We start from the raw sequence: 72,089 nt of genomic DNA, 5'->3' as shown, positions 1-72,089 counted from the left end.
TACCAGCTTAGCACACAGAAAACACTTCATAAATGCTACTGATTATTGTGTTGTTATTACCGTTATCAGGAGGAGATATAATATGACAGAAGATTGGAAATCCTACCCCTAGTATCAGTCTCTAAATCATGAATAGGAATGGGAATTATGCTGGAATATCACATAAACCAAAATCAATAGGAGGCAGAACTTGAGTCCTTTAGAAGTATATAAAAGCCACTTAAGTATAATGACAGAATGTAATTACGCAGAGTTTCACTTCGTATGTGACATCCTGGCAAACAGAAAATAAAGTTGAAATGGAACACATTTCTGTCGATATGAAACATTACTCGTCCCCTTCCTCATTTGTTACCAGGTTCTCTGTTATGTTGTTTTAAAGCCATTTTGTGGTGTGGTGCTCCTTCTTCTTGCTTCAATCCGTTTTCTCAAAAATCTTGCCAGGAGATCTGAGAGCAGATGGTGCCTTATTGTTTAAGAAAGTGGTACTTTTGCTGAGTGTTTGATCACACTTTTCTGTTGGGGACTGGCTTGTCAGCATCTTGTGCCATCAGGATAAGATACATGCCAAGGAAAATGGAAACGGCATATTTGCTAAGCCTGTCAGAGGATATATTGACAATTGCATCAAAACCTGAAAGTATGGCTTCAATTGTTAAAACATATGAAAGGAGTACTTTTATTTTGTCAAGTAAATCCAGGTTTGAAGGCTGTGTATGTACCATAATATGAAGACAAGCCATCTACACAGACAGTAACCCTAACTTCTGAAAACATCTACCTAATACAGGAAAGATAAAGATTGCTTCATTTAGTCAATAAACATTATTGAATACTCTATTCATCGTGAACTGTGCTACGCACTGGAGGTGAATCAGACACAGTTCATAAGTTAACATGATCCCAGTCTTGAGGGTGAGAAAAACATATTAACAGATAAATTAAGCTATGTAATGAAAAATGTGGTTATTCTTTACTTTCCTACCCCATAGATTCATTCTCTGTCTTTATGTTTTCTGCTCCGTGCCCTGGGAGACTGACCCCAAAGAATTGCTCTCTTATCAGCTGCCTTCAAGTTGAGTTCAGCCAATGGCATCATGGGCAAGACCCTCAGAGGCATGACAGTTTCCTCCCTCACTTCCTCCCAGCTTTGACACTTAGCTTCTAACAGTGGCTGTGTGCTTTCGTGTTTATTACTCCTTCCATCCACTGCTCCTCCGCAGCGCCAACTCTCACTGGATTCTGGGCAACACCGCCTCTTCCTTCCCTGAAGGGAGGAAGCCTTCAAACCTGGGTTTATTTGAAAAACTGAAAATACTCCCTTCTTCCCACTTCAGCTCTCTTGGTGATAGTGACTTCCATTGTTGCTACTCTCTGGGTGTCCCAATATTTCTTGTTTGTTCCCTTAACTGTGCATCCCTCAGAAGTGGACCTTTGTTTAAACTCTCTTCACTTAAAACAACTGAGTTGAAGTCTGTTTCTTGCCAGAATTCTGACAGATATAAAGACTATAATAGAGATACTAGTTTATTCAACATTCATTCAATCATAGACTATTTATTGAATGCCTATAGGTGACACTGCACTAGTTATAAGGTATACATCAGTACTTTCTAATAGAACTTGATGGAAATTTTCTTCACTGCCCAATATGCTAGCCACTAGGCATGTGTGATTATTGAACACTTGGAATGTGGCAAATGTGACTGAGCCATTGAAGTTTAAACTTTATTTAATGTTAATTAATTTAAATTTATATAGCCACATGCAGCTATTGGTCAGTGGCTACTGTATTGGGCAGCACCAGTATGGACTCATTTTAACAGGAGCCTGAATAACTCTTCTGGCTACATGCAGAGTTAGAGAAAGAGCCAGATTTGTTCTCAGATATGGCTAGGAAGGTAACATTTGAGCTGCTCTGTAGATGAGTGGGTCTTTACCAGGCAGAGAAATGTGGAGAGTGCATTCTGGGTAAAAGGAACATCTTATATAAATGCTGAGAGGCTTTGTATGCACATATGGAAGGTAAACTCAAGAGTATCACACAGTATTCAAAGCGGTTAGATCACAACGATTAGGAGGGATGTGTGGGAAAAGGCGCTAGGAACATGGGTTGGAGCTGCATGGTGATGAATCTTATTTCATGTCCATATTTTGCTAATCTTTTATACTCCATAATAACAGCCCCAGGTAGGTCATTTTAAAACACGGATATTAAGCATCATAGTAATGGTATATTCATATTCCTTTAAAAATATTCCACTGAGCTTTCAATTTCAAAAAATATTTTAATGATTATTTACAGTATACTGAATTTTGTTTTGGCCTCTGTCTTTGGACTTTTTCTAGATACAGTGATCTAGCTTGATTCGAGGATGCCCAAGGTGTCACGGAGCATAGATGAGGTACATATAGACAAGACTTGAGAGGATCAGAGAAGAATTTCTGGATAACTTGTTAAGTCTAGGTTTGGCCTAAAGAGTGGGTAAGGGTTTTCTAGGTGAATTTGTGTACCTGTGTGGGTTGGGTATTGGCTGGGAGGAGTGATGGGAGTGGAGCAGAATATGTTCCTGTCAGAAAACATTGAATGTGAGGTACTGACAGGACTGAGAGAAAGTTGGAGTGGTCTAAAGTATCAGATCTAAACAGATCTAAGTTATAAAACAATCACTCTGGATGGATATCTGTGTAGAATGGTTTGGAGAGAGTAAGAATGGAATGCCAGTTAGAAGGCTGTAGTTACAATGCAGGGAAAACATAATGGTGATTGAACACAGGTTCTGAGAAATAATATATCTCATTTGTGATCTTTCGCACTTCCAAAACTTATTTATGTTTCTCTGAAAAACAAAACAACTCCAGTTTTGTTCTGGGTCATAACAGTAGCTGTTATTTAACAAGTAATTATTATGTGCCACTCTTCCAAGCCTTTGTATGCTGTGTATTATCTTCACTTAATCCTCAAAACAACCTTATTAGGCAGGTACGATTATGATCCCCTTATTTTACAGATGGACAAATGGAGGCTCAGTGAAGTTAGGTAAAAGTTTTAAGGTCACCCTTGGTAATACACAGAGCAGGATTTAAATTTTGGCCATCTGCTTCTAGAACAGACTATTAAGTTCTACCTTCTTCTGTAAACTTGGTAAAAATTACTCTGTGCTGATACCTGCTCAGCATTTGTTGATGAAGTTGTCTTTCCTTTTGTCTTGAATATTGAGTTACCCTGGAAATAAGATTATTTAATACAGAATAAACTTCAGAAAACTTATATCTGTCCTGTAGACTTTAAACAGGAGCGGATGGTCATTTTAAGAAGGATGGGAAAAAAATAAGTGCCAATGTAGCCAAGATCATCCCCTCTTAAGGCAGCCAAAGAGATTACCTAATTTACTATACTGTGATTTTTCTTCCTAATATTCTTATTGATCAAAATACTTTTCAGTTTAAACATTTCAATGTGAATAATGTTAAATGTTAATATAATTATTTTAAAGAGATTTTAAGGGCACATGGTTGACAGATTTAGAAAATATCTTTTCTTTTCATAGGCCAGGTTATTGCCAATGAATACTGAAATATGTAAGTTACTGGATGCTTGATGAATATCTGTAGCTATCGGGATCTGTGTTTATAGGACTTACCTTAAGATCACCCATTGCAGTGTAGTATCATCAACTCTCATCTATTTTTTTCTAGGGACTTTTCCTGTCCAAAGATAGGTTCCAGCAAATTGAATTTAGAGATGTCCTTGACCAGAGAGTCCTGCAATTGTACTATTTTAATAGAAAGTAGTTTATTGTTATTAGAAAAATTACCAAGAATATTTACTATAGGATCTAAATTTCTTCTCACTTCAAATATGTTGTACAAAGAATATAATGCGGTTAGAGGTGGGAAGTTGTCTGGGTGTCCTCAAAACCCAATCCTAATTTAGCTCCTAGCTTAGCTATCTAACAACTCCCACTACTATGGCATTCACTTATATGTACTGGTGACCCATCAGTCTTGCAGAATTCCATCATCATCGTGATGCCAATCAGTTCAACCTTGTAAACTTCCCATTTTCCCACTGAATCTGACTTCATATTGATTTCCTCTCACAACAACCTGTCTTTCTTATAAACAGAATTATATTAGTTTTCATTTAAAAAAAAAAGCAAAACAACAGCGATACGACAATTGGATGAAATGGAATGAGGGAGAAGAAGAGCTTATGACATTCAGTATCTTTTGACATTCTTCCTAACTGAATGCTTTGGATCTCATTCTTTAGTTGAGGGATGCCTCAAAAGGAACCATAGCACACACTAGTTTTTAGAATAATAACAACAGCAAGTCAATATTTAGAGATAAAACTTCTTAAGGTACAGAAATGTGGGACACTATGATATGTCTGGGAATCCAGGACCATGAGAATTTTGGTTGTGTTGAAACATAGGATATGTGGGGAATATTTGTGAAAGATGAGGCTTTAAAATGGTGTAGGCCAGGTCATGAAAGGTCCGGATCCACTCTAAAGAAGTTGGATTTTATCCATCTGCAATGGGAGTAGAGAAATTATATAAACACCAGAAAGCTCACTTGCATTTGCATGATAAAACCGTAAGCCAGAGCTTTGTTATCATCAGACCTATAGCAGCATGGGATTTGGAAACTCATCACTCCATTCTGGACCCATGTGTTATTTAACTAAAGGACTAGGGGACTCTCACCTCTAAGGCATTGATACCAGGCTTGGCACATGGAGATGGCTGATCTGGTTGAAGCTGAGAATGCTTGGCTGCATTGGAGTCTACCAGTGGAGTTCTGCTCCTTTTTCTGGGGCTCCTAGAGACAAAAGAAATCAGTTGAAATCAGGTCAAGTTATCATCAGTGAACTAAAATCACAAGAGTGGTTAATCAACTGTTGTCAAGAGAAAATCCTAAGTCAAACATATGGGAAAATGAGGCTTATGAATCATAGCACCAGCTTGGCTTCAGCCCTCAGGCAAATGAAACTAAAGCAGTAAAAATATATTCAGTAGAAACATGACTTGTTCTAATTCTGTCTAAGGCACCTCAGTTCTAGAAGCAGAGCACCCTCCACAGACCTAAAGAGAACAACTTTTTTTCTACCCCTGGAGTCAGACTGCAAGTTCAATGTGTTGGCCTGACTCTTTCCAACTGTGTAAATATTGGGCAAGTAACTTAAATGCTCTAGTCCTCATTTTTTGCATCTTAAAAAAATTAAAAGTATAACTGCCCAAATCTGCCTCAGAGGGCTTGTAAGTTCCCTTGTAAGGGACAATGTCTATCACCTGCACAGCTGAGTCCCTACTGAATAGCACAGAATCAGGCACATGGCAGGCATCTAATGGATGTTTGTGGAAGTTATGAATGAGTGAGTGAGGAGATCTAAATGCTATAAGTACATCATGAAAATGCTTTGTAAGCCAGAGAATGCCATATGTATGGTGATATTATGATGCTTCACATTCTAAGCTCACTAAAAATCTACTCATGTTCACATCAAAAGTATATCACATATAAAAGATCTCCAATCACTTTTCCCCTAACACCAAAAAGAAAGAGCTAAACTAATTGTCACTTATTATTTGTTAGACCACAGTGTGCATTTTTTCTGTCATTCTTTATAACAATTCTAAGAAGCAGGAACTATCATTAGCCCAATTTATAGATGAGGAAATCCAGCCTGAGGTAGGCTAAGTAAATTCCCCAAGATAACACTGCAATAAGGGATGGCATCAAGACTCAATCCCAGGTTGGTCTGCTCCAAAGAACATGATCCATTCTACTTCTCAAATGAAAACCTTAGACTTTCTTTTTATTCTAAAAAGTATTGTAGTTTTAAAAAAAATCAAACGCCACGCTTTCAGGTCCTACTGAGTCTACTTGGTGGAATGAGCCTACTTGGTGAAAATGGAATTACTGAATTAAATTGGGCATCATATTTAATTCAATAGACGTCTTTTCAACCCCCAAACACTATAATTCTATTTACACTGTTTCTTTCTCAGGACACAATTTATTTGGCTTCATCTACATAAAATCAATACAGGAGGAAAGGTTGGATTCTTCATTCACAGACCTGGGTTTCAATCATTTTTTGTATGCAATTCCATGTTTTAATCTATTACTTTTCATTTGTAAAGCATAAAATTCTCCTTTAACAATCAACATCCTTCTCTGGAAGATGGTAGTTTGTTATTTATGCAATAACTTAATATATTTTTGATGCATTTAGAAGTTGGAGGCATTATCCTAAGAAGAAAAATACTGCCTAAAGGTCTAAGTAAAGTGTTATCATATTACAGTGAAAAGAAATGAAAAGTAGTTGAAGTTAAGCAAAAGGGAAGGTCATTATAAGTAAACAGGAGAAATTCATGGATGCCTTTTGCCAGAATTACTGCCTGCTTCACCCATTGTCTCTGTCTTTGCTTGTCTTTTCTTGTTTCTTACTCTTCTCCTGTCTTCTCTCCTCTCTGCTCCTATCTCAACTCATCCTTTACGCACAGCCAGCTGTGCCTCAGGGGAGCCTCAGCTCCTGCACCAGTCTCCCCCAAACCAACTTACTCAGTATTGGAGATATTATTTCAAAACCGTGGGAAAGGTGATCTAGTCAAGGACCCACTCTGTTCCAATGGCCTGTGGTCAGGGCTGTTGGATTGCCATATTGCATGTGATATTTACTGACATATATTGGCTCTCTAACAAAGGGTATAGGCCAAAAGAAGACAACTGATACTCTAAAGTAAGAGAATGGCTCTTCTGAAAATACAACACACATGGGAACATTATAAAAGAATGATTAGCAACTCTGTGAAAGGAATGTCTGAGAATGTCATATCCATGTGTGCATCAAAGGAGATGGAATCTAAATTTTCAATTTCAAACACAAAATTAATTTCTGTAAAATATTAAGTTCATGAAGAACCAATACACATTATCCCTTTGATACACTTGTTTTTAGTATAGGCTAAAAGTACATTATCCCCAAACAGTTCTCTGAATAATGAGAATACTATAGTGTTACTAAATTAATTTGGGTAATTTGATTGCTTTACAAAAATACTGGAAGGAAATATTACCTGAAAATAAAAATACTATAAATATTTTAAATTTATAATTGGTATGGACTTTTATAACATACCCTTACTTATAGTTCAGTTGATCACAGTAGTTCAATTTAAACCTTTGATAAGCCATTGAAGTCTGTTTATCTATTAGTATCCAAACACATCATCAAGAGAAATGAAAGCTCATCTAACTATTGTCATTAAATATGTCTGTCTTCTTTCATCCCTTAACATCTCTGTGCTTCATTTCCTTCATCTGTCAAATGGAGATCCATCCATCTGAAAAAAAAAAAAAAGAACTTATTTTGAATACTTATTTTGAATAGGTACAAAGTATGGCACTACTAGTTACTGAGGGGTGTGCCTGGCTTGAACATTTCTCAAGCAACTTCTTGAGGGTCAAAGGAGCTGAAAGATGTAATGAATTGGAAAAGAATAAATCGTAATACACACACAGGATATTGTTATTTTCTGCTTTTGGATCCTGTAGAGTATCCAAGGAAACATAAAAGTCTTTTGGTCTTCCAGGCAACTGAAAATGGAAAGCTGCCACAGGAAGAATCCACTGCACAAATAGTGATTAATATGAAATAGCTAATTAGACTGAGCCCCTGGAGAAAGTACAAAAAGCTGAGAGATGGAGAGGTGCATATTGCTCTGTTTGTTCTAACAAAATGAAAGCCTTCTCCTGTTTACATTTCTTCTTATTAATATGCCACACGGACTACGGCAGATCCCATTTTATTCTGTTTGCAGGGCTATAAGAAGGTGACTCAGGGGCACCTAATGAAGAATGACAAGCACCTAATATCAGTCAAATGTTTCATTATTACTTTTACATTAATCTCCCCTTCGGCAAAGATGAGTCAATGCGCTTAACTGGAAAAACTAGGAGGCGATATGGACAGCATGGAGATCAAATTAATCCTGGCCTTTTGAACACAAGTAAAGAATTTGGATGAATACTGAAAAAGGTAGTAAAACAGGATTCCATTTGAACAAGAGCAATTTAACCACCACACAAAGCAGAATAGTCTGTGCATTTGGGCCTCTATGGCTTTGATTGAACTCAGGAAGAACTGAGTGCTTTGTAGATTGTGTGAGTCTTAGCTCAAGTCTGAACTGGCAAATAAAAAGTCCTGCACTTTCAGGTTGTATTATAAACTCAGAGTCCACCCTCCGCAACCTCCCCCCAAAAGAAGTTTTCTGGATTATTTCTAGAAATATCTCTCAAGCACAGGAAGTAGACTTTCAGCAATTATCCATGCTCACTGGACAGAAATTTCTCTGCTTCTTCTCTGAGTTCTTCTATCAGAGAAGTCCGGGGAGCTCTTCCAAGCTTAGACCATGGAGACAGCTTCCTGAGAACTGGGAAGAGAGGTGGAATAGAGTGAGCTCCATTTATCCACCTGAACCAGAGAAAGAAACTGTTTTCCTGTAAACTTGACCCAGTTCCTTTCGCACACTCACCAGTCATCTTCTGCCTAAATTGGCAAGGAGTGTTAAGTGGAAAGAACGCTGTTATCATAGCCATTTATTGAACTCTTGCTATTGCTAGACACTGAAGTAAAGGGCTTTACATTAATGATTTGATTTAGCCTTCAAATGGCATCAGTATATTTTTATTTTATAGATAGGGAGATTCAGCCTTTGTGCAGAAACCCTGGATGTTGAAGTAAACCGTGATTACTCAGACAGAAGTAAGTCCTTTTGGGACAGACGATAAAGATTCCAGGAGCAAGACATCTCTCCAAATAAAGCTGTCTTAGCCTCCCTGAACCTACCCTGTAAAATGAATCTGGAGAGTTATGGTGCTGTGCTGGGAAACGGATTTTAATTTTGAAGTAAACGAAGTCTTTATAAAGTCAGCCATCTCTCTCCTAATACAACACTATATGTTACATTCAAAGCATGGGCATTACTATGCATCCAACAAAATCTTCTAGTTTCCCCTAGTCAGATGATCCTTTTTAATTGTTGTTAGTCAGGACCAATGGGCCAGTATTACAGGGGGAGAAGTATAACTTCTTCTTTTAATACAACGTTCATATTCATATAGTCTTGACTCTAAAATGGATTCTTTAAACCCTTGCCATGTAACCTGCGGTCCAGGAATTAGTAGCATTGTCATCACCTTGTAATCCGCTAAAAATGAAGAATTTCAAACTCTGCTCTAGGCCTACTGCATCATAATCTGCATTTTAACAAGATACCCACATAATTAGTATGAACATAAGAATTTAGTGGCATTGCTTTATGCCATCATTTCATTGGTGTTCAATCCTGGCTGGGTATCATAATCATTTTGGAGTTTTGTAAACCTACAGTCTTGTCAACCTCACTTTGGGGTGAGATTGGGGATACATAGGTTTGCTAAACTCCACTAGGGATTTTGATATTTAGCCAAAGTTAGTTTTGACCTCAGCCTTTGCGATTATCTAGGTGGGTAACAGAGACCTGGCCAAGGACGGAGAAACATCTCTCAAAGGTTGGGAACACTCTCTGGGTACAGTTTAAGATGGCAACAGCAGAAAGTCTTGTATTCTCTCCTGGGAGAGAAATTAAAGAATTTCTCCACTGAATTTTAAAAATGGCAAACCTTTCCAAAACCATTCTGTTGCTTCCTTTATCGTACTCTCCCTCTTTTACCAAACTCTATCTACTCACCCTCCATTCACCATGAGAAAGAATAAGCAACAAAGAGTATAGAAAAATGAGAGATTCTCTTTCTTTTTTGTCCTCAATTCTGCTTCTGGGGAAGGAATGGAGCCAATAAAGATTGGGAAGACATTCTCCCCTATCTTCCTTTAAGCTTTTTAAGGCTACTTCATGTTCTTTTCTCACTAACCAAGAAATGTCTAAACCTTTTGCCTTTTATGTGTCCTGACTTTATCTTATTATCTTTATTGATAATCTCTTTGGCCCAGAACATATTTTGGGAAAGTGAACATTTCAAAAGTGGGGTGTTCAGCAATTAAACCCTTCTACTGTCTTCAAGGCAGTAGAGCTAAAATGTGTTTGTTGAAATAACCATGGAATATGAATACATTACTTCATAAACCCACATCTAAGCATATAAACAGGCTTCTCCTGGGTTATGTATTTGTATTTGTGTCTTTGGCCATTTGTAATCACTTAATGTTGAATCTTCTTTCCCAGAACTACCTTATAAGTCTCTTACTTGTTCACCTAAAGAACAGAGAGGCAGTACTTAAAAGAAAGAGCAAGTAGTAGAGATGCTTTGCTTTGGCAACCATACTTTCAATAGTTTGTTTTTCTCCCACCCTTACAAATTATCTCTTGGCAATGTTTATATTAATAGCTATCATTTTAATAATGTTTATTTTTTGCACCATGTGTTTCAGGGCCACTAGGCGCCTGAACAAAATTTACCAAACAAAATGACAAAATTAACCAAATAAGACAATAAGTCCAAATAAAGAGTACATAAGCCTAGAGCAGAGATTAAAGTAATACAGGCAAACATAATACTGACTTGCCCCTAACAATGAAGTATTGAAGCAGTAATATTTGGAGATGCAGCTGTTCACTTGAGCATGGCACTTTGCAGGCTGCTGGGCAGGGATGCTATCATCGAGATCTTCATTTGAGGATTATATCTATTCTCTTCTTAGGGCAATTTACTTCTTCAATAGACAGACTTCTTCAATGAACACAAGGCTACCAGTTAGACAAAATGTTTGGTGGATTTGAGATTGTGTCAGTGCTGTTCCAATTCCAACACTGTCACTGTCTATCACCAGAGATTCAATATTTTTCATCACCTATAAAATAGTAACTATATCATTTAGTGTTGCTGTGAGAAGTTAATGACATTATTTATGAAAAGTCATGGTGCAGTAAACACTCTATAGATAATAGCTATTATCAGTATGCCACTAATTTTTCTTTTCCTTCAAATAGGTTTATTTTATAATGAACAATAAGTAACAGAGGAACATTTCCAAAAGTCTTTCATAGAGCTTCCTAATTTAAACTTAAGTCACAGGTACCTTTGCGCAAACTAAAAAAAATTAAACCACCACATTAAAGTAAATTTCAGTAAAGTTCAGAAATTACCATTCTTTTATTCCAGTAGGACTCACAGATAGAAATAATGCAATCAAAAAGTACACCTATGGCAAATAATTGCACCAATAAGATTCATTTATAAAAATCAGTGGGATGGAGATTACTTGAGTATATGCATTTGTAAATATTCAGTGAACTGTTCTCTTCATATGGGTACATTTCATTGAATGTAAATTTTTGTTAACATCTTTATTGGAGTATAATTGCTTTACATTGCTGTGTTAGTTTCTGCTGTATAACAAAGTGAATCAGCTATAAGTATACTTATATCCCCATATCCGCTCCCTCTTGTGTCTCCCTCTCACCCTCCCTAGTCCACCCCTCTAGGTGGTCACAAAGCACCGAGCTGATCTCCCTGTGCTATGTGGCTGCTTCCCACTAGCTATCTGATTTACATTTGGTAATGTATATATGTCCATGCCACTCTCTCACTTCATCCCAGCTTACGCTTCCACCTCCCCATGTCCTTAAGTCCATTCTATACGTCTGCGTCTTTATTCCTGTCCTGCCCCTAGGTTCTTCAGAACCATTTTGTTTTTAGATTCCAAATATATGTGTTAGCATATGGTATTTGTTTTTCTCTTTCTGACATACTTCACTCTCTATGACAGATTCTAGGTCAATCCACCTCACAACAAATAACTCAATTTTGTTTCTTTTTAAGACTGAGTAATATTCCATTCTATATATGTTCCACATCTTCTTTATCCATTCATCTGTAGATGGACACTTAGGTGGCTTCCATGTCCTGGCTATTGTAAATAGTGCGGCAATGAACATTGTGGTACATGACTCTTTCTGAGTTATGGTTTTCTCAGGGTATATGCCCAGTAGTGGGATTGCTGGGTCGTATGGCAGGTTTTAGATTTTGGAGGACCCTCCATACTGTTCTTCATAGTGGCTGTATCAATTAATATTTCCACCAACAATGTAGCAGGGTTCCCTTTTCTCCACACACGCTCCAGCATTTACTGTTTGTAGATTTTTTGATGATGGCCATTCTGACCGGTGTGAGGTGATACCTCATTGTAGTTTTGATTTGCATTTCTCTAATGATTAGTGATGTTGAACATCCTTTCATGTGTTTGTTGGCAATCAGTATATCTTCTACAGAGAAATGCCTATTTAGGTCATCTGCCCATTTTTGGATTGTGTGTTTGTTTTTTAGTTATTGAGCTGCTTGTATATTTTGGAGATTAATCCTTTGTCAGTTGTTTCATTTGCAAATATTTTCTCCCATTCTGAGAGTTGTCTTCTCGTCGTGTTTATGGTTTCCTTTGATGTGCAAAAGCTTTTAACTTTCATTAGGTCCCATTTGTCTATTTTTGTTTTTACTTCCATTTCTCTAGGAGGTGGGTCAAAAAGGATCTTGCTGTGATTTATGTCATAGAGTGTTCTGCCTATGTTTTCCTCTAAGAGTTTTATAGTGTCTGGCCTTATATTTAGGTCTTTAATCCATTTTGAGTTTATTTTTGTGTATGCTGTTAGAGAGTATTCTAATTTCATTCTTTTACATGTAGCTGTCCAGTTTGCCCAGCACCACTTATTGAAGAGGCTTTTTTCCATTGTATATTCTTGCCTCCTTTATCAAAGATAAGGTGACCATATGTGCATGGGTTTATCTCTGGGGTTTCTAACCTGTTCCATTGATCTATATTTCTGTTTTTGTGCCAGTACCATACTGCCTTGATTACTGTAGCTTTGTCGTGTACTCTGAAGCAAGGGAGCCTGATTCCTCCAGCTCTGTTTTTCTTTGTGAAGATTGCTTTGGCTATTCAGGGTCCTTTGTGTTTCCATACAAATTGTGAAATTTGTTGTTCTTGTTCTGTGAAAAATGCCATTGGTAGTTTGACAGGGATTGCATTGAATCTGTAGATTGATTTGGGTAGTATAGTCATTTTCACAATGTTGATTCTTCCAGTCCAGGAACATGGTATATCTCTCCATCTGTTTGTATTGTCTTTACTTTCTTTCATCAGTGTCTTATAGTTTCCTGCATACCGGTCTTTTGTCTCCTCAGGTAGGGTTATTCCTAGGTATTTTATTCTTTTTGTTGCAGTGGTAAATGGGGGTGTTTCCTTAATTTTTCTTTCAGATTTTTCATCATTAGTGTATACGAATGTAAGAGATTTCTGTGCATTAATTTAGTATCCTGTTACTTTACCAGATTGATTTTTTAGCTCTAGGTGTTTTCTGGTAGCATCTTTAGGATCTGCAAACAGTGACAGCTTTACTTCTTTCCTGATTTGGATTCCCTTTTTTTCTTTTTCTTCCCTGATTGCTGTGGCTAAAACTTCTAAAACTATGTTGAATAATAGTGGTGAAAGTGGGCATCCTTGTCTTTTTCCTGATCTTAGTGTAAATGGTTTCAGTTTTTCACCATTGAGAAACGATGTTGTCTGTGGGTTTGTCATATATGGCCTTTATTATGTTGAGGTAGGTTCCCTCTATGCCTACTCTCTGGAGAGTTTTTATCATAAATGGGTGTTGAATTTTGTCAAAAGCTTTTTCTGCATCTATTGAGATGATCATATGTTTTTTCTCCTCCAATTTGTCAATATGGTTCATCACATTGATTGACTTGCATATATTGAAGAATCCTTGCATTCCTGGGATAAATCCCACTTGATCACGGTGTATGATCCTTTTAAAGTGCTGCTGGATTTGTTTGCTACCATTTTGTTGAGGATTTTTGCATCTATGTTCATCAGTGATATTGGCCTGTTTCTTTTTTGTGTGACATCTTTGTCTGGTTTTGGTATCAGTGTGGTGGTGGCCTCGTAGAATGAGTTTGGGAGTGTTCCTCCCTCTGCTATATTTTGGAAGAGTTTGAGAAGGATAGGTGTTAGCTCTTCTCTAAATGTTTAATAGAATTTGCCTGTGAAGCCATCTGGTCCTGGGTTTTTTTCTGTTGGAAGGTTTTTAATTACAGCTTCAATTTCAGTGCTTGTGATTGGTCTGTTTATATTCTCTATTTCTTCCTGGTTCAATCACGAAGTTTGTGTTTTCTGCGAATTTGCCCATTTCTTCCAGGTTGTCCATTTTGTTGGCATATATTTGCTTGTAGTAATCTTTCATGATACTTTGTATTTCTGCAGTTTCAGTTGTTACTTCTTTTTCATTTCAAATTCTGTTGGCTTGAGTCTTCTCCCTTTTTTTCTTGATAAATCTGGCTAATGGTTTATCAATTATGTTTATCTTCTCAAAGAACCAGCTTTTACTTTTATTGACCTTTGCTATCATTTCCTTCATTTCTTTTTCACTTATTTCTCATCTGATCTTTATGATTTCTTTCCTTCTGCTAACTTTGGGTTTTTTTTGTTCTTCTCTAATTGCTTTAGGTGTAAGCTTAGGTTGTTTAATTGAGATGTTTCTTGTTTCTTGAGTTAGGATTGTATTGCTATAAACTTCCCTCTTAGAACCGCTTTTGCTGCACCCAGTAGGATTTGGATTGTCGTGATTTCCTTGTCATTTGTTTCTAGGTATTTTTTTGAGTTCCTCTTTGATTTCTTCAATGATCTCTTGGTTTTTTAGTAGCGTATTGTTTCGCCCTCATGTGTTTGTATTTTTTTACTGTTATTTTCCTGTAATTGATATCTTGTCTTATAGTGGTATGGTCAGGAAAGGTACTTGATATGATTTCAATTTTATTAAATTTACCAAGACTTCATTTGTGACCCAAGATATAATCTATCCTGGAGAATATTCCATGAACATTTCAGAAGAAAGTGTATTCTGTTGTTTTTGGATGGAATGTACTATAAATATCAATTAAATCCATCTTGTTTAATGTCTCATTTAGAGCTTGTGTTTCCTTATTTATTTTCATTTTGGATGATCTGTCCATTGCTGAAAGTAGGGTGTTAAAGTCCCCTACTATTATTGTGTTACTGTTGATTTCCTCTTTTATTGCTGTTAGCATTTGCCTTATGTATTGAGGGGCTCCTATGTTGAGCGCATAAATATTTACAATTGTTATAACTTCTTCTTGGATTGATCCCTTGATCATTATGTAGTGTCCTTCTTTGTCTCTTGTAATAGTCTTTATTTTAAAGTCTATTTTGTCTGATATGTGAATTGCTACTCCAGCTTTCTTTTGATTTCCATTTTCATGGAATATCTTTTTCCATCCCCTCACTTTCAGTCTGTATGGGTCCCTAGGCGTGAAGTTGGTATCTTGTTGACTGCATATATATGGGTGTTGTTTTTGTATCCATTCAGCCAGTCTATGTCTTTTGGTGGGACCATTTAATCCATTTACATGTAAGGTAGTTATTGATATGTATGTTCCTATTAATAAGTTCTTAATTGTTTTGGGTTTGTTATTGTAGGTCTTTTCCTTCTCTTGTGTTTCCTGCCTAGAGAGGTTCCTTTAGCATTTGTTGTAAAGCTGGTTTGGTAGTGCTGAATTCTCTTAGCTTTTGGTGTCTGTAAAACTTTTAATTTCTCCGTTGAATCTGAATGAGATCCTTGCTGGGTAGAGTAATCTTGGTTGTAGTTTCTTCCCTTTCATCACTTTAAATATGTCCTTCCACACCCTTCTGGCTTGCAGAGTTTCTGCTGAAAGATCAGCTGTTAACCTTATGGGGATTCCCTTGTATATTATTTGTTGTTTTTCCCTTGCTGCCTTAATATTTTTTCTTGGTATTTAATTTTTGATAGTTTGATAACATGTGTCTTGGAGTGTTTCTCCTCAGATTTATCCTGTATGGGACTCTCTGCTCTTCCTGGACTTGATTGACTATTTCCTTTCCCATATTAGGGAAGTTTTCATCTATAAAGTCTTCAAATATTTTCTCAGTCCCTTTTTTTTCTCTTCTTCTTCTGGTATCCCTATCATTCGAATGTTGGTGTGTTTAATGTTGTCCTGGAGGTCTCTAAGACTGTCCTCAATTCTTTCCATTCTTTTTTCTTTATTCTGCTCTGTGGTAGTTATTTCCACTATTTTATCTTCCAAGTCACTTATCCATCTTTTGCCTCAGTTATCTGGCTACTGATTCCTTGTAGAGAATTTTTAATTTCCTTTATTGTGTTGTTTGTCATTGTTTGTATGCTCTTTAGTTCTTCCAGGTCCTTGTTAAACATGTTTTTTTATTTTCTCCATTCTATTTCCAAGACCTTGAATCATCTGTACTATCATTACTCTGAAGTCGTTTTAAGGTAGATTGCCTACTTCCTCTTCATTTGTTTGGTCTGATGGGTTTTTACCTTGCTCCTTCATCTGCTGCATACTTCTCTGTCTTGTCATTTTGCTTGACTTACTGTGTTTGGGGTATCCTTTTCACAGGCTGCAGGTTCATAGTTCCCGTTGTTTCTGGTGTCTGCCCCCAGTGGCTAAGGTTGGTTCAGTGGGTTTTGTAGGCTTCCTAGTGGAGGGGACTGGTGCCTGTATTCTGGTGGATGAGGCTGGATCTTTTCTTTGTGGTGGGCAGGACCTCGTCCTGTGGTGTGGTTTCTGTGAACTTATTATGATTTTAGGCAGCCTCTCTGCTAATGAGTGGGTTTGTGTTCCTGTCTTGCTAGTTGTTTGGCATGGGTTGTCCAGCACTGTAGCTTGCTTGTCATTGATTGTAGCTGCGTCTTACCACTAAGACGGAGATATCTGGGAGAGCTCTTGCCGATTGATATTACTTGAGGCCAATAGGTCTCTGGTGGTCCAGTGTCCTGAACTCAGCTCTCCCACCTCAGAGGCTCAGGCCTGTCAGCTGGCCAGAGCAGCAAGACCCTATCAGCCACATGGCTTAGAAGTTGTGTGTCATCTGCAAATTTTCTTCAACTTTCTCAGCCTTCACGAAAGTCACTGATCAACACAGACTCTCTCCTTTAATACAATGCTCTTGGATGAAGAATGTGTAAATCACTGACTTTGGGTCTGTATCTTTATTTTCTGAGCAGCAACTACTGGTTTAAATGGAACATTTAGCTCTGGATGTTCTTTCTTCTCATTATTCGATGTATATCCAGAGGAAACAGCTGAGTCACCACTCTTGCTACTGTTTCTTTTACTATCATCTGAGGTGACAGTAGAATTGGCAGCAAAATTTCAAGGGTCTGATGTCAAGGACCCATTTGGAAGCCACGTCAACCTGATGAGGGTGAGCAAAGGATACTGTGGGTGGAAAAGAAATGAAATGATGTGTCAAGGTTCTAAGGACTGGCTGGATTAGCTGAGATACTTATGGAAGGCTGATAGAGCCACACATACAGCAAGAAACTAATTTATATTTGAGAAAACAGGCAAACTATTCACTATTGAAAATATTTTTAATAATGGAAAGACAGAATTGTAGCATGTCTAATGTTCTTTTTAAATTTATTTTCATGTGCTATGATATACCACCTTCCATTATGTCCCAAATCTAACAAAATTCAACCACTCACCCAATGATGATTAGCCTTGCAAGGTTTATAGTCAAGTGGAAGGAAAGCCTATAGAAGCAAAATCCAGATGAGGAACAGAAACTCCAGCAGAGCTGGTGAGGTAGGAATACTTCTAATAACTCTCAGATATCCCCTTCCAACTCATCCAACACAACTCTTTGAGTCTTAATGGAGTGCTACTATGTCCCACTCACTTACCCCCACAGTCTAGCCTTAGGGTCGTTTGTCTTGCAAAGCTTACCTGGGACCCAGGTTAGTACTAAATTCCCTCAGTAATACTGGGTGCTCTTTTCTGGAAACAGATCCACTGGCTATTTTAGAGGAAATCTTCTACTCTCAGGTGAAGTTAAGTTGCTTTCGCTATGTTTCTAGACTTGTTTCTAGCCCCCTTTTAGGCATCTAACTCTCGATTGTTGGAATCATTTGCTCATCCTTTCCTTCTTACAGTAATGCTTTCTAGGCACCTTCATGGGCCAGACATGGTTCTAGACACTGGGGATGGAGGAGTGAGCCTGACCAACATGCTCCTTGTCTTGGAGGTGAGCTGGATATACAGGATGATAACTGAAACCATGGCAGTAATTATTCCCGTGGTGCCTCCACTTCCTCACAAACGGAATAGTGTTGCCTGGTTAGAGTCATGATTCTTTAACCATAGTAAGGTATCCTAACATTTTAAAAATACAGTTATTTCATCCTGCCTAATAGCTCTCAGTGGGTGTGGCATATAGAACAATATCTGGCACATACCCACGAATTCTCACAGCCTTGACTGTCGACTATAAGATTTCTTTCTTTTTTCTACTCGTATGCTTCATACTTAGGTGTAGTGAGAAGAATATTAAACTAGGAGTCAGAACTCCTAGGCTCTGTTTTGTCACGTACTGGCTGTATTACCTTAGCTGAATCAGCTGTGAGCTTTGGTTTTTACATTAGTTGAGGGGAACAATAATACCTGATGGCACACTTCCAAAGTCCGGTGTAAAGAACAAATGTGTTCAAAATGTAATGAATCTTTGTTCACAAACTCAGATGTGCAAAAATATCAACAACATTTATTTAAATTCGATTCTGTGCCCTCGTTCCACTGGGTGAGTAGAAAATTCAATCTCAGTCATTTTGAGTTTTCCTCCTCCCTATAGTGGTACCAAGGTGTTTCAGCATCACTAAACCATCGGAAGACCCCTTGGGCCATTGAGCCATTCACTCTGATTAATACTGATATGTACCCACTGTCCTACCTCACATGCTCCTTGTTCCCATGCCTCACTAAGGACATGGGGATGCTTGCCAAGGTCTGGGATCCTATGCCAGGTAACAGCCTCCCTTCGTGCATATGTTGACCATCCCATCCATCCACAAGCACCTGCCACTTCCCAGTGAGGGTGATGTTCTCTTTTCTTCCTGCCTTCCCTAGAACACCCAATATCAAATTTTTAATATTCTGAGGACTTTGACCCCCAAATAGGAACATCTACTGACCTCAAGCAGCTTTTTCTTTGCTTTCTACCCTGAAAAACTGGCTTGAGGCAACAGGACCAGAAAATACGTAGTGCCTGGCAACATGTTCAGAAGACAACAAAGGGCAAAATAGGGAGAACTAATACAAATTCATATATAAATAAATTACCCTGTCAAAGGACATTTAAAACACATACACTCTGATATATTCATATGAATATGTGGTAGAATTCACCTCTGAGTCATAGGCACCTTTGCAGAGCAGTAGGTAACTAACCAGAAAAGAGGCACATCTTCTGCTGTTCACAGATGCTGCTCTTTTCCACTGTGGTCATGCCACGGTTTTTACATTGTGGATTTCAGCTTTGAAGAAGCCTCCAGAGCCAGTATAGATCACTGAGTCTTTGATTAAACTCTTCTAAGGTCTAATAGTCTGGAATGTTTCATTATTTTCTTGGCAGGACTTGTGATTTATTTTTTAGCAGCTGCAGAAAGCAAAAAACTTGGGAGAAGATGTGTGTCACTGTTCGGGGACCCACAAACAAGCGGCCAATTATGGTGCCTTTAAAAAGAACATATTCATTAGTAAGTTTAGCTACTTGCTGTGTGGAAGTCTGAGTTCCATTCCCCTACCTCTTCCACTCACCCACCAACATCCACCAAAATGGGCATTTGATAATAAGGACAACTTCCACAAATTCAGGGCCTACTCTGTGTCAGCCATTGTGCCTAGAACTTAAAGAGATTTGAGACACAGAAACCTAGCGGAGAAAAACACATGAAGACCGAGATTAGACTGAAGCGTCTACAATTCAAAGAACACCAAGATTGGTAGATAGCCACCAAAACCCAGGGGAGGGCCATGAAATGGAAACTTCTTCAGAGCCTCTGGAAGGAACCAATCCTGTCAAGACCTTGATTAAGGATTTCTAGCTTCTAGAACTGTGAGAGAATAAATTTCTGTTGTGTTAAGCCACAAAATTTGTGCTAATTTGTTACAGCAGCCCTGGAAAACTAATAAAATCATTTAATCCTGACAATAACCATGTGATTAGTAACATCATCCCCATTTTACTGAAGAGGAGATTAAAGACAAGAGTGGTTAAGTAGCTTGTCAGCACCACACAAATTTCAGGTACACAGCTGGAATTCATACTTGGGGTTAAAGCCTAGCTCTTCTCTATTCTGAAGCCCACACATTTAGCAATTTCACAAAAGCAATTCCCAGTAGAGGCTAGGGAATATTTCTTTACCCAGAAGAGCCACTAAAAATAAAGCAGTCCATTTTTCTTGAGACACATAACAGAAGTGAAAACAACTAAATATAATTCCTAGCATTTAAAAATTATTGAAATATAGTTGATTTACATATTATATTAGTTTCAGGTATACAGCATAGTGATTCAGTATTTTCACAGGTTAGACTCCATTAAAAAATATTACAAGATAATAGCTATAATTCCCTGTGCTATTCAAATTATCTTTTTTTTTCTCTCCATGTCTATGAAAAATGTTTTATTGAAACACAGTTATACTCCTTTATTTACATTTTACTGTGGCTGCTTTTTGGCTACAATGACTGAGCTGAGTAGATACAACAGAGATCATATGGCAAATCTAAACTATTTACTACCTGGCCCTTTATACAAGTTTGCCAATCCCTGCTCCAGAAAAGCAGAATTATTATTATTATTTTTTGAAGCACATATGATGGGAGTTATACTATTTATTTTTTAACATCTTTATTGGAGTATAATTGATTTACAATGGTGTGTTAGTTTCTGCTGTATAATAAAGTGTATCAGCTACACATATACATATATCCCCATATCTCCTCCCTACTGCATCTCCCTCCCACCCTCCCTATCCCACCCATCTAGGTGGTCACAAAGCACCGAGCTGATCTCCCTCTGCTATGCGGCTGCTTCCCACTAGCTATCTGTTTTACATTTGGTAGTGTATATATGTCCATGCTACTCTCTCACTTTGTCCCAGCTTACCCTTCCCCGTCCTCGTGTCCTCAAGTCCATTCTCTACGTCTGCATCTTTATTGCTGTCCTGCCCCTAGGTACTTCAGAACCTTTTTTTTTTAGATTCCATATATATGTGTTAGCATACAGTATTTGTTTTTCTCTTTCTGACTTACTTCACTTTGTATGACAGTCTCTAGGTCCATCCACCTCACTACAAATAACCCAGTTTTGTTTCTTTTTACGGCTGAGTAATATTCCATTGTATATATGTGCCACATCTTCTTTATCCATTCATCTGTCGATGGACACTTAGGTTGCTTCCATGTCCTGGCTATTGTAAATAGTGCTGCAATGAATATTGCGGTACATGACTCTTTCTGAGTTATGGTTTTCTCAGGGTATATGCCCAGTAGTGGGATTGCTGGGTCATATGGTAGTTCTATTTGTAGTTTTTTAAGGAACCTCCATACTGTTCTCCATAGTGGCTGTATCAATTTACATTACGACCAACAGTGCAAGAGGGTTCCCTTTTCTCCACACCTTCTCCAGCATTTATTGTTTGTAGATTTTTTGATGATGGCCATTCTGACCGGTGTGAGGTGATACCTCATTGGAGTTTTAACTTGCATTTCTTTAATGTTCAGTGATGTTGAGCATTCCTTCATGTGTTTGTTGGCAATCTGTATATCTTCTTTGGAGAAATGTCTATTTAGGTCTTCTGCCCATTTTTAGATTGCATTGTTTGTTTTTTTTGTTATTGAGCTACATAAGCTGCTTGTATATTTTGGAGATTAATCCTTTGTCAGTTGCTTCATTTGCAAATATTTTCTCCCATTCTGAGGATTGTCTTTTCATTGTGTTTATGGTTTCCTTTGCTGTACAAAAGCTTTTAAGTTTCATTAGGTCCCATTTGTTCATTTTTGGTTTTATTTCCATTTCTCTAGGAGGTGGGTCAGAAAGGATCCTGCTGTGATTTATGTCATGGAGTGTTCTGCCTATGTTTTCCTCTAAGAGTTTGATGGTGTCTGGCCTTAGATTTAGGTCTTTAATCCATTTTGTGTTTATTTTTGTGTACGGTGTGAGGAAGTGTTCTAAATTCATTCTTTTACATGTAGCTGTCCAGTTTTCCCAGCACCACTTATTGAAAAGGCTGTCTTTACTCCATTGTATATTCCTGCCTCCTTAATAAAAGATAAGGTGACCATATGTGCATGTATTTATATCTGGGCTTTTTAACCTGTTCCATTGATCTATATTTCGGTTTTTGTGCCAGTATCATACTGTCTTGATTACTGTAGCTTTGTAGAATAGTATGAAGTCAGGGAGCCTGATTCCTCTAGCTCCATTTTTCTTTCTCAAAATTGCTTTGGCTATTCAGGGTCTTTTGTATTTCCATACAAATTGTGAAATTTTTTTATTCTTGTTCTTTGAAAAATGCCATTGGTCATTTCATAGGGATTGCATTGAATCTGTAGATTGCTATGGGTAGTATAGTCCTTGTCACAATGCTGATTCTTCCAGTCCAAGAACATGGTATATCTCTCCATCTGTTTGTATCATCTTTAATTTCTTTCATCAGTGTCTTATAGTTTTCTGCATAGAGGTCTTTTCTCTCCTTAAGTAGGTTTATTCCTAGGTAGTTTTTTTCTTTTTGTTGCAATTGTAAATAGGAGTGTTTCCTTAATTTCTCTTTCAGATTTTTCATCATTAGTGTATAGGAATGCAAGAAATTTCTGTGCAGTAATTTTGTATCCTGTTACTTAACCAAATTCATTGATTAGTTCTAGTACTTTTCTGGTAGCATCTTTAAGATTCTCTACGTATAGTATCATGTCATCTGCAAATACTGACAGCTTTACTTCTTTTTTTCCGATTTGGATTCCTTTTATTTCTTTTTCTTCTCTGATTGCTGTAGATAAAACTTCCAAAACTATGTTGACTAATAGTGGTGAGAGTGGGCAACCTTGTCTTGTTCCTGATCTTAGTGTAAATGGTTTCCATTTTTCACCATTGAGAACAATGTTGGCTGTGGGTTTGTCATATATGGTGGCCTTTATTATGTTGAGGAAAGTTCCCTCTATGCCTACTTTCTGCAGGGTTTTTATCATAAATGAGTGTTGAATTTTGTTGAAGGCTTTTTCTGCATCTATTGAGATGATCATATGGTTTTTCTCCTTCTATTTTTTAATATAGTTTATCACATTGATTGACTTGAGCATATTGAAGAATTCTTGCATTCCTGAGATAAATCCCACTTGATCATGGTGTATGATCCTTTTAAAGAGCTGCTGGATTGTGTTTCCTACTATTTTGTTGAGGGTTTTTGCATCTACATTCATCAGTCATATTGGCCTGTAATTTTCTTTATTTGTGACAGCTTTGGTTTTGGTATCAGGGTGATGATGGCCTCATAGAATGAGTTTGGGAGTTTTCCTTCCTCTGCAAATTTTGGAAGAGTTTGAGAAGATGGGCTTTAGCTCTTCTCTAAATGTTTGATAGAATTCACCAGTGAAGCCATCTGGTCCTGGACATTTGTCTGTTGGAAGATTTTTGCATCTATATTCATTAAAGTATTGGCCTGTGATTTTCTTTTTTTGTAGTTTCCTTGTTGTTTTGGTATCATGGTAATTGTGTCTCATAGAATAAATTTGGGAGTGTTCCATCCTCTTCGATTTTTTGGAGTAGTCTGAGAAGAATAGCTATTAGTTCTTCTTTAAATGTTTGGTAGAATTTCCTTGTGAATGCTTCTGGTCCTGGAGTTTTGTTTGCTGGGAGGTTTTTTCTTTTTTATTACAAATTCAATTTCACTATTAGTGATCAGTCTGTTTTAATTGTCTGTTTCTTCTTGATTCATTCTTGGCAGACTGTAAGTTTTAAAAATTTTTTCCATTTCTTCTAGGTTGTCAAAGTTTTGGGCATATAACTGTTCATAGTATTCTCTTATGATTTTTTTTGTATCTCTGTGGTATCAGTTGTTATTTCTCTTCTTCCATTTCTTATTCTGTTTATTTGAATCTCTCATTTCTTCTTGTTGAGCCTGGCTAAGTTTATTGATTTTGTTTATCTTTTCAAAAAACAAACGCCACTCTTGGTTAGAAAAGATAATCAAAATGAGATAAATAAAATCTACTTCTCATCTTAATATCCATTCAGCTAACATTGATTTAGTGTCTGTTTTCTTCCAAGCACTGTGCTGGATTCTGAGAGGACAAAGGAGGAAATATAAAAGGAGATCTTTCCTCTAAAGCATTAACTACTGAATAAATATGAGAAAAAACAATGATTCCAGGATGCTCTGGGAAGCTTGAGAGTTGCTCCTAGCAGCTTCCTGGACAGTGGTGCATGAGTTCACACTTCCAAGACGTAGTGTGTCTTTAAATGTGAATGGGACTTATCACAAAGGGAACAGAAATGGAAAATTGGCAGGGATAAGATGGGGATGAGCAAAGAAGAGCATTCTAGACTGAAGGTATGACATGTGTAAAGCTTAGAGGTGAGAAAGAATTTGGCCCCGTTTGTTGTGTGTGTTTCATTGTGGCCAGAGAATGACCTGGGTGCAGAGGGAGGAGACAGCTGTAGGAAGAGCTCTGGATTCCAAGATGAAATATATTCTCAAGAAAGAGCAAAACTATGGAAAGAAATAAGGACTGCAACATTTCAGTGAGATACCATATTTCAACAAGTAATATCTCAGTCTTTCAGAGGCTTTGAGCTAAAAAAGTAAGGTTCTGATTACATATTAAAATATTCTTTTTAAAACCTGACCTTCATTAATATCTGTGAAAGAAAAACTGCACCGGATGAGCTAAACAAACAGACAAGGAAGATTTTGTTTAAGACTATTGCAACAGGAGAGAGAGACTGAAATCTACTCTGCTGAAACAAAATATAGGAGGGTTTTAAAGCACTAGGTGAGCTAGAGGAAAGGTACTGGCTGGACTTTAGGGGAGAGTTTGGTCATCGTGATTAGACTATGCATGTTTGCTTATTGGTGCTTATCAGAGTTAAGCTCCTACCCTTCCACGAGTTTGAAAGATAGGAGCACTGTCTCCTTAAATAATTACATCTAACAGGGATAACTCTCAGGTCCTTGAGAAAGACATTCCTGGGTTGTAAAACTGCCATGATTTTGGAGGAAGATTTACATCTCCAAGAAGCACAGCAAGAATTTATAAAGAAAAGTTTTCTGAATTAAGTACCTAAGAAAAGGGAGGTCAGGGGCCTATAGTTAGCAAGCAACCTGTCTAAATTTTAGGGAAGCCAAGGGAAATTTTAAGGCTGTCTTGGCCATATAGAACCAATTGGATTTTTTTTTTTTTAACAAATAAAACATCAATGTGTTTAAGTCATGGAGATTAAGGTGGCAGAAAAAGCCTGGTTTTTGTCAACAGGCAAATCTAGACCCTTATATCATGGATTTTGTTTTCTCAACTATAAAACAGACATTTTATAAATATTTTGTACAGATGATTTGAGGATTTAGAAATCATGTAAATATAGTATCTAATAAATAAAAATAGCTTTGTATTTTTTTTATCACATGAATATTTGGCCAAAAGAGGTAAATGTCTGATTGACTGAGATTTTTAATCTTCATCCAATTATATGAGCTATGGGGTATCATTCTTGCCAATGAAAGTGCTGCTTATATTTCCACCCTGTGATATTATGGACACAAAGCCATTCAAAAGTACAATGCAAAGTGAGAAACAAGGGTGCAGAGAAAGCGTTTGCTCATTTGAGATAATGTCTTTTGTTTATCTGAGTCAGTTTAGGGTTTAGCTGGATGGATACACTGATGTGCTAAAATGTAAAGCCATTGAGATGACAAAAGTGAGAGGATTTAAAAACAAAGAGGTGGCTCATTGAATCTCCCCTCCCAACTTGTAGCTATATTGTTTTGACACCCAAAACAGAATCACTGAAATCAGTCATGGCAGTATATCTATTTGAAATAATGTATCCCAACTGCATCACAAGTTTCGATGGAATTTTTCCCCTCCCAAGGAGAATTTGCAAAGCATAAGCAAGAAAAAGAGCAATTAGGGATTCAGAAAAAGTCTACAAGCTGACCTCAATAGCATCTGTGTTGCCAAGGGCCACATTTTCCTTTTCAGTCTTTAAACTTAAGTCCCTTTTACTCCTATGCCTTCAGCTCTTCTCATTTTAATGAATTATTTCACCACATCTTAAATTACACGTCTCTTGAAGATACTACTGTCTGCTCTGCTTTGACTATTTTCATTACATTTTATTACAAACTGGGTTCAAGAGAAGTTTTACACCTAATTTGGAGGACCTGCCCTGTCATTTTCATTTTCCTCCAGGACTTTTATCAAGCTAATTTGGTTCAAGTATGAGTTCTTTTTGTACATCCAAAGCACTCTTTTTTTCCTCTTACTTTTTTAAAAGATGTATTCTTTCTAAAGCTTGCAGGCACTACTCCAGTCTTCCCTCTCTTATTCCTGAAAAATCTCATGTACCTTGAGTTATATAATATCTAATTAATCTATTCAGTATTTGAGCACCTGTAATGTGTCAACAGTGCTGACTAAGAAAACATCTCTGACCTCAAGAAGATCATAATGGTTAAAAATTCTGTGATATTCCAATGAATACAATGCGTTGATGTGAATGCTATAACAGAGGTATGTTCACAGTGCTGTGGAAGCAATATCATGTAGAAGAGAAATCAGACATTTTACAAACTGGATGCTATTAGACTACACTAAGGGAAGGGGCACTTTAAAGGACATGTGTAATGAATCTTTTAATACATGAACTAATCAGTTTAAAAATTATAAATACATATGTAACATATACAGACGTATATAATTTTCATATATTGATATCTAGATTTGCTTAAGCTTGGATATCAATCTTCTCCAAATTGCATTCCTTTAAAGAATAATCCCACCTGTTATTCAAAGAAAAAAGTTTCATAATCGAGTAAGTTTCAAAAGTAGAGCTTACTCTGTTGTTGGCATGTGAATGCAAAGGGCACACTAGTATATTAAAGGTTTCTTTTAAAGTTCTAATGTGTTTAACTTTGGTAACCTAGGCTTTCCTAATTTACTTGTACATGATACTTTTTCTTTTGTAAAAACTACTAACATCCCAAGAACTAGTGTTCTAAGGAATACACTCCGAAAGATGTTCTTTTACATAACTATTCAACTTGAAAGTTGGTGGAAAGTGTCAGACCAGCCTAGGTAACCAAACACAGTGAGTTGCAATGCCTTAATAAGGCATTTTCCAGTATCAATTAACACCATAAAGATTACTTTTAAAAACCATTGTAAAAGTACCATAAAGATTACTTTTTAAAATCATTATAAAAGTAAACATTCTGGGGAGTATAAAAGGGAAAAATAAATCAGCACTGCCTTACAACCCAGAAATAGGTAGTATTAATATTTTGTATTTTTCTTTCTGGTCACTTGGCTGTTTACATTTTGAAACCTAGACAGATATAATGAAATATACACATATTTGTATATATAATTTCATGTCTGTTTTTCTGATTATCAAAATAATGCATGCTCATTGTAGAGCCACAGTGAAGATTAGAAAATAAGGTAAAATCATGTTTAAGTCATAATTAATGCATCTTTTTGACTTTTATTGTGATTATATACTTATATAAATATAATTTTTTATTGAAGCATAGTTGATTTACAATGTTATTAATTTCTGCTATACAGCAAAGTGATTCTGCTATACATACATAAATACTTTTTCATTTTCTTTTCAATTATGCTTTATCACAGGATATTGAATATAGTTTCCTGTGCTATACAGTAGGACCTTATTGCTTATCCATTCTATAGCTAATAGTTTGCATCTGCTGACCCCAAACTCCCACTCCATCCCTCCACTTGGCAACCACAAGTCTGTTCTCTATGTCTGTGAGTCTGTTCTCTATGTCTGTGAGTCTGTTTCTGTTTCATAGATAAATTCATCTGTATCATGTTTTAGATTTCACATATAAGTGATATTATATGGTATTTGTCTTTCTCTTTCTGACTTACTTCACTCAGTATGATAATCTCTATGTCCATTCATGTTGCTGCAAATGGCATTATTTCATTCTTTTTTATGGCTGAGTACTATTCCATTGCACATATGTACCACGTTTTCTTTATTTATCTGTTGATAGACATTTAGGTTGTTTCCATGTCCTGGCTATTGTATATAGTGCTGCTATGAACATAGGGGTGCATGTATCTTTTTGAATTATAGTTTTGTCTGGATATATGCCCAGGAGTGGGATTGCTGGATCATATGGTAGCTCTAATTTTAGTTTTTTAAGGAACCTCCATACTGTTTTCCATAGTGGCTGTACTGACTGACATTCCCACCAACAGTGTAGGAGGGTTCCCTTTTCTCCACATCCTCTCCAGCATTTATTTGTAGACTTTTTAATGATGGACATTCTGACCAGTGTAGGGCAGCACCTCACATCATCTGCAAATATTTTCTCCCATCCTGAGGGTTGTCTTTTCATTCTGTTTATGGTTTCCTTTGCTGTGCAAAAGGTTGTAAGTTTGATTAAGTCCCATTTGTTTATTTGTGCTTTTATTTCTATTGCCTTGGGAGACCTCAGAAAACATTAGTATGATTTATATCAGAGAATGTTTTGATTTATATCAGAGAATGTTTTGCCTATGTTCTCTTCTTGGAGTTTTATAGTGTCATGTCTTATGTTTAAGTCTTTAAGCCATTTGGAGTTTATTTTTGTGTGTGGTGTGAGAGTGTGTTCTAACTTTATTGATTTACACGCATCTGTCCAACTTTCCCAACACTGCTTGCTGAAGAGACCATCTTTTTCCCATTGTATATTCTTGCCTCCTTTGCTGAAAATTAATTCACCATAGGCGTGTGGGTTTATTTCTGGGCTCTCTAGTCCATTCCTTCGATCCATGTGTTTTTGTGTCAATACCATGCCGTTTTGATTACTGTAACTTTGTAGGATTTTCTGAAGTCTGAGAGGGTTATGCCTCCTGCTTTGTTCTTTTTTCCTCAGGATTGCTTTGGCAATTCTGGGTCTTCTGTGGTTCCATATACATTTTAGGATTATTTTTTCTAGTTCTGTGAAAAATGTCATGGGTAATTTGATAGGGATTGCATTAAATTTGCAGATTGCTTTGGGTAGTATGGTTATTTTAACAATATTAATTCTTCCAATCCAAGAGTATGGGGTATCTTTCCACTTCTTTGAATCATCTTCAGTTTCCTTCAATAATGTTTTGTTGTTCTCAGCGTGTAAGTCTTTCAACTCCTTGGTCAGGTTTATTCCTACGTATTTTATTTTTTGGGGTCTGTGATTTTGAAAGGTATTGTTTTTTTTTTTTTTTTAACATTTCCTTTCTGGTATTTCATTGTTAGTTGTAAAGAAATGCAACCAATTCTTGTGTGTTGTTAATCTTGTATCCTGCTACCTTGCTGAATTCATTTATCAGTTCTAGCAGTTTTTGTTTGGAGTCTTTAGGGTTTTCTATATATAGTGTCATGTCATCTGCATATAATGACAATTTTACCTCTTCCCTTCCAATTTGGATACATTTTATTTCTTTTTCTTGTCTGATTGCTGTGGCTAGGACTTCCAATGTTATGTTGAATAGAGGTGGTGAGAGTGGGCATCCTTGTCTTGGTCCAGATTTTAGTGGGAAAGCTTTCAACTTTTCACTGTTGAGTATAATACTGGCTGTGGGTTTGTCATAAATAGCTTTTATTATTGTGAGATATGTTCCCTCTATACCCACTTTGGTAAGAGTTTTATCATGAATCAAAAAGAAATAAATAATTTGAAAAGACCAGTCACTAGAAGTGAAATAGAATCTGTTATTTAAAAAACTCCTTACAAACAAAAGTCCAGGATTGGATAGCTTCACAGGTGAATTCTACCAAGCATACAAAGAAGAACTTATACTTATCCTTCTCAAAGTCTTGCAAAAGATTGAAGATGAGGGAACACTCTCAAAAACATTCTATGAATCCACCATCACCCTGATACCACAATCAGACAGACAAATGTACCACCAAAAAAGAAAATTACAGGCCAATATCTTTGGTGAATATAGATGCAAAAATTCTCAACAAAATATTAGCAAACTGAATCCAACAACACATAAAAAAGATCATAGACCGTGACCATGCTGGATTCATCCCAAGTTCACAAGGATGGTTCAGCATATGCAAATCAATCAATGTGATACACCACATCCACAAAAGAAAAGACAAAATCCACATGATCATCTCAATAGATGTAGAAGAAGCACGTGATAAAATTCAACATCCATTCATCATAAAAACTCTTACTAAAGTAGGTATATTGATATAGTTTTAAAAATATTTATTCTAAATAAAATATAGTAAGGGACAAGGGCATAATCACCCCATAAGCTGCTTTAATATGTACTAAAGTGGGCAGAGCACGGTGAAAATCTTAAGTACCTTATGTTTCTCTCTAGAGTGAGGGACATCAGAGATATCTTGCAGTTAAAAGAGTTCTGACAGGATATAAACTCCCTAAGAGGAAGGGAGATCTAGGAAGCTATAGCTGGACAATTGGACTCTAAAACCTTAGTTTCCCTGTCTACATGGTTCAGAAATATTCCATTTAGCAGCCAGTCTGTTTGGGTTTTGCTTTTCTTTCCTAGGTCTGGTGATCTATACTCATCTGTACACGGCTATCATTTAGCCTGGCAACTTTATTGTGAAATTAGCATCACTGTACCATGAACAATTGTTGAGCAGCACTTCCGTTTGTACTGTGGCTATAGTTCTCTCTCTGGCCACATTTCACATTCCTGCTTGATCTGTTTGGGATTTCCAATTTGCTCAGTGGGTTGGCAGCCATAATTTACAGGGCCACAGGCTAGCTGTGGTTTAAGGCTACTTCAACCCTCAGCTTTCTGTCTTGGCATCTCCCCTAGTCCCTGCACTAGTTCCCAGCATCCTCCTCAATCCCAAAATTTCCTGTTTGTGTGAACAAAGCCAAAGTTAACTGAATTCAACACTAATCCCTATGGGGAGCAGAATGAGAGTGTGTAACAGTTTGGAAAAAACACTGCTCAGAAAGAAATAAAGCCAGAGGGACTTCAACTCAGCAGAATGGTTCTAATGACTAAGCATTCGGCCCATTTTCATCTGGATTTCAAATTTTGGGGAGCATAAGACTGTCACACAGAAAACATGTCAAATGAGAAGGCAGCTAGATAATATGACAGGATTGCTAGTGCAATCAAAATGAGAGAATCATGGTGGAGGCTGGGTGACCTATGGAGACCAGCAATAAGAGAACAATTCTGAATACTGCACATTTAGTTGCCTTGATGAGGGAACACTGCCATACCACTTCTTTCAAGTAAAATATTTGAGCTTCTTCTCTCAGGGAGCTGACATGCACTCAAGATCTTATAAATCCAGGAACTGTGCTAGACATTTTCTACTGGGTTTTTCCACGTTTACAACAATTTTGCAAGGTTGATATTCAATTTCAGAGATGAAAAACAAAAGGGAATCTCAGAGAGAATAATTAATAGATGAAAGTTCACAGCTGTGGTAACTGGCAGACCTGAATTTGGATGGAGTCTTTACGTCTCTGAACTCCCATGTTCTTACCACTGTAAAAATTTTCTTGGTTCATAGACTTTGTGAGAACCTTACGAAAATTTTGAATCTTGAGCATTGAAAAATGCATATGGCCCAACATCTTTGTTTGGGTTCTATGGCCTTTATGGTTAAGAAGCCCTTCATTTTGCATCTATTTTTCTTGCTAAAAACAGTATGACAAAGTGTAGAAGAATATACACTTTGATATTTTGGAATATATGTGCTTCTTTCCTAACAAAATTGACTTCCAATCAGAAATAGGATAGAGAGGAAATGATAGAAGTTGTGATCGGCCTCCCTTTCACACCCCTGATGTATACACTCCAAATATCTCTGAGAATTAATGTTGTAAGAAAGAACGTTTGTTACTGATGTCACTGTGTCTCATTTTTTTAGTGTGCTGGTGCTGAAAAACAAACAAACAAAATGTTGAAAATTACTGTCATTAAAATGACAATAAAATATCTTGCTAAGTCAAAATCATCTATGTGTTAGCATAATTTACTTTAATGAACATCACACATGGATGCAATTTTTTGGTTATCAATCAATCAATCACCCACCTCAAAAGAGTTAGGTGAAAATAAGACTTTATACAATAGTTTCTTTTTTTTTTTTCGGTATGCGGGCCTCTCACTGTTGTGGCCTCTCCCGCCGCGGAGCACAGGCTCCGGACGCGCAGGCTCAGCGGCCATGGCTCACGGGCCCAGCTGCTCCACGGCATGTGAGATCTTCCCAGACCGGGGCATGAACCCGTGTCCCCTGCATCGGCAGGCAGACTCTCAACCACTTCGCCACCAGGGAAGCCCTATACAATAGTTTTTAATCCTTGGGATTTCTACATCTATCATCTTTTTTTCTTTCTACTTAAAACAAACATCATGAAATGTGTGTGTTGCCAGTTTTATCACATCTTGTATGGGAAATGAAAAGACGTTTCCTTTCCCAAATGTCATGATTCATGTTCTAGCCCTGTCCTCTTGGAGTCTTTCTTTAGGGGGTGGACTTGTTATGGTAACTTAGAATCAGCAGGTAATACAAACACTCATTTATCTTCTGAAGTGGGTATTAATCACCCAGATGCACGAGAAAGACGCAAGTGATTTCTGGGAAAGTTGGTTGTGTGACTATAAACTTCACTCCATAGGAAGTTAAGAGAAGCCTTCCCTACCCTGAACATAAGTTATTAATGAGCTTGGGGACGAAAGGCATGTGGTGGGATTCAGAAATATAAAATGCCTAATGTTGTCTCCGTGTCAAGGAGAAACACTTTTATCTACGTGAAAGAACAGAAAGAGAATGCTATTTCCGAAAAGACAACTTTTGTATTTTCCATGATACACATGGTACAAATTGAGTTTTCTTCCTTCTCTCTCTCCCAGCCCTGATCCTCACCTCCAAACATCTCGGAATCTTAACATTGTAGAGTTAGGTTAAAAAAAAAGAATTAAATGAGAAACAAAAATGTTTAACATGTACATAGTGATATCTCACGATATTTATTTACCCATTCTAAAAAAGTGTTTGCTTATCATATTTGGTTTTCTATCACTGGCATCATAATTTTATAAAATTATATTCTAGTAAGTAAAAATAACAAGCACTGATAGTTATGAATGCTTCTTCTGCGCCAGGCACTATGCTCAAAGCACATTATTTAATTTGCCGCTTGCAGGGATCACCTGAGATGGTGGAGTAGAAAGACCCAGAGCTCACCTCCTCTCACAGGCACACCAATATTACAACAATTTACAGAACACCTATTGAAAAAGGCAGGAACCTGCCAGAAGAGATCTTCTACAACCAAAGATATAAAGAAGGAACCACAATGAAACAGGTAGGGAGTTATGTTACAGGGACGAGTTATGTTACAGGGACGAGTTATGTTACAGTCAAGAGCCATACCCCCAGGTGGGCAATCCACAAATGGGAGAATAATTGTAATTGCAGAGTTTCTCCCTACAGAGTGAGAGGTCTGAACCCCACATCAGGCTGCCCAGCCTAGGGGGTTCTGCACTGGGAAGACAAACCTCTAGAATGTTTGGCTTTGAAGGCCAGTGGGAAGGCAATGGAGACTCTACTGTTAAAGGGCACAAACAAAATCTCACATGCTCCAGAACCCAGGACAGAAGCAGTAATTTGAAAGGAGTCTAGGTCACACCTACCTGCTGATTTTGAAGTTTCTGGGAAAGGCAGGAGACAATTGGATCTCACCAGTGGGACATAGAAACTGGCAGCAGCCATTTTTGGGAGCATGTTCTACCATGTGGACACGGGTACTGGCAAGTGCAATTTTAGAATCCTCCCCTCTGGCTTTTTAGCCTCAAGACTCAGCCCTGCCCATACCCAACAGCCCATAGACACCAGTACAGGGATGTCTCAGGCCAAATAATTAGCTGGGTGGGACACAGTCCCACTGACTAGCTGACAAGGCTGTCTTAAGAACCCCTGAGCACATAGTCACCCCTGGACATGACCCTGTCCACCAGAGAGCCCAGGACCAGGCCCCACACATCAGTGCAGGCACTAGATCTGCGATCCCCAAAGCTTTGCAGCCAGAGACTCTGGGATCCAGATCCACCCACTAGCAAGCCTGTTCTAGCATTGAGAACACCCATACCCACCAGCGGGTTGATATCAGCTCCAGGGAAACCATAGCCCCACAGTCTGCAGATCCTGCTCACCCATCAGCAGGCCAGCACCAGCCCTGAGATGGACTGGGCCCTGGCCCCAACCACAGATGGTCTGACCCAAGCTCTGGTATCCCTGGGCCCTGTAGCCAGACCCCAGGACCCAGCTCTGTCCACTAGTAGTCAGGCACCAGCCCTGGGATATCCTGGGTCTCAACTCCACCCACCGCACTAGCACAAGCCCTGGGGATCCCTGGGTTCCACAACCAGCTGCCTTGTGACTCAGCCCTATCAACAGCAGGTCCCAGCAACCAACCAGACTGGGTCACAGCCCCACCTACAAGAACGCCCACAGTATTCAGCCTGCCAAAACAGAAGGACCCATGCAGCCCACATAGGGGGCACCACTAGAGCATATTGCTCTGGTAACCAAAGGAGTGTATACTGCTTGGAAGCACAGGACATCTCCTATAAAAGGCCACTTCTCCAATATCAGGAAACATAACTAACCTACCAAATACAAAGAAATAAAATCAGCAAGTTGGGCAAAATGTGATGACAGAGGAACACGTTCTAAACATAGGAACAAGATATAAAACCCCAGAAGAAGAACTAAGTGAAGAGGAGATAGGCAGTCTGAGAACAAATTCAAGATAATGATCATTAGATGATCAAAGAATTTGGGAGAAGAATGGATCAGGAGAACGAGAAGGTAGAAGTTTTTAAAAAAGAATTAGAAAATATAAAGAACAACCAAACAAACAGAGAGGAAGAATAAAATAACTGAAATGAAGAATATACTAGAGGGCTTCCCTGGTGGCGCAGTGGTTGAGAGTCCACCTGCCGATGCAGGGGACACGGGTTCGTGCCCCGGTCTGGGAAGATCCCACGTGCTACGGAGCAGCTGGGCCCGTAAGCCATGGCCGCTGAGCCTGCGCATCTGGAGCCTGTGCTCCGCAATGGAATAGGCCACAACAGTGAGAGGCCCACGTACCGCAAAAAAAAAAAAAAAAGAATATACTAGAAGGAATCAACAGTAGATTAAATGGTACAGAGGAATGGATCATCAAGCTGGAAGGCAGAATAGTGTGCATTACTGAAGTTGAACCAAAAAAGCAAAAAGAATAAAAAGAAATGAGCACAGCTTAAGAGACATCTGGGACAACATCAAGTATTCTATCATTTGTATTATAGGGGTCCCAGAAGGAGAAGAGACAGAGAAAGAGGCAGAGGACATTTAAAAAGACATAATAGCTGAAAACTTCCACAACCTGGGAAAGGAAACAGACATCTAAGCCCAGATATCACAGAGAGACCTGAATAGGATCAGCCCAAAGAGGACCAGACCAAGACATATTGAATTTAAAATGGCATAAATTAAAGATAAGGGAGAATATAAAAAGCAGCAAGGGAAAAGTAACAACTTACATACAAGAGAACTCCCATAAGGTTATCAGCTGACTTTTCAGTAGAAATTCTATAGGCCAGAAGGGGGTGGCATGAGATATTTAAAGTGATGAAAGGGAAAAAACTACAACCAAGAGTACTCTACCCAGCAATGCCCCCATTCAGATTTGATGGAGAGATCAAAAGTTTAGCAAATGCTAAAAATGTTCAGCACCACCTAACCAGCTTTAGAAGAAATGTTAAAGGGACTTTTCTTAGTGAAAAAAGAGGCCACAACTAGAAAAATGAGAGTTATGAAAGGAAAAATCTCATTGGTAAAGGCAAACATATAGTAGATAGTAAATCAACCATACACAAAGTTAGTAGGAAGATTAAAAGATAAAAGTAGTAAAATAATCCATAATAAGCAGTTAAAGGATACACAAAACAATTAGATGTAAAACATGATGTCAAAATCATTAATTATGAGGGGAGGAGAGTAAAAATGCATGGTTGTTAAAATGTGTTTGAAATTAAGAGATTAGCAACTTGATATATATAAATACACACACACACACACACATTTCATGGTAACCACAAACTAAAAATCTATAACAGATGCACATGCAAAAAACAGAAAGGTATCCAAATATAACACTAAGGATAGTCATCAAATCACAAGGGGAGAGAACAAAAAGAAGAAACAAGATAGAACTACAAAAACAACTAACAAAATGGGAATAAGTACATACATATCAATAATTACTTTAAATGTAAATAGGCTGCATGCTTCAATCAAAAGACATAGACTGGCTGAATGGATACAAAAACAAGACCCATCTACATATTGCCTACAAGAGACTCACTACAGATCTAAAGACACACAAACTGAAGGTGAGGGGATGGAAAAACGTATTCCATGCAAATAGAAATCGAAAGAAATCTGGGGTAGCAATACTCATATCAGATGAAACAGACTTTAAAACAGAGACTTTTACATGAGACAAAGAAATATATTACATAATGATCAAGGGATCAATCCAAGAAGAAGATATAACAACTGTAATTATATATGCACCCAACATAGGTGCACCTAAATACATAAAGCAGTTGTTAACAGACATAAAGGGAGAAATTGACAGTAACACAATAATATTAGGGAACTTTAACACCCGACTTACGTCAAGGACGTATCATCTGGACAGAAAATCAATAAGGAAATACTAGCCTTAAGCAACACATTATACCAAATGAACTTAACAGAGGTATATAGAACATTCCATCACAAAGCAGCAGAATACACATTCTTTATAAGTGCATATGGAACATCCTTCAGGATAGATCATATGCTAGGCAACAAAGGAAGCCTCAGTAAATTTAAGAAAACTGAAATCATGTCAGGCATCTTTTCCAGCCACAATACTCTGAGACTAGAAAGCAACTCCAAGAAAAAAAACTGCAAAAAACAGAAACATTTGGAGGCTGAACAATATGTTAGTAAACAACCAATGGATCACTGAAGAAATCAAAGAAATTTTAAGATAGCTGCAGACAAATGAAAAAGAAAACACAATGATCCAAAATCTATGGGACACAGCAAAAGCAGTTCTAAGAGGGAAGTTTACAGCTATACAAGCTTACTTCAGGAAACAAAATCTCAAATAAACAACCTAATCTGACACTTAAAGGAACTCGAAAAATAGAAAAAAAAACCCAACCAAAGTTAATAGAAGGAAAGAACTCATAAACATCAGAGCAGAAATAAGTGAAATAGAGACAAGAAAAATTAGAAAAGATCAATAAAACTAATAGCTTGTTCTTTGAAAAGATAAATTGATAAACCTTTAGCCAGACTGATCAAAAAAAAAGAGAGGGCCCAAAACAATAAAAGCAGTAATAAAAAGGAGAATTTACAACCAGCACCACAGAAATACAAAGGATCATAGGCGATTACTATGACTAACTATATGACAATAAAATGTACAACCTAGAAAAAATGAAAAAATGCCTAGAAATGTATAATCTCCCAATACTATACCAGGAAGAAATAGAAAATATGAACAGATCAATTACCAGTAGTGAAATGGAACTGGTAGTTTAAAAAAAGAAAAACAAACAAAAAAACTCCCAGCAAACAAAAGTCCAGAACCAGATAGTTTCACAGGTGAATTCTACCTAACAATTTGAGAAGAGTTAACACCTATACTTCTCAAACTATTACAAAAGTTTGCAGAGGAGGGAGTGCTTTTGAACTCATTCTACAAGGCCAGCATCACTCTGATACCAAAACCAGATGAAGATAGCACAAAAAAAGAAAGTTACAGGCCAATATTACTAATGAACAGACATGCAAAAATCCTCAACAAAATATTAGCAACCTAAATCCAACAATACACCAACAGGATCATACACCATGATCAAGTGGGATTTATCCCAAGAACGCAAGGATTTTACAATATCAGCAAATCAATCAGTGTAATATACCACATTAACAAACTGAAGCATAAAAACCATATTATCATCTACATAGATGCAGAAAAAGTTTTTTGACAAAATTCAACAGTCACTTGTGATAAAGCTCTCCAGAAAGTGAGCATAGAGGGAACATACCTCAACATAATAAAAGCCATATATGATAAGCCCACAGCTAATATACACAATGGTGAAAAACTGAAAGAATTTCCGCTAAGATCAGGAACAATACAAGATGCCCACTCTTACCACTTTTATTGAAAACAGTACTGGAATTCCTAGCCACAGAAATCAGAAAACAAAAAGAAATAAAAGGAATCCAAATTGGAGAGGAAGAAATAAAATTGTCACTGTTTGCAGATGACATGATACTATACATAGAAGATCCTAAAGACTACTAAAATCCAAAAAACTAGTAAAGCCCATCAGTGAATTTGGAAGTTGCAGGATGCAAAATTAACATACAGAAATCTGTTGCATTTCTATATACTAACAACAAACTATCATTAAAAAAAATTAAGAAAACAATCCCATTTACCACTGCAACAAAAAGAATAAAATACCTAGGAATAAGCCTACATAAGGAAGTAAAAGACTTGTGCTAGAAAAACTATAAGACACTTAGGAAAGAAATTGAATATGATACAAGCAGACAGAAAGATATATCATGTTCATAGGTTGGAAGAATTAATATTGTTAAAATACCATACTACCCAAGGCAATATACAGATTCAATACAATCTCTATCAAAATACCTATGGCATTTTTCACAGAACTAGAAAAAATAATTTTAAAATTTGTATGGAAACACAAAAGACCTCAAATAGCCAAAAAAATCTTGAAAAAGAAGAATAGAGCTGGCAGTATCTCACTCCCTAACTTCAGACTATACTACAAAGCTACAGTAATCAAAACAGTATGGTACTGCCACAAAAACAGACACATAGATCAATGGAACAGAATAGAGAGCTCAGAAATAAGCCCACACATTTATTGTCAATTAATCTATGACACAGGAGGCAAGAATATACAATCAAGAGAAGACAACTTCTTCAATAGTGGTGCTAGGAAAATTGGACCAGTAAAACAATGAAATTACAATATTTTCTCACATCATATACAAAAATAAACTGAAAACGGATTAAAGACCTAAATGTTAGCCCAGAAACCATAAAAATCCTAGAAGAGATCATGGGCAAAACACTCTTTGACATAAATATTAGTAATATTTTTTGGCCCTGTCTCCTAAGGCAAAGGAAAGAAATGCAAAAATAAACAAATGGGACTTAATTAAACTTAAAAGGTTTTGCACAGCAAAGCAAACCATCAACAAAATGAAAAGACAACTTACTTAATTGGAGAATATTTGCAAATGATGTCACTGACAAGGGATTAATACCCAAAATGTATAAACAGCTCATACAACTCAATATCAAAAAGAACAAACAACCCAATTGCAAAATGGGCAGAGGACCAGAAGAGACATTTTTACAAAGAAGACATACAGATGGCTAACAGGCACATGGAAAGTAGTTCAACACTACTAATCATCAGAGAAATACAAATCAAAACCCCAATGAGATACCACCTCTCACCTTTCAGAATGGCTATCATCAAAAATCTACAAGTAACACATTTTGGCAAGGATTCGGAGAAAAGAGAACACTCATATACTGTTGGTGGAGATGTAAGTTAAAGCAGCCACTATGGAGAATAGTCTGGAGGTTCCTCTAAAAATAGAACTACCACATGATCCAATTATTCTACTCCTGGGTATATATCAGGAAAAACCCAAAAACACTAATTTAAAAAGATACATGCACCCCAGTGTTCATAGCAGCACTGTTTACAATAGCCAAGACATGGAAGCAACCTAAATGTCCATCAGAAGATGAATGGATAAAGGAGAAGTGGTATATATATACACAATGGAATACTACTCAGCCATAAAAAAGAATGAAATGTTGCCATTTGCGGCAACATGGATGGACCTGGAGGGTATTGTGCTAAGTGAAGTAAGTCAGGCAGAGAAAGACAAATAGTATATGATATCACTTATACATGGAATCAAAAAAATAAAACCAGAGAATATAACAAAATAGAAACAGACTCACAGATATAGAGAACCAACTTGTGGTTATCAGTGGGTAGAGGGCATGGGGCAGGGTCAAGACAGGGGTATTGGATTAAGAGGTGCAAACGAATATGTATAAAGTAAATAAGCTACAAGGATATACTATATAGCAGGGAATATAGCCAATATTTTATAACTATAAATGGAGTATCATCTATGAAAATTTTGAATCTGTTGCACACATGAAACTAATATAATATTGTAAATTAGCTCTACCTCAACAAAAAAATTACAATACTAGGAAGTAGGAACTGATCCCCATTCTCCATTTTACAGATGGAGAAACTAAAGTCCAGAGAGATAAGAAGTAGAAAATGTCAAACCAGTTTAGGCAACCAAATACAGCAAGATAAAATGCCATAACTTATTAGGTTATACAAGTTACACTTACTTAAGAGATAGAGTCAGAATTTATTCCTAGACCTGGTGACTTCAGAGCCTGTGCTATAAATGCTTCCTACTCAAAGCTGGTTTAGGAACCAGCAACATTCACATCACCAGGGAGCTTTTTAGAAATGCATAATCTCAGACTTCATCCCCAGTGATGTGCTGGTAAATGTTTTACAATCGGCTTTTCTGGGTCGTGTGTGTGTGTGGAGGGGGCTCCTTTGTATTGTTTATTGATTTCCATGCTATTAATAAACCTGCCATGGCATATTAAAAGCTCCCAAAGTGAAGTCACTGACTACAGAGTCAGGAAGAGAGGTCAAGAGCCTTGATTGGCTCTGTCAAGGAGGTTGAAGCCAGCCCCCCACACCACTGCACCACAGACCTACTGAATCAGAATCTTCATGTCAACAAGTTCTCCAGGCAATTCATATGTCTGGGAAGAACTGGTCCAAGCCACTGCTTTGTATTGCTTTGTTTTATGGATTCCAGTGAGGTGTTTGGCCCTAGTCCAGTGCTTTGCTGCCCCTTTATCTCCCACCATGCTGAAACTTGCAGGACAGGAGTCTGGTTGGCACTGCTGGAACAGAGCGCAGATGCAGTCTGCCTTCTGATCTCGGGCACTCCTGACTGGGGCTCAGTGTGAAGAAAATAGTGTTCAGGGAAATGATCTGCTGTGAATCAGCAGATACTTAGCCAGGCACTCTGAGGGAGGCTCAGGAGAGCTGAAAAACCAGCTCCCTGCACCATTATGCAAGACTTTTCCTGACAGAGAAGAGCATGTGTACTGCAAAACGTCTGGGGATCAGAAAGTTAGGATCTTTCGCTTTCCTCAACTATTGCATAAGCCATCTGGTCATGCCTGAGTGCATTTAGGTAATCGGCTTATATTCTGCAGAACTATATATGCCTTTTATCTGGAACTCAGACTGAAAGCCAGTATATTTTTTCTTGTTTTGCATGAAGAAAACAGAGATTTATTCAAGGAAGTATTTCATAGGATATGAATTAAGAATATAAACTTTCATTTTTGCCCAATCTCCTACATGCCATCTACCTGCAGACTTAATATAATACCTAATGGATGAAAAAATGCCATTGGAGGAGAGGGAATTTGAAAATTACCTAAACAAAAACACTCCTAGGAGAGAGAGGGAAGCTAAGCCTCAGGGGGTTAGAGAAATGAGGTATCTTTCACACTATCGTGGAGCTAGTTAGTGATGGGGCCAATAACTGCTACTTTAGCCGCTACTTCTTAGGCTCCATGGTGGCTTACTGAACTTACTCGTAAATGCCCCCCTTCCCCAAACAGGACTATCTCCTATAATTTCTTCCCGTCTCATCCATTCTGATGACTTCAAAGACTGACTATAAACTAATGAATCCCAAATCAATTCTCTAGCCCAAATCTTATTAGCCTATTAGATGTCTTCATTTGAATGCTTCTCTAATGTCAACTCGTCTTTCAAGTGTTTTTTTTAAGGAAGCTTCTCCTGTGTTTCCACAGCACCCACATCTCCCCATCAGAGTACTTATAATACTATATTTAATTGTCAGTTTGCTTGTCTGTATATGACATAGATTCTCAGCCTGTGATAGCAGTGGCAATGTTTCGTTCACTATTTGATCCCTAGCATCTAGCACAATACTTTGTATACAGTAGAATGATCACAAAGTGCTTAGCATAACAGTGGCAAATTATCCAGAGTTCCCCAGAAGGCAGAGACTGAGGCAAAGAATTATTGCTACTACTTTGCTAGGGAGTGCAATCCATGATACAGGAGTGAGGTGCGGTTATTAAGCAGAGAATGAGAAAGAGGCAATACAAAGATGTGTTATCAAGTTGGCCACCCAAGAAGTTGTTTAAACTAGTCTCAGAGAATGGGAGTACTTTATCCACTGGCTTTTTCTCCCATTGTTTATAGATTTGACCCCAAGGAGCATTAACACCTCTTCACTTCTATGTTATGCATGGGTTGGTGGCAAGAGGTTCTATGGCTTCTCACACCTCAGAGTCAACGAGGAAGCCCTGGGACAGAATGCAAGATGTGTGCAGAACGATATATGAAGTGATGCCCAAATTAGGACCCAGGGTTTATCCTGGATCCTCCATCTCTTTTGGGTAGCTCCCCACCTCCAGTGAGTAACATAACTTTATCAAAATACCTCTAAAATATACCCTGTTATCTCTTCCTCCACTGCTGTTTTTTTTTTAAATTTTTAGAATCTCTCTGTTCCTCACTTATGTTTATGCCATAATCTTACTTGATCTTCCTGTGCCCAGTCTTGCCCACTGCAAATCATTGCTCTGATTCCAATCCTCTCAAAGTAAAATTGGATCTCATCAGCATGACTTACAAGAATTTTCGTGATCTGATCCATTGCATTTAACCAGCTGCATCTGTCCCCATATCCCTCCCGCTGCACATCAGGATTACTAAGCTTTGGTCATATGGAATGGCTTGCAAATTCCCCACGTGGTTATGCTCCCTCACATCCCTGGAGCTGGCAATGTGGCTTCTCTTCCTTGGAACACTGGTCTTTGTCCAACGAGTTTCTTTCTCTCCTTCAAAACTCAACTCAGGCATTGGGCTTTCTAGAAATCCTACCGTGATGCCTTTGCTCTAGACCAGTGATTCTCAAACCTCAGTGCATTAGAATCACCTGGAGGGTTTGGAGAACCAGAGATGGCTGGATCCCACCCCCAGAGTTTCTGATCCAATAGTAGGTCTGGATTGGGGCTTAAGAATGTGCACTTTTAACATGTTCCCAGGTGATGCTGATGTTGCTAGTTCAGGACCATATTTTGAGAACTACAGCTCTGGAGAGACGCCTGTACTTTTCTTTTACGTAACAGTTTACACAGCTTATATCATAGTTTGTTTACTGGTTTCTTTCCCCAAAGAGCATGTACTCATCAGAGGGAAGGGGTAATGTGTTATCAATCTCTATAACCCAGCACTTGGCACGGAGCCTGGCACATAGATGCTATATATTAATGGACAGAAGGAGAAAGGGGGAAAAAGGAAGAAAGACACTTTGAACAAAGACTGGAAGACAGAATTAGATGCAGAGGTCTTCAGAGTATGTCCGCAGACCAATATTATGTACTTTTGGCATACAATACTATTATACTACAAATTCAATATACTCTACTAAATATAGTGGAGCCAGTACAGTGTAGTGGCTACAAGTGTGGGCTCTGATATCATACAGGCTAATTTTAATTCCTGGTGCCACTATGTGATATTAGGCCTGTTACTTAATCCCTCTCTAAAATTTAGTTTTTACACTCATAAAATGGGAATAAAAATTTTACCTAATGGGGTTGTTTGAATATTTAACTGAGGTAATACTCAGTGTTTTTTAACAGTCCTTAGCATATCATAAGCACCCAATACATGTTAACTACCATTTTATTATCTGTTCCTTTTAATAGCTTAGTTACAAAATGATGTGATTTTAATGATTTAATAGACATGAGCACCAAACACCAAATATAAGCTGAGTTGTTTGTGTCTTAGGAATTTTTGTGCTTTTCAGCATTGGGTTTAAGACTCTACATATATTTTTAAATTCGGATGATTGTTATCAAGGTGGAATAATGGATTCAGAAAGAAACTGATTTGAGTTTTATAAAATAAGTTGTACGTTTTCTACTTGAAATTTATTTTTTTTTTAATACTCATATCACAAAGGGAAAATTTCTTCAAAAGGACCCATCTGCTAAAAGAATATTTCCATTAAAACAGCTTATGGTTAAAGAGACAGTTTTATCCAAAGGTCTCAAGAGACTTTACAGTCATTATCTAAGTATCCCTCTGAAATATCATTAACATATGCTATGACAGTTTTATGGTTAGAAAATGCCTGTCAAATGAAAATGTTCAGAAGCAGGATTCTGGTGCTCCCATTAGTCGTCTAGGCCAGAAGGTAAAATTTTACAATTAAGCGAGGATGAACCTGACAAGAAAGAAATATGGGCACCTGTAGGAGGAGTAATCTATAGACCTTAAATGAAGACAATCTTTCTCTCAAAGACCATGAGTGCAAAGGAAGTAATTTGTAAGCACTTGAATGATGTTCCTCCTCCTCTTTCTGTTCATTCATTCAATTATTTAGTAAATAGTTAGAATCTAAGATGTACCAGGCTATGCTACACATTTATCTTGTACTATGTCATTTAATTTTTATACATATTTACAAAGTAGATACTGTGATTAACTCTACTTACTGAATGGAAGCTTGTAGGGATTAAGAAATGTACATGAGTCACAGAATAACTGGAGAACTGAGTGTTTCTAACTCTAGATGTTGGGTTCGAACCACCGTGCTACTCCATGATGTTCTACTACAGGGTCTTCACAGAGCTGGAGATGCATGGCAGCCAAAGGGGGCTTTGAAAATGGCTCTCTGAATATGACTATATAAACAATTATATGTCCAAATTATAAAAGTTTACCTCTGATATATGATTTATGAATGTAGTTACTTATGTATTTTAAATAGTGTATTCTGAAAGTGATATATTAATTTGGAAGATAGCTTTTCTCCAAACTCATTTTTCATGGGAGTATTTGGTTTAAACTCTGGATGTGCATCTTCTTTGCCCTATTATAACCAAAATTTGAGTTTTCTAACAGTTTTCTAGAGAAAATGAGTTTCACTTTTGTTTAGACTGTTTAATATTTGTGACGTAGCACTTTTGGCATCTGCGTCTGCTGTTATCATGGAAATGTTATGCTAAGCCACCAGTATTTAACTGTATGGTTCTGATGGCTGTTTTTTCTTATTCACCTTATATTCACCTTAATGCATCTTATAGTAATTATATATAGTATAATACATAATATATATGTTATAATGTAATATGTGTATATATATTTATACATTATATTAATGTAACTTATTGTGTGGATCCTCAAAATGTGATAAGAAAGTCTTAAGATTTCTTTCCAAACTTTCAATTATAAAATTATACCTCCAAAGAATAATTACTGAATTCATGCTAAGTTTTTCTTTTCTTTTTAACAGATTCTCTCAGGTAACCTTTATGAACACTCCAAGATAGTACTGATGGATTCTTAGGCTAAAATGACTTACTCAAATAGTATTAATTTCTTTTCGAAATTAAATATTTAAGAGAACATCTTGTATTATGAAAGACGTATTAGGGTTCTAATAAAGCCATCATTTCTTTATTGATTGAGAGAGTTTTTTTTTTTTTGAGTGGTAGACTAAAAATCTTACTGCCATATACTTAAGCATTTTCAGTAACCATGGTATTCAAAGGTAGAATATAAAGATTTTGAAAAGTGACTCAAGAGGGTGAGCCGTATTTCCATTCTTTTTATCTTTCTGTCTCTGATGGTGTCTATTTCTTCCTAAGACTGGTTCCTCTTCAGCCACAAAATGGCAGCTGATGGTGCTATGAACATGGAGAAATGGAAAAAAGGAAAGCAGGAGGGAGGGGGAAAGAGAGAGACAAGGATAGAGAGACAGAGAGTGAGCCAGCACTGTTCTTCTAACCATCTAACAAAAGGATTTCATTTAATCTGATGGGGCCAAGTTATATTACATGCTAACACTTGAATCAACCCATGTGACCATGGAAATGTCAAGCATGAGTTGACTTGTGCCAATTAGAGCGCAGCTCTGAAGCTGGACATGGAAAAATCCTCTCCAAAGTGCATGGCTATTCCACAGTGAAGAAGGAATGAACTAAATGCTGGTGTGTCCATTATATGTTTCATTATAGCAATATTGACTTTCATGGGGATAGTACATAATAAATCCCTAAAACACTCTCATGCCCATTCTCTGATCTGATTTCCAGAACAACTCTTGAGTAATGTGGTATAAGTAGGATCATTTCCATTTGATGGGTGAGGATATTGAGTTCAGTGTGGTTAAGTTACCTTGAACTCATAGTTTCTCTCCCTTAACTCCAGATTCAACCCTTTCTGGACACTTGCTCATTTTGTCAAAATAACTAGTTGAAAAGTGAATAATTCACTCAAACTACACATTTGCCATCATGTTGTCTAAAGACACTTGCAATATTGAATTTTAAAACTTTTGCTGTCCTATTATTCCAAAATGGTAGCAAGTAACAGTAGACAATGTTGCTTAGGCATATACGGAAGAGTCAGAAATCACACCTGCCTTGGTTGGCATCTTTGTACTCTAACAGTCTCTCAGTTAAACAGGGTCACAGACTGATAGTCCACTTTCTACATTTGTCTTAGAAAGTTTGCTGTCACCTTTTCTACTATTGTAATTGGGAGTTGTAATTTTTGTGTTCTCCCAAGACATTAATATATGAGAAAGCCTAGGTGTCAATATGCCAGGAGAGCTAGAGTTCATCTAGAAACTTTCCAGTGCTCAAGGCATGGGTTCTATGTGACAATTTGCCAAGAGTCTCAGAAGAATAGAAGATTCTTGAATAAAAACTCAAAGAGAAAAATCTCCATATTGGAAGAAAATCCTTGGCAGGCTTGCTCACCTTGCTTCTCCTGATAATGTCCCTTCACTATTTAATGTGGATATTGGTGATTATAATAGGAAATGGCTGGACTGAGAGGACATTGTGAAAATATCACAATTGGGGGCTATAAGATTTAGTAATAATTAACTCCTAATGCTGGTCTTAATATATTCCATTGTTAGTTTTCACAATGCCATTGAATGCCATGATGTCAGCAATGTTCCCTAAAATTCTTGTGGTCATGTATATTCTTTTTTCTATGTTATCTCAGTACCCTAAAGAGCTTACAACTTTATGTGGCATGGACATTGAGAAGGTGATTCTAGTGGTAGTAACAGACACACCCAAGGAGTAGAATGTTCATACAATATACATACCCACAGATAGATATTCCTATCATAAGGTGGAAAGAAATATTTATACAATAGAGGTTAAGTTCTGTAACTACTGGGCAAAGCCCTTTGCCAAATGCTGGGAATAGAGGAATGAATCAGACCTACTCATTTCTCTTAAATATATCAAGCATAGCAGGGGGTCAGATATACAAAAAAATAATAAAATACATTGGACAATTTTTAATGATTAAGAATTTACAGAAATGCCAAATCTGGTAGGGAAGAGGAATCTATTTGACCAAACAAAAGTAACTAACAAAGAACTGAGTACAGATAAGTGTCAAATATGGGGTGCTGTTAATAAATGTTAGAGAAAATCAGAAGACAGAGGCTCTCAAAATGGTGTTCTCAGAGGAGATAGGATTTTATGTGAGAGATTTATGAAGGAGAAAGCCCCAGACAGGCAATAAGTGGGTTCAGTATTAGTGAATTCATGGTGAGATGCATGATGTTTGTTTCAGGAGAAGTGTGTTCAAGCCTAAAACTAGTGAAAAAAAAATGGTTTGAGGCCAACTTGCAATATGCCTTTGAGAAAAGACTGAGCTCCATTAATCCCTTGCCAGACTTGCTGCCCAGTGCTCACTAGAAATTTTCTTACTTCCTAGATGTCAGGAGTACAAGAACTTGTGCCTACTTATATTATTTCCAAAGTCTTCAGCATTATTCTCCCCAACCACACAAACACATACACTGTTCCCTGGGTTACAGCTCCTGTTCTTTTCTTGGTGAAGATTCATCTTTTCAGCTACATAGCCAACTTGGAATTTCTCAGCTAGTAATTCTGGGCTTCAGATACAGTATTTCCCTTGGCTGGTAACCACCATGAAGTTTTGCTGCAGATTAGGACTTTATTATCATTTTTTCTTCCTACTCTACTCTTTTTCATGTTGCCACACTGTTACCGTAGAATTTATATCAATAATGCATTTAGGTAGATAGTTTCTATGGAAAACACAAATCAAGATAGAGGCAGAGCATATCTAATTTGCTGTGCACTGTTAGTGTTTGATACAGGGCTTGTAACTGAGAAGGATCCAGCTCCTGTTTTATGCTCTCTTATCATGGTGATTATCATGGAGATTAAGAGAAGCAAAACAAAACACAGCCTTCATTTTGGGGGAAAAAAAGACAAATATGAGTAACAATCACTAAAAAAGACATAGCATTTTTGGAATGGTGTTGATATTTTGAAACTGGTTGTGTCTAAATATAAATCAACATTTTGTTCAAAATCTGAACTATTAATAGTAAAATATCTAATCTAAAACTTTACTCGGTTTTGAAAAAGCTTAAAACACAAAGGCAAGGATAGAGAAAGAAAAATTGGATGATAATTTAGTTTAAAAAAAGAAATCTTGGGCCCTTTATTATTCCATGAAGCTGAGAATTCCTTCAAGATGACTTCTGCAAGTTGCAGATGGACTCTTTTCAAATTGCCCATGAGCATGTGACCTTCTTGAGGACAGCATCAGAGTGAGGCTTGGGCCTCTGTTTACAGTCACCTCCAAAGGTCAAAAAAATTCTAAAAGCCCTCATTTCCCACAATAACCCTTTTATGAACAAAATTCAAGATGGCAGCAATTTTCCAAACTCCATAGAAGAGTTGAAGAATAACTTAAATTTTCTTTAATATTCAAAATTTGTTTATAATTGAGGTAATACAGTCATTGAAAATGGAGAAAAATGAAGAAATACTCAAAATGAAAATATAAAATCACTTGAGATCCCACCCTGTTATTAATACTTTGCTAGAGTCTATTCCAGTCTTTTGTTTCTTTATCAATAAATGCATACATAGTATTCATGTATTCATTAATTTACTCAGTAGTATATAATTATTATGGAAGAAAGGTAGGAACAAAGGAAGGAAGGAAGGCCAGCTGAAGGGAGAGAAGGAAAAAAGAAAGGAAGGCAGGAAGGAAGAGAAGGAGTGAGGGAGGGAAGAAGGGAAGGAGGGAGAATATGCTTTGTTTCAGGCATTTATCAAATTTGGTGATAAATAGATCAGACCTAGTCCATACTATTACAAAATTTGACTATCTAGTTTTGATCATTGCTTTTTTTAATAGAATAAAACACTATAAAATACTTGAATCTGTGACTTTTAATAACTGAATACCATTCCATTCTATGAATACCATATTTTATGCATCCATTTCTCTATTTAAAAGACTGATTAGCTTCCAAGTTTTGACTTTTACATGTAGCAATAAAAGAACTATACTTGCTAAGAAACCTCATAACAACTCTATTTCCTTAGGACAGATTTCTAGAACAAGATTACTGGGCTAAACTTTCTAAAGGTTCTTGGTTCCAGTTGTCAACATACTTGGGACAGGAGATTTCAGAACATACATTCCTAGGATGCTGGTAATTCTGACCTCCATCTGTCTGTGTTTTGAAGGAGGAAGGGAAAGGCAGATGTCTTCCCAGTTTGTAAGGATAATAGGTATGAAAGTTCTAGGTTTTTTCTTATGACATTGTTGTTTATTAGTGAAGCCAATTCTCTGCCTGTATAGTCAGTTGGAAAGGTTGCAGAATCAGAGTAGCATTCAGATATTTTTCTGCCTCATGCACATAATGAACAAGGAACTAATTAATTCTGACATTTGAAAGGGTCTTTGATGTCATAATTTTAAAAAAATCCAAAACTATCCATGTGTGTAACTTTGGAGGGGATAATTCTGATATCATTTTACTCAGATTCACAGCTTCTACCGAAACATCATTCATAGTGCATGTAATCTTGCCTTCAAGTTAAGTTAAGAGGCTTCAACTTAAAACACTCACAGCAAGCAACAACGTGATCAAAACACTGGTTGGATTCTGCATATAAGCGATATCATACGATATTTCTTTCTCTGACTTACTTCACACAGTATATCACTTATATGCAGAATCTAAGAAGAAATGATACAAATGAACTTACTTACAAAACAGAAACTGACTCACAGAACTAAAGAACAAACTTATGTTAAGTAATTGAAGAACTGAAGGAACGACTATATCAGTCTTCTATGTAAATTTACATGTGTGGCACTATTGCTAAGGAACACTGATTAACCATTTTCCTCTTAGCACTGGCGTCTCCAAGAGACTTCACCCGGCCGTACAGAATGACCATTCATCCATTCTAGGAAAATGATTTACTCTACTATCTCTAGAATATTCCAGATGTGTTCTTGCCTCCATGACTTGGTGACAAAATTCCACTTCCAGGAATGCCCAAACACTTATGCTCCTGTTTCTAAAACTTCAGCTACACATGTTCAACTGTCCTAATGTTGCCATATCTGAATTGCAGCTATGTTCTTATTATATATATATGTGTGTGTGTGTGTGTATTTGACTCACCTAAAAGAAACATAAGTACCTACCAGAGCCATATACTAAGCATTAAAATCTACATGATCATATTATATTCAATATCAAACCTATATTTTAAATAGTTATGTATATATTTAAGTATATATATATATAACTATTATACTTTTATAAAGGGCATCTGTGTTTTAACTTAAAATTCTATCCTCTACTACCAAAGGTTATCTATGTCACACAGTATTCTAGTCCAGTTCACATTGCCTCTAGGCTTTTCTTCCATTTCCAACTCAACTCCCACCTTGTACGGGAAGCCTTCCTTCAGCACTCTAGCTCCTAGTGATATGATGACTTTCAGAGTGCTATAGTCTGTGTTCTTTTCATTTGTATTAGGCTGGGCCAGGGAGAAGAATGGAAAGGGATTGGACAGAGTGGCCTGCAGGAGCCATTACTTTTCAAGAACCAGTAATAGCTCAGCAGTTTGTATCTTCATTGTATTGGCCCCAGCACTCAAACAGACTTGATGAGGTCTTTGAAACTGATGTCTTCTGGGAGTGATTCTTTACCATATTGGGGTTGCAATCCTCTTTTAAGAAGTTCTTGAAAACTGAACTTTCTCCTCCAGAAAGAATACACATGTAGCATAAATGTAGGTACATATTTTCAGGGTATTTAAGGGACCCCCCCCAAAACCCATCAGTGGAACTCTATTTCCAGGTGTTATGGGCCCCATGTTAAAACAAAACAAAAGAAGCAAAAACAAAAAAACAACCCTGCCAAATAATTGGCATTCAAAAAGAGCTTACTATGTTCCAGACCTGGTACTCAATAATTCACATGCATTAGGCTTTGTATCTTTTAAGTCTTCTCACAATCCCCTATGGTGCATGCTACTGGTATCCCTATTTTACAGAGAGGAGAAAACAAGAGATAGAGAGGAAGTTCAGTAATTTGCTGAAGGCCAAACTTCTAGGAAGTTATAGAGGCTGGTTTTGGACTTGGGCAGTTTGAATCACTCCCTTAGCCATACTCTTATTGCCTTTCTTCACTGTGTTACTTGTGCTTAATCATGATGAGGGGTGAATAGCACATACATTTGGTGAGGGAGTATGCTACCAGAAACCTGGGTGATTGACAACAGCACCAGATGTTACTGTTACAAATTCTTCCTCCAAGAATGGAAATCATCCATTCTGAGATACACAGAAAATAAGGATAGATTTGAAAGAGCCCAGGTGGTAATTAACACCCTCCCTACTACTTTTTACCCAGAGACTTACTCAGTTTCTATTTTCTAAGATGAAGTTTTAAAAAAATATAGTAGAATAAAATTTGTCTTCATTCTAGTTGTAACATATTCTAATTTTAAGAGATCACAGGTTAATTAAATTCATTTAAAAACAACTTTTGGGTACTACCTTAATTAACCTTCCAGATTTCCTTGTTATTCTGCTCCTATTCAGTGCTATCAGTCTGCCAGAGTGAGGGTTAGAAACCCACACCTTGTCAGGTAGGAGGGGAGGGTGGGAAATAGCATTTGTTCCTCGGTTTGATTAATGGAGCTCATTAACTGTCAAATATAAGTCACGAGCAGTCCATCAGAAGAGAACAGCAACACCAGTGACATTTATTACATGGCTAGTGTTCAGAGGGTCCTTAGAAACCAATTCCCATTCTTATAGCTTCTGTCCCTAAAATGGGACTTCTCTAGGATTCATAAGCAAGCCTGATCAAAATGCCAAAGAAAGAAATGAGAAAGAAGAGAAAAAAGGCCTTAAGATAACCAAAGCACAAAACCAACCCCAAACACTCAAGGCAGAGATACAGCAGCAAAATTGTCAGCTGCTTCCCTTTATACCGGCTGAGCCTGGGTGTTATTTACACAGTTTCAGAAGAATTGCTGTTTTGGGGTTTTCCTGTGACTTCACAAAGACACTGGGCATCAAAGATGTTTGGTTGATGGTCCCAAAACAGTGGAAACTGACACTGTTTTTCTGAATTGATCACTATATTCATACGTGTCTGTTTTCCCTACTTTCCTAAAATGCTTCCAGACCACGAACTTGAATGAGGACTTGGCCTGACTACACAATGGGCTGATGTTTCAAGTGCAAAACCTCAGTGCAGTGAACCAGGCAATCCTCTGAAAGCATTTATGCTCTCTAGCAGTGTGGCAAGACTTTTTCTTCTTTTAAACTCATAAATAAGTATCAGGAAAGGGTGCTTCTCCTAAGTGATCCGTGGTTTACCCAGAGAAATGGATATGGAATGAAATCAAATTTTTGATTTCTATAGCGATGGAATCCTTTAAAACCTGGCCTCTAGTTCTCATTTGCCACCAAACCAGCTGCGAGTCTTATTTTCCTTACCTACAGTGTGAATGTATTGGATGTATTTACAGCCTCTTCTGGCTCGAAAATTATATGGCTTTCTGATTATCGGTAGTTTTTTATCAGTCTTTGTTCTATTATTTTACAACACCGTGAAGTGGGTATTGTTATTTCCCCCATTTATAGAGGAGTAAACTGAGGTACAGAAATGTGAAGTAACTCTCGTAAGGGCACCAAGTTAGTAAATGCACAAGGCAGGAGATGAACAGATCCTGTTGGCTTAACCAGTAGGTTGTTTCTAAGATCTTTTCTAGCTCTAATGGTCTATGATTCAAAGCTACGTGAACTGCAACTTTTCTTTAAGTTACTATCATTGGCTAGCCTGGGGAGATTTTAATAAAATGTAACAGTCACAACTTATTCCTCAGTCTCCTCCAACCTCTTCTGTTCACAACGGAAAGTGATAATGGGACAAAGCCAGAGGACCCTATGAATTCCCAGTGCCCCCTTGGTTTCTCCTGCCTCTGAAGAGCAGAGAAATGAACCAGGAAATGGGAGAATTGCTGCGTTACTCTAAAACAACTTCAAGGAAGTATCTTTAACTTGAAGGAAAGATGGGTCAAGAAGTACAATTTTCTGAAAAAATATCAATACCTTAGAACAGAGGTCTTCAAATTTTGAAAGGCATTAGAATTACCTATGGAGTTACTAGAAATGCATGTTCATGGGCACCACCATGGAGATTCTGATCTGATATGTGGGACTCAAGTGTCTGAATTTTTATCAAACTCTCTAGGTCATTCTGATGCAACTAAATAACATTAAAGAAAACCTGTCCTACAGACTCTCTGGAGTTCATTTGAGCTGCTATGACAAAATACCATAGACTGATTAGCTTATAAACAGCAGAAATGTATTTATCACAGTTCTGGACACTGGAAGTCTGAGATCAGGATGCAAGTATGGTTGGGTGAGGGCTCTCGACTGGTTTCAGACTTTTCTTTGTATCCTCACACAGCCAAAAAGGCTAGGACTCTCTCTGGGTCCTCTTATTAGACACTAATCCCACTCATAAGAATCCAGTCTCATGGTTTATGCTCCTCCCAAAGGCCCCAGCTCCTAATACCATCATCTTTGGGGGTTAGGATTTCAACATCTGAATTTTGTGGGGTCACAAACATTCAGACCATAGCCGGCAGTGTAGCCAGTTGGTCTTGAAATAGTTCTGTGCTGTCTTTGAGGTCTTCCCATAGATTTTTACACTCTTAAGTCAAAATTCAAGGTTGATGTGTTCATCTTCCTTCTTGCCATCTCTACCTGGCTGTCTCTTAGTCATCTCATATTTAGCTTAACACAAAGCTTTTGAGTTTTTCTCCCCTGAGTATTGTTCTCCACGTCTTCCCCAACCCTGATGATTAAAACAAAAAATCAGTAAATCCTCTGTGCCTCCTCCTGTCCTGCCCATACTTTGACTTTCCTACTCTCCATCCCTTCCTCCAACTTCTAACCTACCTCCAAAAGAGATCTTTTGTTTACTTTTCTCCATTGCCACTATCATCATGTTAGTCCAAGCCAACACTATATGTTACCTGGATTTCTGGTCTTCCTGATTCCAGTCTTATCCCTGCAACTGACCTTCTACATAGTAGCTAGTGATTTTTCAAATATGTTAATCAGACAACAACATTTTTCCCACTTGAATCACACTAATGGCCTCTCATTGAAAATAGAATGAAATTCACACTCCTTAGCATGGCCTGCTAAGCCATGAATGGCTGCTCCCTGCCCAGCTCCAGACATACCAGCTTTCGATCAGCATGTAGGCTGAGCCTTTCCCTCTGCCCAGGGCTGCTATGCTCATGATGTCATCTGCCTGCAAGGTTTTCCCCCTGAATCACTTCTGATCCTTTAGATCCCGGGTGAATTGTCATCAACTCAGAGAGGTGGGTCTTGACTTCTCTGGACGCTTTCTACTTCATAGTCTCTTCCACAAGTTATTTGCATTTCCTTCATAGCATTTATCTCTATCTAAAATTGTTTATTGCCTGTTTCCCCCAACAGAAGGTAACCGCCATGGAGTCAGAAACTTCATGTGTCTTGTTCTCCATTGTACCTCAGTGCCTAGCACCATACCTGGCACTTAGCAAAGACCTGACAAATATTTATTGCATTTATATCCTGTGTTAATAATTGTTTGAATATTTCCTTCTTTAAAAATATGTAAAAATGGGATTATGTGGATAAAGGTATAATTAATCTAGAAGGTAAAATTCTGGAAAAACAAAAGAGTAGATTTTGTGCAGTATATCTCCTTTATGTCTTAAAATCCCACACAGCAGAATCTTGTAAACTAGGAGAGCCCATCCACATTAGTCCTATCCATGCTGATTATATCTAAGCTGAGTGTATTTCTTAACTCATGGCTCTCTCTTCTCAAGGCAAAAGGCAGCTGATCTCCTGATTCATAACCCAGCCCACTGTGCTCAGGGTGGCCTCCCCAGCCTGGATATAGAGGGTTCACTGAACATAATGAAAGATACTTGGCTCTAAGCAATTACAAAAACAAATGATGATGAACTGCTTTGTGCTCTCCTCCGCTGTGAAACTCCTTATCTGCTGTTAGCTCACAAAGCACCCTGTTGTGGAAATGTGATTGCACTTTGAATGATCGGATGAATGAAACACAGGTAGATTCCTCCAAAGACTGCATGAGGGTAATTCTCTTTGCTTAAGTGTTACAGACAAATTAAGTTCAAATTCTTTCAAACAACAGAATGTTACTTTTTCCCCCTTAGCTCAGATTTAAGAATTAGCTCAAATATAAATCTCTTTGAAAGCTGCCACTTTGTATTTTGAAAGACTTTAAGCATGCTCCCCCTCTATGCCAGAGGGGCCAAGTAAAAAAGTAGTAATTAAAAATCTTTTTATTTTTGCAGTTATTTTGGGGTTGTTGTTTTCTTGGCCCCAGTACATTCTTCCTTCCTCTGGTAGGACATCTTGATTTTGCTTTAGCAAAGAATCCTTCCCTAACTCTTACTCCAAGTGATTTAGCTAGGATAAATCCACCCTGGGTGTAAGAATGGAAACAATTCATAAACTGTTCCAATCAGATTGTTTCTCCCTAGAATTTTAATCTTGAGTAGAGTAACTCAACCATTGAAAATGGTAGTATGTGATGGTGGTCCAGAAGAGAGTTTTCATTGGTTTCTGTTACTAAAGTTTCCAGAGCTCCTGGCTCCTGTGTTTTCAGAGACCTGTTTCTTAAGCTTTTCGTTTAACTGTAAGAGGTATTCCATGTTACTACACTTGTTCTGATTATCTATTGACGCTCCACTGCAGAGTTCAGTGGCATAAAATAATGATTTTTATTAAACCTATGGTTCTCTAAGTTAGGAATTAGGGCCGGCACAGAGTAGGTGGCTAGTTTCTGCTCCACCGTGACTGTCAGTCCAGTAGGTACTGTACACCTGTAATAATTTTGTAGCCACCTCCTACTGCTGTTGTGGCAAGCTCAAGTGTTGTGAGTACCTGTTGAAAACACCGGGTGATGCTAGTCACCTCCAGGTGAGCAGTTCGTCTCTCCAGTAGATTGTGCATCACGGTAAAAGTGATCTCTCATGATTCTCTCATATTTTTCATCTCATTTAGTGCAATACCGTAAACCTTGAGTAACACCATGGAACCTGTATTGAAGTGCCACTAATGATGCTGGAAATGCTTCCAAGAAGCAGAGAAAAGTCAAGGCATTATAAGAAAAAGCTAAATTGCTGGATATGCACTGTAGATTGAGGTCTGCAACTTCAGTTGCCCACCATCTCAAGATAAAGGAACCCAGCACAAAGACCTAAATTAAAAGAGGAAAGGAAAGTCGTGAAGCTGTCGCTGAAGCTATGCCAGCAGGCACGAAAGCCTTGCACATTTTGTGAAATACCTTTGTTATCTTGTATCAAAAATCTGGGTGCAGGATTGCTGTAAGAAAGGCATACCTATAGATCCTAATACGATTTGAGAAAAAGTGAAGTCATTACATGACAACTTAAAGCAAAAAGAAGATGAAGCGTCTAAAGCGGAGAACTGGATTATAGCAAAGGGTGGGGTTTGATAATTTTAGAAAGAGTTTTGGCTTAAAAAATGTCAGGATGACGGGAGAAGAAACTTCTGCTGACCAAGAGGCAGCAGACAAGTTCCCAGATGCCATTAAGAAAATTAACGAGGAGAAAGGATGTCTGCCTGAATAAGCTGTAAATGTAGACGGAAGTGCCCTATTCTGGAGTAAAAAATGCCACAAAAGACACTTATTAATAAGGAAGAGAAGCAAGCACCTGGATTGAAGGCAGGAGGGATAGGGTAACACTACTGTTTTGTGCAAATGCATTCAGATTTATGATCATGATCGCCCTTATCTATAAAGCTGTTAACCCTTGAGCCTTGAAGGGAAAAGATAAACACCAGCTGCCAGGCTTTTGGTTGTACAGTATGGCGGCCTGGACAATGAGAACCCTTTTTCTGGATTGTTTCCACTGATGCTTTGTCCCTGAAGTTGGAAGTACCTTACCAGTAAGGGACTCCTTTTAAAGTTCTTTTGATATTGGACAATGCTCTTGGCCACCCAGAACCCCATAAGTTCAATATTTAAGGCACTGAGGTGGTCTACTTGCCCCCAAATATAATGTCTCTAATTCAGCCTCTAGATCAGGGGCTCATAAGGATCTTTAAGGCTCATTACACACAGTACTCTATGGAAAGGATTCTCAACAACATGGAAGAGAACCCTGGTAGAGAGAACATCATGAAAGTCTGGAAGGATTACACCAGTGGAGATACCATAATTTATAGAAAAATCTGTGAAAGCCATCAAGCCCCAAACAACAAATTCCTGCTGGAGAAAACTGTGTCCAGATGATGTACATGACTTCACAGGATGTATGACAGAGCCAATTAGGAAAATCATGAAAGATTATGGATATGACAAAAAATGTGGGGAGTGAATGGTTTTAAGATATGGATCTAGGAGAAATTCAAGAGCTAATAAACACCACATCAGGGACCTCCTATACCACAGAGACCAAGACAGTCTGCGTTAGAAGGGTAAGAGAAATGGCTACAAGGTGACTGTATTTCCCCTCCCTCAGACCAGTGCAGCACCACATGGAGAGGCTCTTCCCTGAGCCTCTGGTTTCTCCAGTGGGAAAAGAGAAGCCGGGAGAACAACCAGCACTCCCAAAGCTGCCCAGCACTGTGGGTTGCTTTGTGGAAGCCCCTATTCTGATCTTGCACCACAAGAATTGCAGAGGAATCTGCAATATGATTGTGAAGGAGAAAGGGGGAGGGGCTTGAACAACCAGTAGCTCTTGGCAGACAGAGTTCATTCCTGTAGAGCCCAAGTAGTAATTGCAAACAGTGGCTTTACTCATCTGCAGATCCAAGTTGGGGGCACACTCTGACCGGGGAACTCAGCTGGGAGCAGACCTGCCTGATTTATAAAGGTCCTCAAGTTTTGCTAGCCCTAGAGCTCAAGTTTGCTCATATCTAGGCAAGGAGCTCAATGACAGCCCCATCCACTGTGGAGTGTCTTCTGGCCCCAGCTGACTGGAAGGGCTGGTGACAACTCCTGGAAGCAGTGCAGCCCAGAGGCACTTGAGCTGAAAAGTGAGTGGGCAGAGCTGATCATCCCCAGAGCAAAACCAGTACTGGGCCTGGAGTGTTCTGGTGTTACACACAGGCAGGGAGATTAATTCACAGCCAAGGCTGAGGGTAACACCCAGCCTCTCCCAACCAGAGAGCTTATTTGGGAAATTGAGAGTAGCTTGGAGTGGCCACTCCTCCTCAACCCAGGCAAGTGAGCTGAGACACAGCACCACCCACTGTGGAGAGTGGCCCCATCTGACTAGAAGGGCTGGTGACAACTCCTGGAAGCTGTGCGGCCCAGTGGCACTTGAGCCTATAGGTAGGCAGGCAGAGCTAAGGGTTTGCAGGACAAAGCCAGGAGTCCTGCTTGATCAGGGAACTTGGGAAGTGGGTCAGCTTGAGGTAAGAAAACAAAGAGCTTTAGCAGCTTTAGGGCTGTTTTTCCCACTGCATCCAGGCAGGGAATGTAATTTGTAGTCCCACGCATTGCTGAATATAGCCTTTAGCCTGTTCAAATAGGTAACCTAACCCATGCAACATATGGGAAGCTGCATAGCCCATTCAACAGCCCTATGTCCAATGGCACTTGAAAAATCCATGGCTACCTCCATCTTCAGAGCAAACATGGTGACCTCAACTGACCACGGAATTAAGTGCACACTCTGGCCTGGTTCAGGTTCCCAAATAATGAGCTGTATGGGCCCTGAGTCCTGTCCTGCTGTTCTGCCAGGTCAGGAAAGATAATTCATGGGCCCATTTACTACTGAATATGGTACCCAGTCCTGACAGTCTAGTAAGCCTGACCAGAGAATCCAGGCAACTGTGGAGCCCATCCTACAGCCCCACTTGGGTAGGGAACCATCCCATCAGTCCTCTACAACTACTGTCAGCCAGTGATCCTCCCTAGCCCCATCCCCATCCTCAGAGTCTGAACAGTTGCCTCACCCTAAAATAGACCATAATAGTAGGTCCCAACTGCCCAAGGACATTACCAGCAGACACACCCAAAACCCAAACTGAGCTGACTGATGAAGAACTGTCCCTGCCAAAGCAAACCTATAAAGTCTGGAAGAGGAACCTGATTAATCAAATATGTAGATACAAGTGTAAGGATACAAGGATCACAAAAAATCAGGTAAATATTATGCCACCAAAAGAAATTAATAAAGCTTCAATAACTGATCCTAAAGAAAAGCAAATTTATGAATTATCAGACAAAGAATTTCAAATAATCCTCTTAAGGAAGTCTAGTGAACTACAAGAAAACACAAACAGATAACTAAGCAAAAGTAGGAAAATAATGCATGAACAAAATGAGAAGATCAATAAGGAAATAGCAACCATGAAAACAAAACAACAGGACTTCCCTGGTGGCGCAGTGGTTGAGAGTCCACCTGCCGATGCAGGGGACATGGGTTCGTGCCCCGGTCTGGGAAGATCCCACATGCCACGGAGAGGCTGTGCCCATGAGCCATGGCCACTGAGCCTGCGCATCTGGAGCCTGTGCTCCGCGATGGGAGAGGCCACAACAGTAAGAGGCCCACGTACCACACACAAAAAACAACAGCAACAAAAATAAAGAATTCCTAGAGTTGAAAAATATAATTGAACTAAAAAATTCAATCAAGAGTTTCAAAAGTAGATTTGACAATGGAGAAGAAAGAATCAGTGTCCTGGAAGATTAAACATTAGAAATTACCCAGTCAAAAGAGAAAAAAGAAAAATAGGGACTTCCCTGGTGGCGCAGTGGTTGAGAGTCTGCCTGCTGATGCAGGGGACACGGGTTCGTGCCCCGGTCTGGGAGGATCCCACATGCCATGGAGCAGCTGGGCCTGTGAACCATGGCTGCTGAGCCTGTGCGTCCGGAGCCTGTGCTCCACAACGGGAGAGGCCACAACAGTGAGAGGCCCGCGTACCGCAAAAAAAAGAAAAAGAAAAAGAAAGGAGTAGAGACAGCCTATGGGAATAACGGGACACAATGAATAGAAGTAATATTTGCATTATAAAAATTTCAGAAGGATAATAGAAAAAGAAAGGAAAAGAAAGTATATTTAAAGTAATAAAGGCTGAAAACTTACTGAACCTGGGGAGAGAAATGGACATCCAGATCTATGAGGTCCATAAGACCCCAAATAGGTTGAACCTTAATAGGACTACCTTGAGACACATTACAATTAAATTGTCAAATGTCAAAGACAAAGAAAGAGGTTTAAGATCAGCAACAGAAAAGAGAGGAATTACATACAAGGAACTTCTGTAAGACAATCAGTGGATTTCTCAACAAGAACCCTTTAAGGCAAGAGAGAAAGGGATAACATAGTCAAACTATTGTAAGAAAATAACTCTCAACGAAGAATTCTGTGTCTGGTGAAGCTGTCCTTCAGAAACAAAGGAGAGATAAAGACTTCCTTAAACCAACAAAAGCTGAGGGAGCGCTTACCCCAGACCTGGCTTACAAGAAATGCTACAGGAAGTTCTCTGAGTAGAAGTAAAAGAATGCTAATTAACATCATAAAAACATAAAAAGATAGTGTAAATCTCACTGGTAATGGTAAACATATAGTCGTAGTTAATTCTACAATATGGTAATAGCAGTGTGAAGTCACACACAACTTTAGTTTGAACATTAAAAAATAGCAGTAAAAATAACCATAACTACAACAATCTATTATTAGTAACACAATGTAAAAAACAATGTACGTCATAACAAAAATAACCTAAAATGTGAAGGAAAGGAGAAGTAAAACTGTAAATTTTATGAGTTCTATTGAAGTTATCAGTTTAAAATAAGGTATTATAAATTTAAGATATTTTACGTAAGCCTCATTGTAACCACAAGGGAAAATCATCTATTAATTACACAAGAGAACATGGTAAAGAGGTCAAAGTACACTGACACCAGAAGACATCAAAACACACACAAACACAAAGATATCAGGTTAAGAAATAAGAAACAATAGATCTATAAAACAGTTAACAAAATGGCAATAGTAGGCCCCTACCTATCAATAATTACTTTAAATGTAAACAGATTGAACTTATTTAAATAAACAAATAAATAAATGTAAAAAATATAGAATGGCTGAGTGGATTAAAAAAATAATATCCAACAATATCCTTCCTACAAGAGATTCACTTTAGCCTTAAAGACATACATAGACTGAAGTTGAAGGTATGGAAAGAGACATTTCAAGCAAATCGTAAACCTAAAAAGAAAAAAAAAGCCAGGATGACTGTACTTATATCAAAAAATATAGACTTTAAATCAAAAATGGTAAAAAGACAAAAAAGTCATTATATAGTGAGAAACGGTTCAACCCATCAGGAAGCTATAACAATTGCAAATATTTATGTGCCTGACATTGGAGAACCTAAATACATAAAGCAAAAACTAACAGAGATAAAAAGAGAAATTAACAGTAATATGATTAAGAGTTGGGGATTTTAATACCCCATTCTCAATAATGGATAGATCACCCAGACTGAGAATCAATAAAGTAAGAACAGATTTGAGCAACACTATAGACCAAATAGACCTAACAGACATATACAGAACATTCTATCCAACAACGGAATACATATTCTTCTCAAGTACACATGGAACATTTTCTAAAATAGACCATAGATAGTCCACAACACAAATGTTACCAAATTCAAGAAGACTAAAATCATACCAAGTTTCTTCTCTGACTACAATCGCATGAAACTAGAAATCAATACAAGGGGAAAACTGGAAAATTCATAAACATATGGAAATTAATCAACACCTTCTTGAACAACGAATGGATCAAAGAATAAATTAAAGAGGGTGTAAGAAAGTTTCCTGAGACACAAAAATGGAAATACTACACACCAGAACTCGTGGGATGAAGCAAAAGCAGTTCTAAGAGGCAAGTTCATAACAACAAATGTCTACATTAAGAAACAAGAAGGATTCCAAATAAATAAACTAACTCTATTCCTTAAGGAAATAGAAAAAGAAGAACAAACTAAGACCAAAGTTAGCGGGAGAAACGAAACAATAAAGATTATTATTATTAAAAAGTACAGAAATAAATGAAATTGAGAACAGAAAAACAATAGAAAAGTTTAACCAAACTAAGAGCTGGTTCTTTGAAAAGATTAACAAAACTGACAAACTTTTACCTAGACTAACTGAGGAAAAAGAGAAAGGACCCAAATCAACAAAATTATAAATAAATTAAAAAATGGAGACATTACAATTGATACTACAGAAATTCAAAGGATCACAAGAGCTACTAAAAACAACTATATGCCAAGAAACTGGACAGCCTAGAAGAAATTTTAAAAATTTCTTAGAAGCACACAATTTACTAAGACTGAATCAGGAAGAAGTAGAAAATCTGAATAAACCAATTACTAGTAAGGAAATTGAATCAGAAATCACAAATTGCCCAGTGAAGAAAAGCCCAGGACCAGATGGTTTCATTGGTGAATTTTACCAAACGTTTAAAAAATAATTAATATCAATTCTTCTCAGTCTCATCCAAAATATCAAAAGGGGGGGAGGGGACACTCCCAAACCCATTGTATGAGGCCAGCATTATCCTGACACTAACACTGGAAAAACATGACTAGAAAAGAAAACTACAGAGGCCAATATCCCTGATGAATACAGATGTAAAAATCCTTAATAAAATACCAGCAAATTGAATTTAGCAGCACATGAAAGGAATCATACACCATGATCGAATGGGATATATCTCTGGGATTCAAGGATGCAACATACATGAATCAATCAATGTGATACAGCACATTAATAGAATGAAAGAAAAAATCATCTGATCATCTCAATTGATACAGAAAAAAAGCACTTGACAAAATTCAGCATTCATTCATGGTAAAAACTGAACGTATTAAAGAACATATTAAAGGCCATATATGATGTGCCCACAGCTAACATGACACTCAATGGTGAAAGGTTGAAACCTTTTCCTCTAGGATCAGGAACAAGCCAAGGTTTCCCACTCTCACCACTCTTATTCAGCATAGTACTAGAAGTCCTAGCTAGAGCAATCAGGCAACAAAAAGAAATAAAAGGTATCAGGACTGGAAAGGAAGAATTAAAATTGTCTCTATTTGTAGATTACATGATTTTATATATAGAAAATCCTAAAGACTCAATCAAAAATTGGATAGATCTAATCAATTCAGTAAAGTTGCAGGATACAAAACTAACATATAAAAATCATTAGTCTTTCTATACACTAACAATGAACTTTCTGAAAAAGAAATAAAGAAATTCATCCCATTTACAACAGCATCAAAAACAATAAAATACTCAGGAATAAATTTAAATATGGAGGTAAAACTTATGTACTCTGGAAACTATAAGACGCTGATGAAAGAAATGAAAGAAGACAAAAATAAATGGAAAGTCATCCATGTACATGGATTGGAAAAATTAATGTTGTTAAAATGACAATACTACCAAAAACTATCTACATATTGAATGCAATCCCTATCAAATTGCAACGGTATTTTTTTTTTACAGAAGTAGAGAAAAGCACTTCTAAAATTTATATGAACCACAAAATACCCTGAATAGCCAAAGAAATCCTGAGAATGAAGAACGAAGCAGGAGGCATCACACTTCCTGAGTTCAAGCTATACTACAAACCTATAGTCATTAAAACAGTATGGTACTGGCATTAAAAACAGACAAAGAAACTAATGGAACAGAATCAAGAGCCCAGAGATAAACCCAAGAATATACAGTCAACTAATATTTGACAAAGGAGTCAAGAATACTACAGTATTCTGTACAGTTCAGTACAGCCAAGGTTTAGAGTGAGAGAGCCTCGTTGGTGGTGTAGTTGCCAATGGAGATTTAGGAAGGGGCAAGCTCGTGACAGGCTCCAGACCATCACTGTTTTCTATACCATCTAATGCAAAAAGTGGGAAGTGTGCTGTTGTTTGTGCTTTTGCTGGAAGGGCTCCTTTTGACAGCCCATAAAGCCATGATTGATGCCAAAAATAATATTTCTCAGGACTTCCCTGGTGACACAGTGGTTAAGAATCTGCCTACCAATGCAGGTGACGTGGGTTCAAGCCCTGATCCAGGAAGATCCCACATGCCGTGGAACAACTAAGCCCGTGTGCCACAACTACTGAGCCTGCCCTCTAGAGCCCGCGAGCCACAACTACTGAACTCATGCACCACAACTACTGAAGCCTGTGTGCCTAGAGCCTGTGCTCTGCAATGAGAAGCCACCTCAATGAGAAGACTGTGCACTGCAACAAAGAGTAGTCCCTGCTCGCCACAACTAGAGAAAAGCCCACATGCAGCAACAAAGATCCAACACAGCTAAAAATAAATACATAAATAATAAATTAAAAAATAATATTTCTCAGCTTTTGCCACCTTGCTATATAGTTCCCACATGTGCTTAAGGGAAAATTTGAATCACCAGAGTCATTGATAAGCTTATAATATACTATTCTTGAAAGGTTCTGAGAAGAGCTGGTCATCCTTATTTCTCTGCCTCAGACAGATTTTTGGAGAAATATTTTAGTGTTTGCATGACCTTTAATCAGATATACTGCACTTACGATGAACGGCATCCATGAAAAGTATATAATTTGATGAATTATGACAGATATGTACACCTGTGAAACAACCACCTCAATCAAGACAGAAGACGTCCGTCATCCCCAGAAGGATCCTCATATCCCTTTACAGGCAACTCCACCTTCTACCTTTGTTCTCAGGCCATCGGAGATCAATCTGCTTTTTGCCTCTGTAGATTAGTTTGCCTTTTTTAAAGAATTTTATATAAATGGAACAATACACTATGCGCTATTTTGTATCTAGTTACTTTCACTCAGAATAATGATTTTGAGGTCATTCATTTTACTGTGTATAGAGTAGATTATTCTTTTTACATATTAGTAGTATTCTACTGTATGGATATATTTGTCTACCCATGATTTATCTATTGATGGACATTTGTATTGTTTCCAGTATGTGGCTATTCCAAATAAAGATGCAATGAACACTAACATTTATGTCCTTCTGTGTTTTTATTTCTCTGGAAGTAGATACTTACGATGGAATGGCTGAGAAACTGCGTAAGAGACTGCCAAATATTTTCCAAAGTGGTGGTATAATTTTATATTCCCGTAAACAGTGTATGAGAGTTTCAGTTGCTCCACATTCTCATCAACACTTTTTACTTTCTTTTTGATTTTAGACATTCTAATGGGTGTAAAATGGCATCTCACTGTGGTTTTAATATTCAGTTCCTGATGATTAATGATATTGAGTATCTTTTCAGATGATTATTCACCATTCATATATTTTCTTTTTTCAAATCTTTTGCAACTTTTTATTAGATTGCTTGTCGGCTTATTATTGAGTTGTAATGGGACTTAATATATTCTCACTAAAATTCTGTTGTCAGCTAAATGTATTCCCAACATTTTTACCATTCTGTTTTGCCTTCTCATTTTCTTAACTCATTACTGACCAGGGGATTTTGCAGAAACTAACACCTGTGGCCATAATATATCTCCAGTCAAAAACGTGTTAATAGTGTCTTTCAAAGAGAAAACTTTTCATTTTGAATAAATCCAATTTATGATTTTTTCTTTTATGTTTGTATCACTTTATTTACTACAGCACATTTAACTTCTCATCAACCTTGTATGATATTGTAATTGTCTGAATTTTTCAGATGATTAAATTAGCTCTCTCAGAGATTATATAAGTTGCCCAAATAACACATCTGTAAGAATGCTAAATTCGAACCACTGAATGGGTGTGAAGTCAGAGGAATGTAGTCATGGGGTTACTAGCAGGAGAATGCAATGGAGATTCAGAAATGTCTGTGTAGGCAAGTGTGAAGATCAGAAACTAGGGCAACATTTTGAATTCTGTTGAAGGGATGATGATTCATTTCCTGGGAGGAGTTTGATATGAGGATCTATCCAGCCCCTCTTCTTGATTGAGGTTTTTCCAGGCTGAAGGATAGGAATTTTTGTGCCCGATGCCTGATGCCCAGCTTATAATCACAAGAACTAAGATAAGAAGCAGTGGGTCTCCTTACTACTAGTCCAGTGCTCTGCCCACACCTCTGGGAGAAAATTCCCATCACAGTCATTGTCATGATTTCACAGAAAAATCTATGATTAACTTAGGTAGTTAGACAAAGTTATATTTTTCTTCTTAGAGAGAATACAAATAGGACATAATTTTTCTTTTGAAATATAAATGGCAAAGTAGTCTCTTGACTTCACAAGAGTCAAGAAGGATTGAAGAGTCGCTGCCCAACTTGATCCTCCCACAACTCTTCTCCGAGGAAAACTCAAGAAAACCTCCCTTCCCTCCTCATTTCCTATTATTCAAGCAGACATCATAAACTGCAATTTATTACTCCCTCACAATGGCATCCTGCCCTTTCTCCTGCCATATTTCTCTAGCCAACTCGATGCTCAGATCTATTTTGGCAGATGTGAGTTCTATATTTCTCTTGCCCCTGGCTACCTTTGAATTACCACAGCTCTGCAGCACTGTAGGTCTATCACCTGAAGGTGTGACAATATTGTACAACTACCGTTGATAGCAACTTTAAATGGAAATTAGATTCTTTCCCTCCTTATTTTTATGTTCCACTTTAATTTGGGCAAACTACATTTCCAGACATCATGTTCACTGCAATCATCTATCTTTTAGAGAGCAATAGTGGTCCTGCTTGCTTAAGTACCTTGCATTTTTCATATCAGTCTTTCTTTCTTTCTTTCTCTCTTTTTTTTAGTAGCATACCTGTGCCACACGGAAGGGCATAATGTGCTTTCATGAATCTGACTGCTCTTTCAAGCAATAGGAAATGGGAGAGTCACTTACCCTGCTGATGAAATGCACTGCAGTGGTCTGGGGGACTTTAACTCCTGGATTCTATTACAAGAGTTATATGCATCTTCAGGAGAAATGCCCTGGAGCCCAGATAGATCTCTGGAAGACTGAACTTTAAACCTTATAGTATCTTTGAAAATGTAAGGGGGTGGCAGATCTATGGGAACACCAAAAAAGTAACCAGTACACAACCAGTAAACCCTTTGAAATAAAGTAGTCAAATAAGCTGTTTGAATAAACTGAATGCTCAAGTCCACCAGAATAGTAGATCTAACCCAGTGTGAACATCTCAGGTTATCTTTATATGACAAAATGTTTTGTTCATTTATTAGGGGAACAAAGGTCCTTTGGGTCAATCTAACTCTTGCAAAGCTTATAGACAAAAAGAATACTGTTGGGTTTAATGGTCATTCTCAGCTTGCCTCCATCAGCTATATCTTGCCCTTCTCTTCCCTGCTCTTTGTCCCAGGAAGGCTGACCTCTGTGCATTGAACGGCCTAGGCTCTTGCCCTCTGGTCTCTGGTTGAGTTGGACCAATGGGAGACACTGATAGGAGAATGGAGAGTGGGAGGAGACAGAGGGTAGAGCATTTATTCCTCCCTTGCCCTCCCTTCTGCTTTCTTACGGTGCTGGCAGTGACTATGCTCCTCTGCAGTCCTTGCATCTACCAGCCAGCCACTCCTGCATGGCTCCAACTCTTCTGGGTCTGGTAACACCTTTTCCCCTCCTGCTCCTTCAAACCTAGGGCTGATAATGGATTCCCACTGTTGCCATTCTCTGTCTGTCTTATATCTCTAATTGTTTTCTTCAATCCTGTCTATACTTGCATAATTGTCCAATCATGAAATTATTTTTAATTAATTTTTTTTGCATCTATTTCCTGAAATGATTCAACTTGAGTTTTCTTGATAGAAACTTTTTCTTGACAAGTTGGTTCTTCTCTCAGTGTGATTACTTAGCAAGCTACAAATGCTTATTGCTAATGGTATCTTAAGTATGTTTTGAGCAAATAAAACACACACAAATTCTCTAATAGTCATGAATTGAATAATCACAAATAATTCCATTTATACTCAACCCCTTATCTGCCTAGCCTCTTTAGATATTGGAGTTTGTAACCTGCTATGTTGCTTCCCTGGCTTTGAAAAGTCCCAGTAAAGATTCAGGTGAGGCATTTACAAAAGTGCTTGAAACAGGTTTAATTTCTCTTTAGGAAGTCTTGTGCTGCAGGTGAGCTGGTATTCAAAGAACCTCTTGCCTTGGTGCCTGGCAAGCATGATGCAACTATCCTCTGCCTGCCTCCCTTCCCAAGATCTCATTCTAAGTCCTAGGCAATTAGACCACTATAGTGATTGTTTCTAAAGCTCACTCACTCTTTAAGGGCAGAATATATACATTAAAACACTATCCTTTAAATTTTTTCCCCTGGGTTAGCGACAACACTTCAGCCCATTAAAACAGGGTGGTGGGGGAAGGAGGGACCTTAAACTGTAATGGACTTGGAAAACTGGCCCAATTTGCCGCTTATACATTTTACCTTTTTTTAGGTGAAATGAAGCTAACGAGCTTACTGTTTCCATTTTCTGATTCCACTATTTTTCCAATAAGGAAGATGTTTGCTTGCTGTAAATTAACTACTTGGAAACTATACCAATTCCTCTTGTAATTTTAGCTTTTCCAAATTAGTTTCATATTTTTAAGTATTGCCAATCAAGAAATTGCTAATGGTAATTTTAAAAATACTTCAGACATTCATGGTGACTAGACTCTATAACTGAAAATGTACAAAAATGGTATTTCTTATCTTTTTTTTTCAATTAGGATCCCTCTCAAGTGTAATTCATTCAATAAATACTAAGCACTTATTATGAGCCAGTGCTGGTCATGGCTATGAATATAACTATAAAAAAAGACATAGTCTCTCACCCTAAATGAGTTCAATTCCCAGCCCATGCAGACATACCATAATTTGACAAGTTCCACAGGAAATCTTGGAAAATTCATTATTTGCGGTTGCAACTATTCCTGAGCATTGGAGATCCACAAACTAGGGTAATTTATGACTCTGCTTAAGCATGGATTGAACTTCTCAGACTTTGGGGTTGGTCTGAGAACAGAGCAGATAACTGACCTAGTGGGCGAGCAAATCTGACATCTCAGTATCTACATCTCATCATGGCCTTAATGCTCACAACCCACATTAAGTAATAAAAACTTTATCTTTGAAAAGAAATCCAACTGCAGTGTTTGTGACAATGTGAGGAGAAGTAAGCAGTCTAAGAAAATGCTGGTTTTTTACAGAGTGTAGGAATGCTGGATAATTTAAGAAGTAACATGTCACATTCCTTTATGGGTGGGGATATATGACGGGAATGTGTCACAAGTTTTATATAAGTGGCTTTCAAACTTTTTTATCCATAACCTATGTTAAAAATATAACTTTTCTTCACAATCTAATAAACACACACACATGAACACACACACAATGAACCAGAACTTCAATAGCACAATACTTGCTTTTACTGTAGGTCATATACTCTGATATTTCCCCAATCCTTTCTCTTTTTCTATTTCTTTTTTTTAAAAAATGCTGATTGTGCCCCACTAAACTGACTTTATGACTGAGTAATGGTTTGAAAATCACTGTTCTATATTAACAATATAAACGAATAAGAAGTCAGTTGATAAAGCTGTTCAGCTGGTTATCCAGCCAGAATTTATTTTAATAGTATTATAAATTACTTTAATCCCATGTTTATAGATTCATTAAGGGTCTTATAGGGTCACTTAAATTTTTCATTTGTTCTTCACTGCACTTTGTGGAAGGAATTATATAATACAATAATACCTTGAATATAGGGGTTTGCAGAGCTCTCAGGAGAAAGTCAAATATAAGTTCAATAAATAAAGTGGCTTAAGAGTATGAATGAGGGAAGGATAATGGTTGAGCGACTGATCTGAGAAAGTACCATATGATAGGACTGTAGAAGATGAGTAGAGTTTGTCAGGTAGAGATTGGGAAAGGACGGTTCAGACTAGAAGGGTGTGATCTAGCTGGGAGACCAGTGAGAAGTAGCTTGTATCTAAGAGGTAGGCAAGAAGATACAGTGAGGACTCAATAATTGAGACTGGAATGTATCGAGTGGCAAAATCAGGGCCTAGTTGCTTCATTTACTTGATGGAACATGAAGTTCCCTTTCACTGAACAAATGGACAACTTTTATAGACATAGATTATTTTATTACAACTGGACAGAACAGGATCCTAGAGTTTCTTTGAGATTCGGGGTGGAATTCAGGAAGAGAAAAAAAAAATTTATAAGATTATTTCTGTCCTAGACTGCAAACTCTTTAAGGAAGTAGAGACCTCAGTTTGAATCATTCATATTTCCTAGCATCTAAATAGACATCTCTCCAAAGAAGACACACAGATGGCCAAAAGGCATATAAAAAAATGCTCAACACCACTAATTATAAGAGAAATGCAAATCAAAACTACAATGAGATATCACCTCACACCAGTCAGAATGGCCATCATCAAAAAGTCCACAAATAATAAATGCTGGAGAGAGTATGGAGAAAAGGAAACCCTCCTACACTGTTGGTGGGAATGTAAATTGGTGCAGCAACTATGGAAAATACATGCAGGTTCCTCAAAAAACTAAAAATAGAGTTACCATATGATCCAGCAATCCCATCCCTGGGCATACATCCAGAGAAAACTCTAATTTAAAAAGATACATGCACCCCAATGTTCAAGGCAGCACTATTTACAATAGCCAAGACATGCAAGCAACCTAAATGTCCATCAACAGATGAATGGATAAAGAAGATGTGCTATATTTATACAATGGAAAATTAGTCATAAAAACGAATGAAATAATGCCATTTGCAGCAACAGGGTTGGACCTAGAGATTATCATATAAGTGAAGTAAGCCAGACAGAGAAATACGTACATCATATGATACCACTTTTATGTGGAATCTAGAAAAAACAATGATACAAATGAACTTATTTACAAAGCAGAAATAGACCCACAGCCATAGACAACAAACTTATGGTTACCAAAGGGGATGGTGGGGAGGGGTAAATTAGGAGTTTGGGATTAACATATACACACTACTATATATAAAATATTAGATAACCGAAAAGGACCTACTGTATAGCACAGGGAGCTACACTCAATATTTTGTAATAACCTATAAGGGAGAAGAATCTGACAAAAATAGATATATATGTATGTATAACTAAATCGCTTTGCTGTACATCTGAAACTAACACAACATTGTAAACCAACTATACTTCAATAAAATAAATAAATTAATAAAACAGGGCATGGTGCATAGTAAGTATTCGAGATAGCTTCTAAGTGAATAAATCATTGAGTGAATGGATAAGGGAGTACACAGTTTATCTGGGCTGGTGATAATCAACTGAATGC

Source organism: Lagenorhynchus albirostris, chromosome 3 (genome assembly GCF_949774975.1).
Source record: "Lagenorhynchus albirostris chromosome 3, mLagAlb1.1, whole genome shotgun sequence".
NCBI lineage: Eukaryota > Metazoa > Chordata > Mammalia > Artiodactyla > Delphinidae > Lagenorhynchus > Lagenorhynchus albirostris.
Note: the sequence above shows the minus strand (reverse complement) of the source record.